At 54.3% G+C, this 72,089-nt stretch overlaps 1 protein-coding gene across 5 annotated transcripts; it reads left to right on the top strand.

Moving 5' to 3' along the window:
• Window positions 1–27,236: 27,236 nt before the first annotated feature.
• FNDC4 (fibronectin type III domain containing 4) lies at window positions 27,237–65,124 on the top strand. Of its 5 annotated transcripts, none has more exons than XM_072144060.1 (7): window positions 27,237–27,348; window positions 37,627–37,943; window positions 50,479–50,594; window positions 55,142–55,346; window positions 55,426–55,515; window positions 55,598–55,728; window positions 62,651–65,124. In XM_072144060.1, exons 2-7 carry the CDS (start codon window positions 37,802–37,804, stop codon window positions 62,684–62,686), a joined length of 720 nt encoding a protein of 239 aa, XP_072000161.1. In that variant the 5' UTR covers window positions 27,237–27,348; window positions 37,627–37,801; the 3' UTR covers window positions 62,687–65,124. The 5 variants fall into 5 exon arrangements, with proteins under 5 accessions (XP_072000161.1, XP_072000163.1, XP_072000165.1 ...); XM_072144062.1 differs by having other exon boundaries at window positions 27,248–27,378; XM_072144064.1 differs by lacking the exon at window positions 27,237–27,348 and adding an exon at window positions 35,008–35,045.
• Window positions 65,125–72,089: the final 6,965 nt, after the last annotated feature.

The following is a 72,089-nucleotide window of genomic DNA, read 5'->3' as shown; positions in this document are numbered from 1 at the left end:
ACATTACAATACAACAAATACCGGGCTCGCAGGCCCATAAGACAACATTGAAGACACATCGTATAACTTCTTATGTCTTAAAGCAAGATGTTACGCATTCCTAAGTTTATCGAAATGTTGCTTGCAGCCAATATTTAACAAAGCTTAAATGAAAAGATCGCCTCCTCTTTCATACTGACCAATACCCCATCTCCCTAAGGACCCTCTCAGCTGTTCCAGTAGATATCGCCGTGTTAAAGTGATGGGACAATAAATGTATTCCCTTTCAGCAGCAGTATGAACCCTCTCCACTTCTTAAACAGCTTAGCTCACATTTCGTTTTTTAATTTTCGCCGTTTGTCCGAATCCATCGGGTTGTCTGCCGGCCACGCCCCCCGTTTTCTGTCACATGCAAGCCGGCGTCGATGCGCCACAATCTGATCGCATGCGCCAAAAACCTGGGGCAATTCGGCACAAAACAAAAATATGCGGGAAAACCCGACGGAATCGCGGTCCGTGGACCCTTAGTGAATGTGCCCCTATATGTTTTATTCATTCAATCATATTTCCGGGGGCATCTGCCGTAACAAAGACAAAAGACCCTTCCCCTCCGTTACCCGGTGTCACATGACTCTTTGTTGTTTTTATGACAATTTCCGCTCCTGGGGCTCAGTCTCTGCTTGTAGGGGACATTTTCTGTGCTACCATTTTGGTGACAGACACACATTTGCCAGTTGGTATTTTTTGAGTAGCTGGGACACAGCGCGGCATCTCCCATCCCCCGCACACTACATGCCATAATGAAGGCATCCGCCATGTCTTTCTGGGGATATATATATATACACTCAGCGGCCACTTTATTAGGTCCACCATGCTAGTAACGGGTTGGACCCCCTTTTGCCTTCAGAACTGCCTCAATTCTTCGCGACATAGATACAACAAGGTGCTGGAAGCTCCTCAGAGATTTTGCTCCATAGTAACATGATGGCATCACACAGTTGCCGTAGATTTGTCGGCTGCACATCCATGATGCGAATCTCCCGTTCCACCACATCCCAAAGATGCTCTATTGGATTGAGATCTGGTGACTGTGGAGCCATTTGTGTCCAGTGACCTCATTGTCATGTTCAAGAAAACAGTCTGAGATGATTCCAGCTTTATGACATGGTGCATTATCCTGCTGAAAGTAGCCATCAGATGTTACAGGGTACATTGTGCTCATAAAGGGATGGACATGGTCAGCAACAATACTCAGGTAGGCTGTGGCGTTGTACCAAGGGGCCCAAAGACACCATGACACCACCACCACCAGCCTGACCCGCTGATACAAGGCAGGATGGATCCATGACACCACCACCACCAGCCTGACCCGCTGATACAAGGCAGGATGGATCCATGACACCACCACCACCAGCCTGAGCCGCTGATACAAGGCAGGATGGATCCATGACACCACCACCACCAGCCTGACCCGCTGATACAAGGCAGGATGGATCCATGACACCACCACCACCAGCCTGAGCCGCTGATACAAGGCAGGAGGGATCCATGGCACCACCACCACCAGCCTGAGCCGCTGATACAAGGCAGGATGGATCCATGACACCACCACCACCAGCCTGAGCCGCTGATACAAGGCAGGATGGATCCATGACACCACCACCACCAGCCTGAGCCGCTGATACAAGGCAGGATGGATCCATGACACCAGCACCACCAGCCTGAGCCGCTGATACAAGGCAGGATGGATCCATGACACCACCACCACCAGCCTGACCCGCTGGCACAAGGCAGGATGGATCCATGGCACCACCACCAGCCTGAGCCGCTGATACAAGGCAGGATGGATTCATGACACCACCAGCACCAGCCTGAGCCGCTGATACAAGGCAGGATGGATCCATGACACCACCACCACCAGCCTGACCCGCTGATACAAGGCAGGATGGATCCATGACACCACCACCACCAGCCTGAGCCGCTGATACAAGGCAGGATGGATCCATGACACCACCACCACCAGCCTGAGCCGCTGATACAAGGCAGGATGGATCCATGACACCACCACCACCAGCCTGAGCCGCTGATACAAGGCAGGATGGATCCATGACACCACCAGCCTGACCCGCTGATACAAGGCAGGATGGATCCATGACACCACCACCACCAGCCTGAGCCGCTGATACAAGGCAGGATGGATCCATGACACCACCACCACCAGCCTGACCCGGTGATACAAGGCACGATGGATCCATGACACCACCACCACCAGCCTGAGCCGCTGATACAAGGCAGGATGGATCCATGACACCAGCACCACCAGCCTGAGCCGCTGATACAAGGCAGGATGGATCCATGACACCACCACCACCAGCCTGACCCGCTGATACAAGGCAGGATGGATCCATGACACCACCACCACCAGCCTGAGCCGCTGATACAAGGCAGGAGGGATCCATGGCACCACCACCACCAGCCTGAGCCGCTGATACAAGGCAGGATGGATCCATGACACCACCACCACCAGCCTGAGCCGCTGATACAAGGCAGGATGGATCCATGACACCACCACCACCAGCCTGAGCCGCTGATACAAGGCAGGATGGATCCATGACACCAGCACCACCAGCCTGAGCCGCTGATACAAGGCAGGATGGATCCATGACACCACCACCACCAGCCTGACCCGCTGGCACAAGGCAGGATGGATCCATGGCACCACCACCAGCCTGAGCCGCTGATACAAGGCAGGATGGATCCATGACACCACCACCATCAGCCTGAGCCGCTGATACAAGGCAGGATGGATCCATGACACCAGCACCACCAGCCTGACCCGCTGATACAAGGCAGGATGGATCCATGACACCACCACCACCAGCCTGAGCCGCTGATACAAGGCAGGATGGATCCATGACACCACCACCACCAGCCTGAGCCGCTGATACAAGGCAGGATGGATCCATGACACCAGCACCACCAGCCTGAGCCGCTGATACAAGGCAGGATGGATCCATGACACCACCACCACCAGCCTGAGCCGCTGATACAAGGCAGGATGGATCCATGACACCACCACCACCAGCCTGACCCACTGATACAAGGCAGGACGGATCCATGACACCACCACCACCAGCCTGAGCCGCTGATACAAGGCAGGATGGATCCATGACACCACCACCACCAGCCTGAGCCGCTGATACAAGGCAGGATGGATCCATGACATCACCACCACCAGCCTGAGCCGCTGATACAAGGCAGGATGGATCCATGACACCAGCACCACCAGCCTGAGCCGCTGATACAAGGCAGGATGGATCCATGACACCACCACCACCAGCCTGAGCCGCTGATACAAGGCAGGATGGATCCATGACACCACCACCACCAGCCTGACCCGCTGATACAAGGCAGGATGGATCCATGACACCACCACCACCAGCCTGAGCCGCTGATACAAGGCAGGATGGATCCATGACACCACCACCACCAGCCTGAGCCGCTGATACAAGGCAGGATGGATCCATGACACCACCACCACCAGCCTGAGCCGCTGATACAAGGCAGGATGGATCCATGACACCAGCACCACCAGCCTGAGCCGCTGATACAAGGCAGGGTGGATCCATGACACCAGCACCACCAGCCTGAGCCGCTGATACAAGGCAGGATGGATCCATGACACCACCACCACCAGCCTGAGCCGCTGATACAAGGCAGGATGGATCCATGACACCACCACCACCAGCCTGAGCCGCTGATACAAGGCAGGATGGATCCATGACACCAGCACCACCAGCCTGACCCGCTGATACAAGGCAAGATGGATCCATGACACCACCACCACCAGCCTAAGCCGCTGATACAAGGCAGAATGGATCCATGACACCAGCACCAGCCTGAGCCGCTGATACAAGGCAGGATGGATCCATGACACCACCACCACCAGCCTGACCCGCTGATACAAGGCAGGATGGATCCATGACACCAGCACCACCAGCCTGAGCCGCTGATACAAGGCAGGATGGATCCATGACACCACCACCACCAGCCTGAGCCGCTGATACAAGGCAGGATGGATCCATGACACCACCACCACCAGCCTGACCCGCTGATACAAGGCAAGATGGATCCATGACACCACCACCACCAGCCTAAGCCGCTGATACAAGGCAGAATGGATCCATGACACCAGCACCAGCCTGAGCCGCTGATACAAGGCAGGATGGATCCATGACACCACCACCACCAGCCTGACCCGCTGATACAAGGCAGGATGGATCCATGACACCAGCACCACCAGCCTGAGCCGCTGATACAAGGCAGGATGGATCCATGACACCACCACCACCAGCCTGAGCCGCTGATACAAGGCAGGATGGATCCATGACACCACCACCACCAGCCTGAGCCGCTGATACAAGGCAGGACGGATCCATGACACCACCACCAGCCTGAGCCGCTGATACAAGGCAGGATGGATCCATGACACCAGCACCACCAGCCTGAGCCGCTGATACAAGGCAGGATGGATCCATGACACCAGCACCACCAGCCTGACCCGCTGATACAAGGCAGGATGGATCCATGACACCAGCACCACCAGCCTGAGCCGCTGATACAAGGCAGGAGGGATCCATGACACCACCACCACCAGCCTGAGCCGCTGATACAAGGCAGGATGGATCCATGACACCACCACCACCAGCCTGAGCCGCTGATACAAGGCAGGATGGATCCATGACACCAGCACCAGCCTGAGCCACTGATACAAGGCAGGATGGATCCATGACACCACCACCACCAGCCTGAGCCGCTGATACAAGGCAGGATGGATCCATGACACCAGCACCACCAGCCTGAGCCGCTGATACAAGGCAGGATGGATCCATGACACCAGCACCACCAGCCTGAGCCGCTGTTACAAGGCAGGATGGATCCATGACACCAGCACCACCAGCCTGAGCCGCTGATACAAGGCAGGATGGATCCATGACACCACCACCACCAGCCTGACCCGCTGATACAAGGCAGGATGGATCCATGACACCACCACCACCAGCCTGAGCCGCTGATACAAGGCAGGATGGATCCATGACACCAGCACCACCAGCCTGAGCCGCTGATACAAGGCAGGATGGATCCATGACACCACCACCACCAGCCTGAGCCGCTGATACAAGGCAGGATGGATCCATGACACCACCAGCACCAGCCTGAGCCGCTGATACAAGGCAGGATGGATCCATGACACCACCAGCACCAGCCTGAGCCGCTGATACAAGGCAGGATGGATCCATGACCCCACCACCACCAGCCTGAGCCGCTGATACAAGGCAGGATGGATCCATGACACCAGCACCACCAGCCTGACCCGCTGATACAAGGCAGGATGGATCCATGACACCACCACCACCAGCCTGAGCCGCTGATAACAGGCAGGATGGATCCATGACACCACCACCACCAGCCTGAGCCGCTGATACAAGGCAGGATGGATTCATGACACCACCACCACCAGCCTGAGCCGCTGATAACAGGCAGGATGGATCCATGCTTTCATGTTGTTGATGCCAAATTCTGACCCTACCATCCGAATGTCGCAGCAGAAATCGAGACTCATCAGACCAGGCAACGTTTTTCCAATCTTCTACTGTCCAATTTCGATGAGCTTGTGCAAATTTGTAGCCTCAGTTTCCTGTTCTTAGCTGAAAGTAGTGGCACCCGGTGTGGTCTTCTGCTGCTGTAGCCCATCTGCCTCAGAGTTGGACGTACTGTGCGTCCAGAGATGCTCTTCTGCCTACCTTGGTTGTAACGGGTGGCGATTTGAGTCACTGTTGCCTTTCTATCAGCTCGAACCAGTCTGCCCATTCTCCTCTGGCATCAACAAGGCATTTCCGCCCACAGAACTGCCGCTCACTGGATGTTTTTTCTTTTTCGGACCATTCTCTGTAAACCCTAGAGATGGTTGTGCGTGAAAATCCCAGTAGATCAGCAGTTTCTGAAATACTCAGACCAGCCCTTCTGGCACCAACAACCATGCCACGTTCAGAGGCCACAAATCACCTTTCTTCCCCATACTGATGCTCGGGAGAACTGCAGGAGATTGTCTTGACCATGTCTACATGCCTAAATGCACTGCCGCCATGTGATTGGCTGATTAGAAATTAAGTGTTAACGAACAGTTGGACAGGTGTACCTAATAAAGTGGCCGGTGAGTGTATATATGTTCACCTTAGGGGTTATGCAGTCATATAGTCCTTACACTTAGCCAGACTTGTGCCAGTACAACAATCCCCCCACCCATCCCCAACAAAGACAAACATAGAAACAACATCCACCGCTCATCCCATCCTTTCCACCTCCGGCCCCGGGGGATCCAATATCCTGAGCCCGGTGACTGTGAATGTTCCTGGTTGGTGAAGAAGCAGTAATGGAGGTAAACCACTCCGGCGCGTGTAATAATGGACGTGTAGTCATGGCATCAACTCCAGGAACGCTAAGTATGGCGGCTGCACAGAGCTCCCGTCCCCCGCATGAAAGGAGGACATTACTCTCCAAGTAGCTCAGGGTCAGTCCCTTCTGGTCGCCGGATGCGGCCTTCATCGATGTCCAGCCAGTTCATGGCCTCCCTCGGCTGGTGGAAGAAGTGGGCCTCCCCCAGAGCTCCTACCCGTTACCTGGACGGATATAACACGGCGTATGGTACCTGTGCCGAGCGCAGCCGCCTCTTCACATTGGAGGAGAAGGGTCTCCGTGTCTGGGAAGTCCGGATAGAAAGATACCCTGTGGCCCTCGATTTTGATATCGGGTTTATTTCTCACGTGGCGGAGCATCAGGTGCCGATCCCTAAAGTGGAGCAGCTTTATCAGGTCTGGGGGCCGCTCCTGCTGGCAGAGGTCGGGTTGGAACCCTGTGGGCTCCTTCAATGGTGAACAAGGGCGTCAGCTGGTCTCACCCAAAGGTGGAGATTAACCCCACAGAAAACAACTGCGTCTCTCCCTTCCGCTTTCTCCGGAACGTCCACTAGACGGACGATATTTACCCTGAGCCTCAACCCTCTGGAAGTGATGGCGTAAGGAGCGCAGTGCTTGAAAGGAAAAAGTCGTGTTTGTGGATCTGGTGAGGAGACGCTCCTCGTTATTACTGTAATGAAACATCTAATTATCTGAAGTCAGGAGAAATTAGAACAAAAGCCCCTGTGACTCCGACTGAGATGGTCCCCTCCCCCCCCATCCCATCTAGAGGAGACTATCATTATACAATCAGCCCTCCTCCTCCATTACTCTGTGCTCCTCCTCCTCCTCCATTACTCTGTGCTCCTTCTTATAGACCGTCCTCTACTTTCTATATTACACTCTTGTTCTGACCTGTTCTCTGTCTTATACTGTACATGACTCTGTGTCTTCTATATTACGGTGTTCTTTCTCTCTGACCTGTCCTCCTCCTTCTACATTGCTCTGTCCTCCTCCTCCTTCTACATTGCTCTGTCCTCCTCCTTCTACTACATTACTCTGTCCTCCTCCTCCTTCTACATTACTCTGTCCTCCTCCTTCTACATTACTCTGTCCTCCTCCTCCTTCTACATTGCTCTGTCCTCCTCCTCCTTCTACATTGCTCTGTCCTCCTCCTCCTTCTACATTACTCTGTCCTCCTCCTTCTACATTGCTCTGTCCTCCTCCTCCTTCTACATTGCTCTGTCCTCCTCCTCCTTCTACATTGCTCTGTCCTCCTCCTTCTACTACATTACTCTGTCCTCCTCCTCCTTCTACATTGCTCTGTCCTCCTCCTCCTTCTACATTGCTCTGTCCTCCTCCTCCTTCTACCCCACAGTCTTATTCACAAAGTTTCATCCTCGTTTCCCTCAAGTTCTGTTTATGGATCTTCTTCACTTCTCCATTTGTAACCTGCGATATCAAAGTCCTCAGAGTGAAAGCGGAATCTGGTCCCTCATATCTGCCGTCTGGAAGTGTCCACATGACTGCGGGAGGCTGTTACTTTCTGTTCACATTCCCTATTATGTAGGTGATGACAAGGAAGGTCTCAGGAGAGATTTAATGTCTCTGCATGATGAGATCACACATTGGCAGGAGCTCGAGTAGCAGCGGCCGCGCCTGAGTCTCCAGGATCTATGGGCGCTCCTTCTCTCCATGGACACGTCTCATATGTATGTACGAGGTCCTAGCCAGGTGTGTCGGTCACTTACCTCCTGGGGTACAGGTATACGTCACCCTGGCCTGCAGAGCGTCTCCAGGATCTATGGGCGCTCCTTCTCTCCATGGACACGTCTCATATGTATGTACGAGGTCCTAGCCAGGTGTGTCGGTCACTTACCTCCTGGGGTACAGGTATACATCACCATGGCCTGCAGAGCGTCTCCAGGATCTATGGGCGCTCCTTCTCTCCATGGACACGTCTCATATGTATGTACGAGGTCCTAGCCAGGTGTGTCGGTCACTTACCTCCTGGGGTACAGGTATACGTCACCCTGGCCTGCAGAGCGTCTCCAGGATCTATGGGCGCTCCTTCTCTCCATGGACACGTCTCATATGTATGTACGAGGTCCTAGCCAGGTGTGTCGGTCACTTACCTCCTGGGGTACAGGTATACATCACCATGGCCTGCAGAGCGTCTCCAGGATCTATGGGCGCTCCTTCTCTCCATGGACACGTCTCATATGTATGTACGAGGTCCTAGCCAGGTGTGTCGGTCACTTACCTCCTGGGGTACAGGTATACATCACCATGGCCTGCAGAGCGTCTCCAGGATCTATGGGCGCTCCTTCTCTCCATGGACACGTCTCATATGTATGTACGAGGCCCTAGCCAGGTGTGTCGGTCACTTACCTCCTGGGGTACAGGTATACGTCACCTTGGCCTGCAGAGCGTCTCCAGGATCTATGGGCGCTCCTTCTCTCCATGGACACGTCTCATATGTATGTACGAGGTCCTAGCCAGGTGTGTCGGTCACTTACCTCCTGGGGTACATGTATACGTCACCCTGGCCTGCAGAGCATCTCCAGGATCTATGGGCGCTCCTTCTCTCCATGGACACGTCTCATATGTATGTACGAGGTCCTAGCCAGGTGTGTCGGTCACTTACCTCCTGGGGTACAGGTATACGTCACCCTGGCCTGCAGAGCGTCTCCAGGATCTATGGGCGCTCCTTCTCTCCATGGACACGTCTCATATGTATGTACGAGGTCCTAGCCAGGTGTGTCGGTCACTTACCTCCTGGGGTACAGGTATACGTCACCTTGGCCTGCAGAGCGTCTCCAGGATCTATGGGTGCTCCTTCTCTCCATGGACACGTCTCATATGTATGTACGAGGTCCTAGCCAGGTGTGTCGGTCACTTACCTCCTGGGGTACAGGTATACGTCACCTCGGCCTGCAGAGCGTCTCCAGAATCTATGGGCGCTCCTTCTCTCCATGGACACGTCTCATATGTATGTACGAGGCCCTAGCCAGGTGTGTCGGTCACTTACCTCCTGGGGTACAGGTATACGTCACCCTGGCCTGCAGAGCGTCTCCAGGATCTATGGGCGCTCCTTCTCTCCATGGACACGTCTCATATGTATGTACGAGGTCCTAGCCAGGTGTGTCGGTCACTTACCTCCTGGTGTACAGGTATACGTCACCCTGGCCTGCAGAGCGTCTCCAGGATCTATGGGTGCTCCTTCTCTCCATGGGCACGTCTCATATGTATGTACGAGGTCCTAGCCAGGTGTGTCGGTCACTTACCTCCTGGGGTACAGGTATACGTCACCTTGGCCTGCAGAGCGTCTCCAGGATCTATGGGCGCTCCTTCTCTCCATGGACACGTCTCATATGTATGTACGAGGTCCTAGCCAGGTGTGTTGGTCACTTACCTCCTGGGGTACAGGTATATGTCACGCTGGCCTGCAGAGCGTCTCCAGGATCTATGGGTGCTCCTTCTCTCCATGGACACGTCTCATATGTATGTACGAGGTCCTAGCCAGGTGTGTCGGTCACTTACCTCCTGGGGTACAGGTATACGTCACCCTGGCCTGCAGAGCATCTCCAGGATCTATGGGCGCTCCTCTCCATGGACACGTCTCATATGTATGTACGAGGTCCTAGCCAGGTGTGTCGGTCACTTACCTCCTGGGGTACAGGTCTACGTCACCCTGGCCTGCAGAGCGTCTCCAGGATCTATGGGCGCTCCTTCTCTCCATGGACACGTCTCATATGTATGTACGAGGTCCTAGCCAGGTGTGTCGGTCACTTACCTCCTGGGGTACAGGTATACGTCACCCTGGCCTGCAGAGCGTCTCCAGGATCTATGGGCGCTCCTTCTCTTCATGGACACGTCTCATATGTATGTACGAGGTCCTAGCCAGGTGTGTCGGTCACTTACCTCCTGGGGTACAGGTATACGTCACGCTGGCCTGCAGAGCGTCTCCAGGATCTATGGGTGCTCCTTCTCTCCATGGACACGTCTCATATGTATGTACGAGGTCCTAGCCAGGTGTGTCGGTCACTTACCTCCTGGTGTACAGGTATACGTCACCCTGGCCTGCAGAGCGTCTCCAGGATCTATGGGCGCTCCTTCTCTCCATGGACACGTCTCATATGTATGTACGAGGTCCTAGCCAGGTGTGTCGGTCACTTACCTCCTGGGGTACAGGTATACGTCACCCTGGCCTGCAGAGCGTCTCCAGGATCTATGGGCGCTCCTTCTCTCCATGGACACGTCTCATATGTATGTACGAGGTCCTAGCAAGGTGTGTCGGTCACTTACCTCCTGGGGTACAGGTATACGTCACCGTGGCCTGCAGAGCGTCTCCAGGATCTATGGGCGCTCCTTCTCTCCATGGACACGTCTCATATGTATGTACGAGGTCCTAGCCAGGTGTGTCGGTCACTTACCTCCTGGGGTACAGGTATACGTCACCCTGGCCTGCAGAGCGTCTCCAGGATCTATGGGCGCTCCTTCTCTCCATGGACACGTCTCATATGTATGTACGAGGTCCTAGCCAGGTGTGTCGGTCACTTACCTCCTGGGGTACAGGTATACGTCACCCTGGCCTGCAGAGCGTCTCCAGGATCTATGGGCGCTCCTTCTCTCCATGGACACGTCTCATATGTATGTACGAGGTCCTAGCCAGGTGTGTCGGTCACTTACCTCCTGGGGTACAGGTATACGTCACCCTGGCCTGCAGAGCATCTCCAGGATCTATGGGTGCTCCTTCTCTCCATGGACACGTCTCATATGTATGTACGAGGCCCTAGCCAGGTGTGTCGGTCACTTACCTCCTGGGGTACAGGTATACGTCACTGTGGCCTGCAGAGCGTCTCCAGGTTCTATGGGTGCTCCTTCTCTCCATGGACACGTCTCATATGTATGTACGAGGCCCTAGCCAGGTGTGTCGGTCACTTACCTCCTGGGGTACAGGTATACGTCACCTTGCCCTGCAGAGCGTCTCCAGGATCTATGGGCGCTCCTTCTCTCCATGGACACGTCTCATATGTATGTACGAGGTCCTAGCCAGGTGTGTCGGTCACTTACCTCCTGGGGTACAGGTATACGTCACCCTGGCCTGCAGAGCATCTCCAGGATCTATGGGTGCCCCTTCTCTCCATGGACACGTCTCATATGTATGTACGAGGTCCTAGCCAGGTGTGTCGGTCACTTACCTCCTGGGGTACAGGTATACGTCACCCTGGCCTGCAGAGCGTCTCCAGGATCTATGGGCGCTCCTTCTCTCCATGGACACGTCTCATATGTATGTACGAGGTCCTAGCCAGGTGTGTCGGTCACTTACCTCCTGGGGTACAGGTATACGTCACCCTGCCCTGCAGAGCATCTCCAGGATCTATGGGTGCTCCTTCTCTCCATGGACACGTCTCATATGTATGTACGAGGCCCTAGCCAGGTGTGTCGGTCACTTACCTCCTGGGGTACAGGTATACGTCACTGTGGCCTGCAGAGCGTCTCCAGGATCTATGGGTGCTCCTTCTCTCCATGGACACGTCTCATATGTATGTACGAGGCCCTAGCCAGGTGTGTCGGTCACTTACCTCCTGGGGTACAGGTATACGTCACCCTGGCCTGCAGAGCGTCTCCAGGATCTATGGGCGCTCCTTCTCTCCATGGACACGTCTCATATGTATGTACGAGGTCCTAGCCAGGTGTGTCGGTCACTTACCTCCTGGGGTACAGGTATACGTCACCCTGGCCTGCAGAGCGTCTCCAGGATCTATGGGCGCTCCTTCTCTCCATGGACACGTCTCATATGTATGTACGAGGTCCTAGCCAGGTGTGTCGGTCACTTACCTCCTGGGGTACAGGTATACATCACCCTGGCCTGCAGAGCATCTCCAGGATCTATGGGCGCTCCTTCTCTCCATGGACACGTCTCATATGTATGTAAGAGGCCCTAGCCAGGTGTGTCGGTCACTTACCTCCTGGTGTACAGGTATACGTCACCCTGGCCTGCAGAGCGTCTCCAGGATCTATGGGCGCTCCTTCTCTCCATGGACACGTCTCATATGTATGTACGAGGTCCTAGCCAGGTGTGTCGGTCACTTACCTCCTGGGGTACAGGTATACGTCACCCTGGCCTGCAGAGCGTCTCCAGGATCTATGGGCGCTCCTTCTCTCCATGGACATGTCTCATATGTATGTACGAGTTCCTAGCCAGGTGTGTCGGTCACTTACCTCCTGGGGTACAGGTATACGTCACCCTGGCCTGCAGAGCGTCTCCAGGATCTATGGGTGCTCCTTCTCTCCATGGACCCGTCTCAAATGTATGTACGAGGTCCTAGCCAGGTGTGTCGGTCACTTACCTCCTGGGGTACAGGTATACGTCACCCTGGCCTGCAGAGCGTCTCCAGGATCTATGGGTGCTCCTTCTCTCCATGGACCCGTCTCATATGTATGTACGAGGTCCTAGCCAGTTGTGTCGGTCACTTACCTCCTGGGGTACAGGTATACGTCACCCTGGCCTGCAGAGCATCTCCAGGATCTATGGGTGCTCCTTCTCTCCATGGACACGTCTCATATGTATGTACGAGGTCCTAGCCAGGTGTGTCGGTCACTTACCTCCTGGGGTACAGGTATACGTCACCCTGGCCTGCAGAGCGTCTCCAGGATCTATGGGCGCTCCTTCTCTCCATGGACACGTCTCATATGTATGTACGAGGTCCTAGCCAGGTGTGTCGGTCACTTACCTCCTGGGGTACAGGTATACATCACCCTGGCCTGCAGAGCGTCTCCAGGATCTATGGGCGCTCCTTCTCTCCATGGACACGTCTCATATGTATGTAAGAGGCCCTAGCCAGGTGTGTCGGTCACTTACCTCCTGGTGTACAGGTATACGTCACCCTGGCCTGCAGAGCGTCTCCAGGATCTATGGGCGCTCCTTCTCTCCATGGACACGTCTCATATGTATGTACGAGGTCCTAGCCAGGTGTGTCGGTCACTTACCTCCTGGGGTACAGGTATACGTCACCCTGGCCTGCAGAGCGTCTCCAGGATCTATGGGCGCTCCTTCTCTCCATGGACATGTCTCATATGTATGTACGAGGTCCTAGCCAGGTGTGTCGGTCACTTACCTCCTGGGGTACAGGTATACGTCACCCTGGCCTGCAGAGCGTCTCCAGGATCTATGGGTGCTCCTTCTCTCCATGGACCCGTCTCAAATGTATGTACGAGGTCCTAGCCAGGTGTGTCGGTCACTTACCTCCTGGGGTACAGGTATACGTCACCCTGGCCTGCAGAGCGTCTCCAGGATCTATGGGTGCTCCTTCTCTCCATGGACCCGTCTCATATGTATGTACGAGGTCCTAGCCAGTTGTGTCGGTCACTTACCTCCTGGGGTACAGGTATACGTCACCCTGGCCTGCAGAGCATCTCCAGGATCTATGGGTGCTCCTTCTCTCCATGGACACGTCTCATATGTATGTACGAGGTCCTAGCCAGGTGTGTCGGTCACTTACCTCCTGGGGTACAGGTATACGTCACCCTGGCCTGCAGAGCGTCTCCAGGATCTATGGGCGCTCCTTCTCTCCATGGACACGTCTCATATGTATGTACGAGGTCCTAGCCAGGTGTGTCGGTCACTTACCTCCTGGGGTACAGGTATACGTCACCCTGGCCTGCAGAGCGTCTCCAGGATCTGGGGTACAGGTATACGTCACTTTGGCCTGCAGAGCGTCTCCAGGATCTATGGGCGCTCCTTCTCTCCATGGACATGTCTCATATGTATGTACGAGGTCCTAGCCAGGTGTGTCGGTCACTTACCTCCTGGGGTACAGGTATACGTCACCCTGGCCTGCAGAGCGTCTCCAGGATCTATGGGTGCTCCTTCTCTCCATGGACCCGTCTCATATGTATGTACGAGGTCCTAGCCAGTTGTGTCGGTCACTTACCTCCTGGGGTACAGGTATACGTCACCCTGGCCTGCAGAGCATCTCCAGGATCTATGGGTGCTCCTTCTCTCCATGGACACGTCTCATATGTATGTACGAGGTCCTAGCCATCTGTGTCGGTCACTTGCCTCCTGGGGTACAGGTATACGTCACCCTGGCCTGCAGAGCGTCTCCAGGATCTATGGGCGCTCCTTCTCTCCATGGACACGTCTCATATGTATGTACGAGGTCCTAGCCAGGTGTGTCGGTCACTTACCTCCTGGTGTACAGGTATACGTCACCCTGGCCTGCAGAGCGTCTCCAGGATCTATGGGCGCTCCTTCTCTCCATGGACACGTCTCATATGTATGTACGAGGTCCTAGCCAGGTGTGTCGGTCACTTACCTCCTGGGGTTCATGTATACGTCACCCTGGCCTGCAGAGCGTCTCCAGGATCTATGGGCGCTCCTTCTCTCCATGGACACGTCTCATATGTATGTACGAGGTCCTAGCCAGGTGTGTCGGTCACTTACCTCCTGGGGTACAGGTATACATCACCCTGGCCTGCAGAGCGTCTCCAGGATCTATGGGCGCTCCTTCTCTCCATGGACACGTCTCATATGTATGTACGAGGTCCTAGCCAGGTGTGTCGGTCACTTACCTCCTGGTGTACAGGTATACGTCACCCTGGCCTGCAGAGCGTCTCCAGGATCTATGGGCGCTCCTTCTCTCCATGGACACGTCTCATATGTATGTACGAGGTCCTAGCCAGGTGTGTCGGTCACTTACCTCCTGGGGTACAGGTATACGTCACCCTGGCCTGCAGAGCGTCTCCAGGATCTATGGGCGCTCCTTCTCTCCATGGACACGTCTCATATGTATGTACGAGGTCCTAGCCAGGTGTGTCGGTCACTTACCTCCTGGGGTACAGGTATACGTCACCCTGCCCTGCAGAGCATCTCCAGGATCTATGGGTGCTCCTTCTCTCCATGGACACGTCTCATATGTATGTACGAGGCCCTAGCCAGGTGTGTCGGTCACTTACCTCCTGGGGTACAGGTATACGTCACCTTGCCCTGCAGAGCGTCTCCAGGATCTATGGGCGCTCCTTCTCTCCATGGACACGTCTCATATGTATGTACGAGGTCCTAGCCAGGTGTGTCGGTCACTTACCTCCTGGGGTACAGGTATACGTCACCCTGGCCTGCAGAGCATCTCCAGGATCTATGGGCGCTCCTTCTCTCCATGGACACGTCTCATATGTATGTACGAGGTCCTAGCCAGGTGTGTCGGTCACTTACCTCCTGGGGTACAGGTATACGTCACCCTGGCCTGCAGAGCGTCTCCAGGATCTATGGGCGCTCCTTCTCTCCATGGACACGTCTCATATGTATGTACGAGGTCCTAGCCAGGTGTGTCGGTCACTTACCTCCTGGGGAACAGGTATACGTCACCCTGGCCTGCAGAGCGTCTCCAGGATCTATGGGTGCTCCTTCTCTCCATGGACACGTCTCATATGTATGTACGAGGTCCTAGCCAGGTGTGTCGGTCACTTACCTCCTGGGGTACAGGTATACGTCACCTTGGCCTGCAGAGCGTCTCCAGGATCTATGGGCGCTCCTTCTCTCCATGGACACGTCTCATATGTATGTACGAGGTCCTAGCCAGGTGTGTCGGTCACTTACCTCCTGGGGTACAGGTATACGTCACCCTGGCCTGCAGAGCGTCTCCAGGATCTATGGGCGCTCCTTCTCTCCATGGACACGTCTCATATGTATGTACGAGGTCCTAGCCAGGTGTGTCGGTCACTTACCTCCTGGGGTACAGGTATACGTCACCCTGGCCTGCAGAGCGTCTCCAGGATCTATGGGCGCTCCTTCTCTCCATGGACACGTCTCATATGTATGTACGAGGTCCTAGCCAGGTGTGTCGGTCACTTACCTCCTGGGGTACAGGTATACGTCACCCTGGCCTGCAGAGCGTCTCCAGGATCTATGGGTGCTCCTTCTCTCCATGGACACGTCTCATATGTATGTACGAGGTCCTAACCAGGTGTGTCGGTCACTTACCTCCTGGGGTACAGGTATACGTCACCTTGCCCTGCAGAGCGTCTCCAGGATCTATGGGCGCTCCTTCTCTCCATGGACACGTCTCATATGTATGTACGAGGTCCTAGCCAGGTGTGTCGGTCACTTACCTCCTGGGGTACAGGTATACGTCACCCTGGCCTGCAGAGCGTCTCCAGGATCTATGGGCGCTCCTTCTCTCCATGGACACGTCTCATATGTGTGTACGAGGCCCTAGCCAGGTGTGTCGGTCACTTACCTCCTGGGGTACAGGTATACGTCACCCTGGCCTGCAGAGCGTCTCCAGGATCTATGGGTGCTCCTTCTCTCCATGGACACGTCTCATATGTATGTACGAGGTCCTAGCCAGTTGTGTCGCTCACTTACCTCCTGGGGTACATGTATACGTCACCCTGGCCTGCAGAGCGTCTCCAGGATCTATGGGCGCTCCTTCTCTCCATGGACACGTCTCATATGTATGTACAAGGTCCTAGCCAGGTGTGTCGGTTACTTACCTCCTGGGGTACAGGTATACGTCACCCTGGCCTGCAGAGCGTCTCCAGGATCTATGGGTGCTCCTTCTCTCCATGGACACATCTCATATGTATGTACGAGGTCCTAGCCAGTTGTGTCGGTCACTTACCTCCTGGGGTACAGGTATATGTCACCCTGGCCTGCAGAGCGTCTCCAGGATCTATGGGTGCTCCTTCTCTCCATGGACACATCTCATATGTATGTACGAGGTCCTAGCCAGGTGTGTCGGTCACTTACCTCCTGGGGTACATCTATACATCACCCTGGCCTGCAGAGATACCAATAGTTGGGTTTGTTCCAGATCCACCAATCAATAAACTGAACACGGGACTTGAACCTCCACCACATTTAGCAGTGAATTTGTATCGAGCCTCGGACCTTGCCCTCCACAGATGTTTCCAAGAATGATGGAGGGCCTCAAAGCTAGAAGAAGCCTGACCCAGAGATTCTCCACTACACCAGCCCCCTGGGGCGATGGAGGTAAATAGTGAGGACCCCATCCACCCTGGTGACGGTTCAGGTGGCGAGGGCAAGGTGTCCGCACTCGTTATTTCTTACCGAGCAGGAATGTGATCCTGACAAGGTGGTGGGTGGTGGCGGCAGGGTTCATCTATATACGTGAGTGTCCTCTCGTGTCCTCATGTAGGAATAGTTCTCTCCCACCAGGCGGGGCATCCAGGTATCACTGTCACAGGTGAATACATACAACGTTTCCTATCCACCAGAATTCATATCTGACCTTTCCATTAGACCGCATGGCTCATAACACAGGCCTGAAGGACATTCTGGAAATCTAGAGAAACCTGGAGACCCCATGACCAGAGGCCTTCATGGAGATCCATGGATCACCACAGCTGAAGCCAATGACAATCCTGAGGGACGTGTGAAGGGGATCTCACGTGGCATGAGAGGACAACACCAGAAATTCTCTGTCCAATCTGCCCTGTATCTTCTTTGTTCCGAATATCTCTGCCCTGTATCTGCAAGGTCCTGCCAGCGGGGTCTGAGCTTTCGGTGCAGGAACAGTTGAATTCCCTTATTACCTGGGTGGCTGGCTTTAGTGCGGCCTAGCACTTTACATGCCACGGTACCTTGGTCCAGGTGGCACAAGCCTCTTTTACACTGGGCAGGTCCAGCGAGGGGTTGTAAGAAGAGAGGGAGGCTGCAATAAGATAGAAGGTTCGCCCTGGGGCACTCCCGGTGTATGTCTGATGTAGGGATCCCCAGGTAGATAGTACAGGGGAGGCCCTTGATGTAAGCAGCAGCCAGAGATCACACGTGGAGCCAAGATGTAGAGCATCAAACTTACAGGCTATGGTAGTGGCCCAAGGTAGCTGGATGGGTCACACCCTGATCAGAGAATACTGATAACGTTACTAATAGCTAACGCTGCACATGCTGATGCTCCCACACTAGTATCAGTCAGTGAAACAGACATTAGTGACATCTAATACCTCACAGGATATGATCTGCTCCATCAGGAAGAGAACTTCATTATGATTTCTCCTGTCCATGACTTATCACTGCTGAATTTGCTACCAGATGTTACAGCTCCATGCAGCATCTCCACACTGCGCCAAAAAAATACCAAAGTCACTTACAGCACACTAATAGAACACAAACTGTATGCGTTCCATGATGCGTTTCTTAGAATGCTTTTCAAAAAATAATAGAAACACATCATGTGAACGCAGCCCCCACAGTGTATATACAGCCCCCAAGTCTATTTAGATGTAGGCCAGCCCCCATAGTGTATATACAGCCCCCAAGTCTATTTAGATTTAGCCCCACCCCCACAGTGTATATACAGCCCCCAAGTCTATTTAGATGTAGCCCCACCCCCACAGTGTATATACAGCCCCCTAGTCTATTTATATGTAGCCCCACCCCCACAGAGTATATATAGCCCCCCCAAGCCTATTAATATGCAGCCCTGACAGTTTATATGCAGCCAAATCAGAGGTTTAACTAATATACCCCAGCCCCCCAAAAATTCTACACAATCCCCTATGAACGAGCGCCAATTAATAAAATAATTGTCAGGTTCGCTAGGGAGAATGCTGGGACTTCTGGTTCTTCTGGTGGTACCAGCAGCTTTCTCCGACCCCCGGCATGTATCCGCACAAACTCCACCTCTCGTCCCGGGCAGCGGCTGCTAAGATCTTGCGCTGTCTAGGAGTTGTGTTCAGAACTGCTGAGACTTGTGGTACCTCTGCATGGTGCCTGCTATTGTGCTTGGTTATTCTGCACCATGAGGGGTTAATTCTCAGAAGTTGTCCAGCTCCTATCTGGTTCTGGAGGTGGGGTTCTGGCTGCATAAATTGCAGCCTCACTAGTCACCTGTGCCGGTGTGTGAGCTCCCTCCATCGCTCGCTCTCAGCATTAGGTGTGACTTGCTCTGTATCTGTATCTGTATTGTTGTGACCTCGGCTCGTTTTTGACATTGACTCTTTGCCTACTGATTTTGCTATTGACGTTCCCTCTCGTTGTGAATCCGGCTAGTTTACCAATCTTTTGTGTTTTATGTTTGTCAGTCTGTTTGTGTTTCCCTTCCCGCACTTATCCAGTGTATTCTGAGTCTTCAAGTAGTCGCCCCACGGTTTAGCGTGGGGGGGCTATAGGAAGGGACAGAGGTTGGGGCGAGCTCAGGGCACACTATCCCCTGTCTTCTGTGTTACCCAACCCTAACAGAAACACTGGCCTCATAGGTCTGCATCCTGTATCCGACCTGCTACATTCTCTCCTCCCATGGAGCCTTTGTCAGCTGTGGTCGCTCAGGTCCATGTTCAGGGTCTGTCTGCCCGTCTTCAAATGCAGGTTTCGGGGCAGACAACACCGCAGGCCCCACCACCACCTGCACCAGAACCTAAGCTTCCTCTCCCTGATTTGTTTTTTGGTGACCGTAAGAAATTTTTTTCATTTAGGGAGGGCTGTAAACTTTATTTTTCTTTACGTCCTCGTTCATCGGGCACAGAGACACAAAGGGTGGGCGTGGTCATTTCGCTTTTGCGCGGTGATCCGCAAAATTGGGCCTTTTCTCTCCCACCTGACTCTCCATCCCGCTCTTCTATTGACGCTTTGTTTTCTGCTTTAGGCCAGATTTATGACGAACCTGACCGCCGAGCACTTGCAGTTTCCCACCTTTCCCATCTCTGTGTCAGGGGAAACTGACGGCGGAAGATTATTGTGCCCAATTCAGACAGTATGTGACTGACTCGCAATGGAACGACTGCGCCCTAAAAGACCAATTTATGTCCGGACTGTCAGACCGAGTACAGGACTTAGTCTTCGCTTATGCCGAGCCTCAGACATTAGATGATGCTATGACTCTGGTCATCCGAGTTGATCGTCGCCTAAGATCCAGGCGATCACCTCGGGTGTCCTCTGACTGTCAGCCAGTGGCCAGTCTGTCTCCAGGCGATCACCTCGGGTGTCCTCTGACTGTCAGCCAGTGGCCAGTCTGTCTCCAGACGATCACCTCGGGTGTCCTCTGACTGTCAGCCAGTGGCCAGTCTGTCTCCAGGCGATCACCTCGGGTGTCCTCTGACTGTCAGCCAGCGGCCAGTCTGTCTCCAGGCAATCACCTCGGGTGTCCTCTGACTGTCAGCCAGTGGCCAGTCTGTCTCCAGGCGATCACCTCGGGTGTCCTCTGACTGTCAGCCAGTGGCCAGTCTGTCTCCAGGCGATCACCTCGGGTGTCCTCTGACTGTCAGCCAGCGGCCGGTCTGTCTCCAGGCAATCACCTCGGGTGTCCTCTGACTGTCAGCCAGTGGCCAGTCTGTCTCCAGGCGATCACCTCGGGTGTCCTCTGACTGTCAGCCAGCGGCCGGTCTGTCTCCAGGCGATCACCTCGGGTGTCCTCTGACTGTCAGCCAGCGGCCGGTCTGTCTCCAGGCGATCACCTCGGGTGTCCTCTGACTGTCAGCCAGCGGCCGGTCTGTCTCCAGGCGATCACCTCGGGTGTCCTCCGACTGTCAGCCAGTGGCCGGTCTGTCTCCAGGCGATCACCTCGGGTGTCCTCTGACTGTGAGCCAGCGGCCAGTCTGTCTCCAGGCGATCACCTCGGGTGTCCCCTGACTGTCAGCCAGCGGCCGGTCTGTCTCCAGGCGATCACCTCGGGTGTCCTCTGACTGTGAGCCAGCGGCCAGTCTGTCTCCAGGCGATCACCTCGGGTGTCCCCTGACTGTCAGCCAGCGGCCGGTCTGTCTCCAGGCGATCACCTCGGGTGTCCTCTGACTGTCAGCCAGCGGCCGGTCTGTCTCCAGGCGATCACCTCAGGTGTCCTCTGACTGTCAGCCAGCGGCCGGTCTGTCTCCAGGCGATCACCTCGGGTGTCCTCTGACTGTCAGCCAGCGGCCGGTCTGTCTCCAGGTGATCACCTCGGGTGTCCTCTGACTGTCAGCCAGCGGCCGGTCTGTCTCCAGGCGATCACCTCGGGTGTCCTCTGACTGTCAGCCAGCGGCCGGTCTGTCTCCAGGCGATCACCTCGGGTGTCCTCTGACTGTCAGCCAGCGGCCAGTCTGTCTCCAGGCGATCACCTCGGGTGTCCCCTGACTGTCAGCCAGCGGCCAGTCTGTCTCCAGGCGATCACCTCGGGTGTCCTCTGACTGTCAGCCAGCGGCCAGTCTGTCTCCAGGTAATCCAGAATGGGAATCCATGGAGCTGGATAGCATCTCTCCTGCACAGTGGAAGCAACATCGACTGAGACGTCATTTTTGTTTCTGCTGTGGAAGTCCTGATCATCAGATCCACACCTGTTCCAAGAGGCAGCAGCAGGAAAACTTCCGCTCCTAAGCAGTAATCGAGGGGACTGCCAGGAGCTCAGGTTCTCCCAATTGTGTCTAGAATGTATTTACCTTGTACGGTTAAGTTTCAGTCTGTTTCCTGCACTGGTCGCGCCTTCTTGGATTCAGGTGCTGCGTCTAATTTAATTGATTATAATTTTGTCTCTCAGTTTTCTGTGTCATTGATTCCATTGTCCACTCCTATCCAGATGTCGGGTGCGGATTTGACCCCTCTACAGGCGGCTGATTACATTCTGAACCCCGCAGATAAAGCTTATGGTAGGAGCTATGCATGAAGAATGGTTCTTTCCTAGTTATGGAAAACTTGTCTGAAAATGTCATTCTTGGTCTACCCTGGCTCCGGATCCATAATCCGATAATTAATTGGGAAACTCTGGAGCTGGTTCATTGGGGTCCTCACTGTAAGGATCACCTGAGCAGAGTTTCATTATGTACAGTGGTGGCGGAAGATCAGAGTCTTCCAGGTTTTCTCTCTGATTACTCAGATGTCCCAAGTCCTTCCTCCTCACAGGGAGTTTGATTGTTCCTGATTCTTCCTGATGCTAGATTACCTAAGGGTCGCATATATAACCTGTCAGTACCAGAACGGGAGGCACTGAGGAGTTATATTGATGAGAGTTTGGCAATCGGACATATCCGTCCCTCTGAGTCGCCCACTGGGGCCGGGATCGGATGGTGGATTACGGCCGTGCATTGATTATCGAGAATTAAATAAGATAACGGTAAATAACTCAGGTCCTCTCCCCTTGATCCCGGATCTCTTAAATCAGGTTTCTGGGGCCCAAGTTTTCTCTAAATTAGATCTCAGAGGGGCTTATAACCTGATTCGGATCCGGGAAGGGGATGAGTGGAAGAGCGCAGTTAATACACCTTTGGGACACTTTGAATACCTGGTTCTGCCCTTTGGTTTGAGTAATGCCCCAGCGGTGTTCCAAGGGTTTATGAACTCCCTCTTCCATGATTACATCGGTGTGTTTATGGTGGTGTATCTGGACGATATCTTGATTTTCTCTCCTGATATGGTTTCTCACCAGCAACATCTCCGCCAAGTACTTACCAGGTTACACAAAAACCACCTCTTCGCTAAGCTGGAGAAGTGTGCGTCCAGAAAGTTTCCTTCTTCGGTTATGTTGTGACTCCCTCTGATGTACAGATGGATCCGAGTGAGGTTCAGGCGCTCACGGACTGGGTTCGGCCTACCAATCTTAAGGCCTTACAACGTTTTTTAGGTTTCACTAACTAAACGCTTGCTCTGCGTTTAAAACTCTAAAAGCGGCATTCTCGTCAGCCCCAGTTTTGGTTCAACCTGACCTCTCTCTACCGTTTGTTGTGGAGGTAGATGCCTCCGAGGTTGGAGTAGGTGGGGGGGGGGGGGGTTAGCATGTGGGGGCAATAGGAAGGGACAGAGGTTGGGGCAAGCTCAGGGCACACTATCCCCTGTCTTCTGTGTTACCCAACCCTAACAATAATATACTGAGCCTCGCTGCTGCCATGCTGCTGCCATCTCCTCTGTGCAGGGACGTGGGCGACATGTGATGATGTCATCACCTGCCGCCAGGCCCCTCCGCAGTGTACAGAGTGACAGATGGGTCTTGTCCGCATATCAATGACATCTGTGTCGTGGACACACATGGACGTCACAGCGTCAGGTCTGCACTTGAGTTGGACAATTCGGATGCCGCTCCCCTCGGGGCGCAGTCATCTGCCGCCTCAGTCCACCTCATGGCAGATACGGCCCTGATTGGTTAATATGTAAACCCTCCCATCCCTGGTAGATTCAGCTCTGTTACTAGTTATAGACAGTAGGTGGCGCACAGAGGTGATCAGGCTCCATGGACGTCTAGCAACGCGAGCACAAGATTTCATAATGACTGCATTGCCAGGGCCATTACAGGATAGTCCCTGCCTTGTCTTCTCTGCACAGCATAGTCTCTGCCCTGTCTGTCTTCTCTGCACAGCATAGTCTCTGCCTTGTCTTCTCTGCACAGCATAGTCTCTGCCCTGTCTGTCTTCTCTGCACAGCATAGTCTCTGCCCTGTCTGTCTTCTCTGCATAGCATAGTCTCTGCCCTGTCTGTCTTCTCTGCACAGCATAGTCTCTGCCCTGTCTGTCTTCTCTGCACAGCATAGTCTCTGCCCTGTCTGTCTTCTCTGCACAGCATAGTCTCTGCCCTGTCTGTCTTCTCTGCACAGCATAGTCTCTGCCCTGTCTGTCTTCTCTGCACAGCATAGTCTCTGTCCTGTCTGTCTTCTCTGCACAGCATAGTCTCTGCCCTGTCTGTCTTCTCTGCACAGCATAGTCTCTGCCCTGTCTGTCTTCTCTGCACAGCATAGTCTCTGCCCTGTCTGTCTTCTCTGCACAGCATAGTCTCTGCCCTGTCTGTCTTCTCTGCACAGCATAGTCTCTGCCCTGTCTGTCTTCTCTGCACAGCATAGTCTCTGCCCTGTCTGTCTTCTCTGCACAGCATAGTCTCTGCCCTGTCTGTCTTCTCTGCACAGCATAGTCTCTGCCCTGTCTGTCTTCTCTGCACAGCATAGTCTCTGCCCTGTCTGTCTTCTCTGCACAGCATAGTCTCTGTCCTGTCTGTCTTCTCTGCACAGCATAGTCTCTGCCCTGTCTGTCTTCTCTGCACAGCATAGTCTCTGCCCTGTCTGTCTTCTCTGCACAGCATAGTCTCTGCCCTGTCTGTCTTCTCTGCACAGCATAGTCTCTGCCCTGTCTGTCTTCTCTGCACAGCATAGTCTCTGCCCTGTCTGTCTTCTCTGCACAGCATAGTCTCTGTCCCGTGACTGATCACACATAGGACGTGGTGTAGAGTGTCAGCTCTGGGGGTCAGTGTGGGGGGGGTACAGCTCTGTCCTGTGACTGGTCACACATAGGACGTGGTGTAGAGTGTCAGCTCTGGGGGTCAGTGGGGGGGGGGGGTACAGCTCTGTCCTGTGACTGGTCACACATAGGACGTGGTGTAGAGTGTCAGCTCTGGGGGTCAGTGTGGGGGGGGGGGGGTACAGCTCTGTCCTGTGACTGGTCACACATAGGACGTGGTGTAGAGTGTCAGCTCTGGGGGTTAGTGTGGGGGGTACAGCTCTGTCCTGTGACTGATCACACATAGGACGTGGTGTAGAGTGTCAGCTCTGGGGGTCAGTGTGGGGGGGGGGGTACAGCTCTGTCCTGTGACTGGTCATACATAGGACGTGGTGTAGAGTGTCAGCTCTGGGGGTCAGTGTGGGGGGGGGGGTACAGCACTGTCCTGTGACTGGTCACACATAGGATGTGGTGTAGAGTGTCAGCTCTGAGGGTCAGTGTGGGGGGTACAGCTCTGTCCTGTGACTGATCACACATAGGACGTGGTGTAGAGTGGCAGCTCTGGGGGTCAGTGTGGGGGGGTACAGCTCTGTCCTGTGACTGGTCACACATAGGATGTGGTGTAGAGTGTCAGCTCTGGGGGTCAGTGTGGGGGGGTACAGCTCTGTCCTGTGACTGGTCACACATAGGATGTGGTGTAGAGTGTCAGCTCTGGGGGTCAGTGTGGGGGGTACAGCTCTGTCCTGTGACTGGTCACACATAGGACGTGGTGTAGAGTGTCAGCTCTGGGGGTCAGTGTGTGGGGGGGGTACAGCTCTGTCCTGTGACTGATCACGCATAGGACGCGGTGTAGAGTGTCAGCTCTGGGGGTCAGTGTGGGGGGGGGGGGTACAGCTCTGTCCTGTGACTGGTCACACATAGGACGTGGTGTAGAGTGTCAGCTCTGGGGGTTAGTGTGGGGGGTACAGCTCTGTCCTGTGACTGGTCACACATAGGACGCGGTGTAGAGTGTCAGCTCTGGGGGTCAGTGTGGGGGGGTACAGCTCTGTCCTGTGACTGATCACACATAGGACGTGGTGTAGAGTGTCAGCTCTGGGGGTCAGTGTGGGGGGGGGGGTACAGCTCTGTCCTGTGACTGATCACACATAGGACGTGGTGTAGAGTGTCAGCTCTGGGGGTCAGTGTGGGGGGTACAGCTCTGTCCTGTGACTGGTCACACATAGGACGCGGTGTAGAGTGTCAGCTCTGGGGGTCAGTGTGGGGGGGTACAGCTCTGTCCTGTGACTGATCACACATAGGACGTGGTGTAGAGTGTCAGCTCTGGGGGTCAGTGTGGGGGGTACAGCTCTGTCCTGTGACTGGTCACACATAGGACGCGGTGTAGAGTGTCAGCTCTGGGGGTCAGTGGGGGGGGGGTACAGCACTGTCCTGTGACTGGTCACGCATAGGACGCGGTGTAGAGTGTCAGCTCTGGGGGTCAGTGTGGGGGGTACAGCTCTGTCCTGTGACTGATCACACATAGGACGTGGTGTAGAGTGTCAGCTCTGGGGGTCAGTGTGGGGGGTACAGCTCTGTCCTGTGACTGGTCACACATAGGACGCGGTGTAGAGTGTCAGCTCTGGGGGTCAGTGTGGGGGGGGGGGTACAGCTCTGTCCTGTGACTGATCACGCATAGGACGCGGTGTAGAGTGTCAGCTCTGGGGGTCAGTGGGGGGGGGGGTACAGCTCTGTCCTGTGACTGGTCACAAATAGGACGCGGTGTAGAGTGTCAGCTCTGGGGTTCAGTGTGGGGGGTACAGCTCTGTCCTGCTACTGGTCACACATAGGACGCGGTGTAGAGTGTCAGCTCTGGGGGTCAGTGTGGGGGGGGTACAGCTCTGTCCTGTGACTGATCACACATAGGACGTGGTGTAGAGTGTCAGCTCTGGGGGTCAGTGTGGGGGGGGGGGTACAGCTCTGTCCTGTGATTGATCACACATAGGACGTGGTGTAGAGTGTCAGCTCTTGGGGTCAGTGTGTGGGGGGGGGTACAGCTCTGTCCTGTGACTGGTCACACATAGGACGTGGTGTAGAGTGTCAGCTCTGGGGGTCAGTGTGGGGGGTACAGCTCTGTCCTGTGACTGATCACGCATAGGACGCGGTGTAGAGTGTCAGCTCTGGGGGTCAGTGTGGGGGGGGGTACAGCTCTGTCCTGTGACTGGTCACACATAGGAAGCGGTGTAGAGTGTCAGCTCTGGGGGTCAGTGTGGGGGATACAGCTCTGTCCTGCTACTGGTCACACATAGGACACGGTGTAGAGTGTCAGCTCTGGGGGTCAGTGTGGGGGGGTACAGCTCTGTCCTGTGACTGGTCACACATAGGACGCGGTGTAGAGTGTCAGCTCTGGGGGTCAGTGTGGGGGGTACAGCTCTGTTCTGTGACTGGTCACACATAGGACGTGGTGTAGAGTGTCAGCTCTGGGGGTCAGTGAGGGGGGTACAGCTCTGTCCTGCTACTGGTCACACATAGGACGCGGTGTAGAGTGTCAGCTCTGGGGGTCAGTGGGTGACTCCATCATGTGTGGTAGAACGATACTCCCCTATGATTAGCAGTGGTACATCCAGCTCCATGTGATAAGGAGAGGGAAGGCAGGAAAAGGGTTAATCTTAGCCCCTCCCCCGCAAGCTGTGATGTCACTGCATCACTGCATCTGGTCCAGGAGGAGGAGGAGGAGGAGGCTGCAGCATCCAGGCCTGAGCCTCATGTGCAGCATCCGAGAGAGAGGAGACCCCACTCACATCCCCAGGTGAGGAGGAGACCCCACTCACATCACCAGGTGAGGAGGAGACCCCACTCACATCCCCAGGTGAGGAGGAGACCCCCCCACACACATCACCAGGTGAGGAGGAGACCCCACACTCACATCCCCAGGTGAGGAGGAGACCCCACACTCACATCACCAGGTGAGGAGGAGACCCCACACTCACATCCCCAGGTGAGGAGGAGACCCCACTCACATCACCAGGTGAGGAGGAGACCCCACTCACATCACCAGGTGAGGAGGAGACCCCCCCACTCACATCCCCAGGTGAGGAGGAGACCCCACACTCACATCACCAGGTGAGGAGGAGACCCCACTCACATCACCAGGTGAGGAGGAGACCCCACTCACATCACCAGGTGAGGAGGAGACCCCCCCACACACATCACCAGGTGAGGAGGAGACCCCCCCACACACATCACCAGGTGAGGAGGAGACCCCCCACTCACATCACCAGGTGAGGAGGAGACCCCCCACTCATATCACCAGGTGAGGAGGAGACCCCCCACTCACATCACCAGGTGAGGAGGAGACCCCACTCACATCCCCAGGTGAGGAGGAGACCCCACACTCACATCACCAGGTGAGGAGGAGACCCCCCACTCACATCACCAGGTGAGGAGGAGACCCCACACACATCACCAGGTGAGGAGGAGACCCCACTCACATCCCCAGGTGAGGAGGAGACCCCACACTCACATCCCCAGGTGAGGAGGAGACCCCACACTCACATCACCAGGTGAGGAGGAGACCCCCCACTCACATCCCCAGGTGAGGAGGAGACCCCACTCACATCACCAGGTGAGGAGGAGACCCCACTCACATCCCCAGGTGAGGAGGAGACCCCACTCACATCACCAGGTGAGGAGGAGACCCCCCCACACACATCACCAGGTGAGGAGGAGACCCCCCCACACACATCACCAGGTGAGGAGGAGACCCCCCACTCACATCACCAGGTGAGGAGGAGACCCCCCACTCATATCACCAGGTGAGGAGGAGACCCCCCACTCACATCACCAGGTGAGGAGGAGACCCCACTCACATCCCCAGGTGAGGAGGAGACCCCACACTCACATCACCAGGTGAGGAGGAGACCCCCCACTCACATCACCAGGTGAGGAGGAGACCCCACACACATCACCAGGTGAGGAGGAGACCCCACTCACATCCCCAGGTGAGGAGGAGACCCCACACTCACATCCCCAGGTGAGGAGGAGACCCCACACTCACATCACCAGGTGAGGAGGAGACCCCCCACTCACATCACCAGGTGAGGAGGAGACCCCACTCACATCCCCAGGTGAGGAGGAGACCCCACTCACATCACCAGGTGAGGAGGAGACCCCACTCACATCACCAGGTGAGGAGGAGACCCCACACACATCACCAGGTGAGGAGGAGAGCCCCCACTCACATCACCAGGTGAGGAGGAGACCCCACTCACATCACCAGGTGAGGAGGAGACCCCCCACACATCCCCAGGTGAGGAGGAGACCCCACTCACATCCCCAGGTGAGGAGGAGACCCCACACTCACATCACCAGGTGAGGAGGAGACCCCACACTCACATCACCAGGTGAGGAGGAGACCCCACTCACATCACCAGGTGAGGAGGAGACCCCACTCACATCACCAGGTGAGGAGGAGACCCCACTCACATCACCAGGTGAGGAGGAGACCCCACACTCACATCACCAGGTGAGAAGGAGACCCCACTCACATCACCAGGTGAGGAGGAGACCCCACACACATCACCAGGTGAGGAGGAGACCCCACACTCACATCAACAGGTGAGGAGGAGACCCCACTCACATCACCAGGTGAGGAGGAGACCCCACTCACATCACCAGGTGAGGAGGAGACCCCACTCACATCACCAGGTGAGGAGGAGACCCCACACTCACATCACCAGGTGAGGAGGAGACCCCACACTCACATCACCAGGTGAGGAGGAGACCCCACTCACATCACCAGGTGAGGAGGAGACCCCACTCACATCACCAGGTGAGGAGGAGACCCCCCCACACACATCACCAGGTGAGGAGGAGACCCCCCCACACACATCACCAGGTGAGGAGGAGACCCCCCACTCACATCACCAGGTGAGGAGGAGACCCCCCACTCACATCACCAGGTGAGGAGGAGACCCCCCACTCACATCACCAGGTGAGGAGGAGACCCCACTCACATCCCCAGGTGAGGAGGAGACCCCACACTCACATCACCAGGTGAGGAGGAGACCCCCCACTCACATCACCAGGTGAGGAGGAGACCCCACACACATCACCAGGTGAGGAGGAGACCCCACTCACATCCCCAGGTGAGGAGGAGACCCCACACTCACATCCCCAGGTGAGGAGGAGACCCCACACTCACATCACCAGGTGAGGAGGAGACCCCACTCACATCACCAGGTGAGGAGGAGACCCCACTCACATCCCCAGGTGAGGAGGAGACCCCACTCACATCACCAGGTGAGGAGGAGACCCCACTCACATCACCAGGTGAGGAGGAGACCCCACACTCACATCCCCAGGTGAGGAGGAGACCCCACTCACATCACCAGGTGAGGAGGAGACCCCACACTCACATCCCCAGGTGAGGAGGAGACCCCACACTCACATCCCCAGGTGAGGAGGAGACCCCACACACATCACCCGGTGAGGAGGAGACCCCACTCACATCCCCAGGTGAGGAGGAGACCCCACACACATCACCAGGTGAGGAGGAGACCCCACTCACATCACCAGGTGAGGAGGAGACCCCACACTCACATCACCAGGTGAGGAGGAGACCCCACACTCACATCACCAGGTGAGGAGGAGACCCCACACACATCACCAGGTGAGGAGGAGAGCCCCCACTCACATCACCAGGTGAGGAGGAGCCCCCACTCACATCACCAGGTGAGGAGGAGACCCCCCACACATCCCCAGGTGAGGAGGAGACCCCCCACACATCCCCAGGTGAGGAGGAGACCCCACTCACATCCCCAGGTGAGGAGGAGACCCCAAACTCACATCACCAGGTGAGGAGGAGACCCCACACTCACATCACCAGGTGAGGAGGAGACCCCACTCACATCACCAGGTGAGGAGGAGACCCCACACACATCACCAGGTGAGGAGGAGAGCCCCCACTCACATCACCAGGTGAGGAGGAGACCCCACTCACATCACCAGGTGAGGAGGAGACCCCCCACACATCCCCAGGTGAGGAGGAGACCCCACTCACATCCCCAGGTGAGGAGGAGACCCCACTCACATCCCCAGGTGAGGAGGAGACCCCACACTCACATCACCAGGTGAGGAGGAGACCCCACACTCACATCACCAGGTGAGGAGGAGACCCCACTCACATCACCAGGTGAGGAGGAGACCCCACTCACATCACCAGGTGAGGAGGAGACCCCACTCACATCACCAGGTGAGGAGGAGACCCCACACTCACATCACCAGGTGAGAAGGAGACCCCACTCACATCACCAGGTGAGGAGGAGACCCCACACACATCACCAGGTGAGGAGGAGACCCCACACTCACATCAACAGGTGAGGAGGAGACCCCACTCACATCACCAGGTGAGGAGGAGACCCCACTCACATCACCAGGTGAGGAGGAGACCCCACTCACATCACCAGGTGAGGAGGAGACCCCACACTCACATCACCAGGTGAGGAGGAGACCCCACACTCACATCACCAGGTGAGGAGGAGACCCCACTCACATCACCAGGTGAGGAGGAGACCCCACTCACATCACCAGGTGAGGAGGAGACCCCACTCACATCACCAGGTGAGGAGGAGACCCCACACTCACATCACCAGGTGAGGAGGAGACCCCACTCACATCACCAGGTGAGGAGGAGACCCCACTCACATCCCCAGGTGAGGAGGAGACCCCCCACACACATCGACAGGTGAGGAGGAGACCCCACTCACATCACCAGGTGAGGAGGAGACCCCCCACACACATCGACAGGTGAGGAGGAGACCCCACTCACATCACCAGGTGAGGAGGAGACCCCCCACACACATCGACAGGTGAGGAGGAGACCCCACTCACATCACCAGGTGAGGAGGAGACCCCCCACACACATCACCAGGTGAGGAGGAGACCCCACTCACATCACCAGGTGAGGAGGAGACCACACTCACATCCCCAGGTGAGGAGGAGACCCCACTCACATCACCAGGTGAGGAGGAGACCCCACTCACATCACCAGGTGAGGAGGAGACCCCACTCACATCCCCAGGTGAGGAGGAGACCCCACTCACATCCCCAGGTGAGGAGGAGACCCCCCCACTCACATCACCAGGTGAGGAGGAGACCCCACTCACATCACCAGGTGAGGAGGAGACCCCACACACATCACCAGGTGAGGAGGAGACCCCACTCACATCACCAGGTGAGGAGGAGACCCCCCACACATCCCCAGGTGAGGAGGAGACCCCCCACTCACATCACCAGGTGAGGAGGAGACCCCACTCACATCAGCAGGTGAGGAGGAGACCCCCCACACACATCACCAGGTGAGGAGGAGACCCCCCACTCACATCACCAGGTGAGGAGGAGACCCCACTCACATCCCCAGGTGAGGAGGAGACCCCACTCACATCCCCAGGTGAGGAGGAGACCCCACTCACATCCCCAGGTGAGGAGGAGAGCCCCCCCTCTCACATCACCTGGTGAGGAGGAGACCCCCCACTCACATCACCAGGTGAGGAGGAGACCCCCCACTCACATCACCAGGTGAGGAGGAGACCCCACTCACATCACCAGGTGAGGAGGAGACCCCACTCACATCCCCAGGTGAGGAGGAGACCCCACTCACATCCCCAGGTGAGGAGGAGACCCCACTCACATCACCAGGTGAGGAGGAGACCCCACTCACATCACCAGGTGAGGAGGAGACCCCACACTCACATCCCCAGGTGAGGAGGAGACCCCACTCACATCACCAGGTGAGGAGGAGACCCCACACTCACATCCCCAGGTGAGGAGGAGACCCCACACTCACATCCCCAGGTGAGGAGGAGACCCCACACACATCACCCGGTGAGGAGGAGACCCCACTCACATCCCCAGGTGAGGAGGAGACCCCACACACATCACCAGGTGAGGAGGAGACCCCACTCACATCACCAGGTGAGGAGGAGACCCCACACTCACATCACCAGGTGAGGAGGAGACCCCACACTCACATCACCAGGTGAGGAGGAGACCCCACACTCACATCACCAGGTGAGGAGGAGAGCCCCCACTCACATCACCAGGTGAGGAGGAGCCCCCACTCACATCACCAGGTGAGGAGGAGACCCCCCACACATCCCCAGGTGAGGAGGAGACCCCACTCACATCCCCAGGTGAGGAGGAGACCCCACTCACATCCCCAGGTGAGGAGGAGACCCCAAACTCACATCACCAGGTGAGGAGGAGACCCCACACTCACATCACCAGGTGAGGAGGAGACCCCACTCACATCACCAGGTGAGGAGGAGACCCCACACACATCACCAGGTGAGGAGGAGAGCCCCCACTCACATCACCAGGTGAGGAGGAGACCCCACTCACATCACCAGGTGAGGAGGAGACCCCCCACACATCCCCAGGTGAGGAGGAGACCCCACTCACATCCCCAGGTGAGGAGGAGACCCCAAACTCACATCACCAGGTGAGGAGGAGACCCCACACTCACATCACCAGGTGAGGAGGAGACCCCACTCACATCACCAGGTGAGGAGGAGACCCCACACACATCACCAGGTGAGGAGGAGACCCCACTCACATCACCAGGTGAGGAGGAGACCCCACACTCACATCACCAGGTGAGAAGGAGACCCCACTCACATCACCAGGTGAGGAGGAGACCCCACACACATTACCAGGTGAGGAGGAGACCCCACACTCACATCAACAGGTGAGGAGGAGACCCCACTCACATCACCAGGTGAGGAGGAGACCCCACTCACATCACCAGGTGAGGAGGAGACCCCACTCACATCACCAGGTGAGGAGGAGACCCCACACTCACATCACCAGGTGAGGAGGAGACCCCACACTCACATCACCAGGTGAGGAGGAGACCCCACTCACATCACCAGGTGAGGAGGAGACCCCACTCACATCACCAGGTGAGGAGGAGACCCCACTCACATCACCAGGTGAGGAGGAGACCCCACACTCACATCACCAGGTGAGGAGGAGACCCCACTCACATCACCAGGTGAGGAGGAGACCCCACTCACATCCCCAGGTGAGGAGGAGACCCCACTCACATCACCAGGTGAGGAGGAGACCCCCCACACACATCGACAGGTGAGGAGGAGACCCCACTCACATCACCAGGTGAGGAGGAGACCCCCCACACACATCACCAGGTGAGGAGGAGACCCCACTCACATCACCAGGTGAGGAGGAGACCACACTCACATCCCCAGGTGAGGAGGAGACCCCACTCACATCACCAGGTGAGGAGGAGACCCCACTCACATCCCCAGGTGAGGAGGAGACCCCACTTACATCCCCAGGTGAGGAGGAGACCCCACTCACATCCCCAGGTGAGGAGGAGACCCCCCCACTCACATCACCAGGTGAGGAGGAGACCCCACTCACATCACCAGGTGAGGAGGAGACCCCACACACATCACCAGGTGAGGAGGAGACCCCACTCACATCACCAGGTGAGGAGGAGACCCCCCACACATCCCCAGGTGAGGAGGAGACCCCCCACTCACATCACCAGGTGAGGAGGAGACCCCACTCACATCAGCAGGTGAGGAGGAGACCCCCCACACACATCACCAGGTGAGGAGGAGACCCCCCACTCACATCACCAGGTGAGGAGGAGACCCCACTCACATCCCCAGGTGAGGAGGAGACCCCACTCACATCCCCAGGTGAGGAGGAGACTCCACTCACATCCCCAGGTGAGGAGGAGAGCCCCCCCTCTCACATCACCTGGTGAGGAGGAGACCCCCCACTCACATCACCAGGTGAGGAGGAGACCCCCCACTCACATCACCAGGTGAGGAGGAGACCCCTCTCACATCACCAGGTGAGGAGGAGACCCCACTCACATCCCCAGGTGAGGAGGAGACCCCACTCACATCCCCAGGTGAGGAGGAGACCCCACTCACATCCCCAGGTGAGGAGGAGACCCCCCACTCACATCCCCAGGTGAGGAGGAGACCCCACTCACATCCCCAGGTGAGGAGGAGACCCCCCACACACATCACCAGGTGAGGAGGAGACCCCACACTCACATCCCCAGGTGAGGAGGAGACCCCCCACACATCCCCAGGTGAGGAGGAGACCCCACACTCACATCACCAGGTGAGGAGGAGACCCCCCACACACATCACCAGGTGAGGAGGAGACCCCCCCACACACACATCACCCGGTGAGGAGGAGACCCCACACACACATCACCCGGTGAGGAGGAGACCCCACACACATCACCAGGTGAGGAGGAGACCCCACTCACATCACCAGGTGAGGAGGAGACCCCACACTCACATCACCAGGTGAGGAGGAGACCCCCCACACACATCACCAGGTGAGGAGGAGACCCCACTCACATCACCAGGTGAGGAGGAGACCCCCCACACACATCACCAGGTGAGGAGGAGACCCCACTCACATCCCCAGGTGAGGAGGAGACCCCACTCACATCACCAGGTGAGGAGGAGACCCTCCACACATCCCCAGGTGAGGAGGAGACCCCCCACACATCCCCAGGTGAGGAGGAGACCCCCCACACATCCCCAGGTGAGGAGGAGACCCCACACACATCACCAGGTGAGGAGGAGACCCCACACTCACATCACCAGGTGAGGAGGAGACCCCCCACACATCACCAGGTGAGGAGGAGACCCCACTCACATCCCCAGGTGAGGAGGAGACCCCACACACATCACCAGGTGAGGAGGAGACCCCACACTCACATCACCAGGTGAGGAGGAGACCCCCCACACATCCCCAGGTGAGGAGGAGACCCCACACTCACATCACCAGGTGAGGAGGAGACCCCACTCACATCACCAGGTGAGGAGGAGACCCCACTCACATCACCAGGTGAGGAGGAGACCCCACTCACATCACCAGGTGAGGAGGAGACCCCACACTCACATCACCAGGTGAGGAGGAGACCCCACACTCACATCACCAGGTGAGGAGGAGACCCCACACTCACATCACCAGGTGAGGAGGAGACCCCCCACACACATCACCAGGTGAGGAGGAGACCCCCCACACATCACCAGGTGAGGAGGAGACCCCACACACATCCCCAGGTGAGGAGGAGACCCCCCCACACACATCCCCAGGTGAGGAGGAGACCCCACACTCACATCACCAGGTGAGGAGGAGACCCCCCCCACACACATCCCCAGGTGAGGAGGAGACCCCACACTCACATCACGAGGTGAGGAGGAGACCCCCCACACTCACATCACCAGGTGAGGAGGAGACCCCACACACACATCACCAGGTGAGGAGGAGACCCCACACTCACATCACCAGGTGAGGAGGAGACCCCACACACACATCACCAGGTGAGGAGGAGACCCCACACACACATCACCAGGTGAGGAGGAGACCCCACTCACATCCCCAGGTGAGGAGGAGACCCCACACTCACATCACCAGGTGAGGAGGAGACCCCCCACACACACATCCCCAGGTGAGGAGGAGACCCCACACTCACATCACCAGGTGAGGAGGAGACCCCCCACACTCACATCACCAGGTGAGGAGGAGACCCCACACACACATCACCAGGTGAGGAGGAGACCCCACACTCACATCACCAGGTGAGGAGGAGACCCCACACACACATCACCAGGTGAGGAGGAGACCCCACACACACATCACCAGGTGAGGAGGAGACCCCACACACACATCACCAGGTGAGGAGGAGACCCCACTCACATCACCCGGTGAGGAGGAGACCCCACACTCACATCACCAGGTGAGGAGGAGACCCCCCCACACATCACCAGGTGAGGAGGAGACCCCCCACTCACATCCCCAGGTGAGGAGGAGACCCCACACTCACATCACCAGGTGAGGAGGAGACCCCACTCACATCACCAGGTGAGGAGGAGACCCCCCACTCACATCACCAGGTGAGGAGGAGACCCCCCACTCACATCACCAGGTGAGGAGGAGACCCCTAGTAATCAATCACAGCTCAGAGCTCATATTAATGACTTGTGGCAAAATAGAAACTGAGCTGTGATTGGTTGCTGACTACCCCAAGAGCTGCAGACAATGGTTCCTGTATACGGATGGCAATAGGTGGATTTAGGAAAGTGCGGCGTGAAAACTTTGATTTAAAACCGAGTCTATGACGTTTCCTGGGTCACAGAGAGCGGCTGTGCAAAGTGTGGTGATTGTAATAGCGACGGTGCAGATTCCTTTAGCAGACATACATGCATACATACACGCATACATACATGCACATACACATACATACATATATATACATACACATACATAGATGCACACACATACATACATGTACACACATACATATATAAATACATACATGTACACACATACATATATACATACATACATGTACACACATACATACATACATACATATATACATACATACATGTACACACATACATACATACATATATACATACATACATGTACACACATACATACATATATACATACATGTACACACATACATACATATATACATACATACATGTACACACATACATACATATATACATACATACATACATGTACACACATACATGCATGTACACACATATACACACACAACATACATACATACATACATACATGCACACATATAGATGCACATACACATACATATATACACGCACATTTTTTTTGTTTTAAATGCGGCAGTTTTTACGAATCCGTCGGGTTTTTGTTCAGCCACGCCCCCCAATTTCCGTCGCGTGCATGCCTGCACAATCCGATCGCATGCACCAAAATCCCCGGGCAATTCAGGGGAAATCGGCGCAAATCGGGCCCTTAGTAAATGACCCCCGTAGATGCACACACATATACATACAAACACACACACATACAATCAGACAATACACACACACAATATACACACACATCCATACACTGAGCTGTACACATTAGATATAGGCTGAGCTGTATATTATGATTTCTGGCGGGTGACATAATAATCTATAAATGTGTGGTAGAGCAGACCTTGGCACATTGTATTTGTCAGTGATTGTACATTGTCTCCTCTTCGCAGGTGAGCTGCGTACTCATGAACCATCTGCTGTGTAGAGTTGGGGCTGTAGGAGCCTGAGCTCCTATGTTCCAGGCCTCGCCTCGCTGTGGATGGAGTCCTGCACAGGCTTTCTTCCTTCCTCCTACTATAGGATGTAGATGTTACGGGGAACAGCTTGTCCTGACATAAAGTTCCAATGACTTGTGTCCCATTCCTGAGACGGAGATCCCAAGGCTTTGTGTGGGGCCACAACCTACCCGAAATGGCCCATATCCCCATGTACCTGAGCCCGGCTGTGCTTGTCCTGTTCAGCTGTGACCTATGTTTGGTGAAAGCCAGTAAGTATCTCCACGCGAAGGAGCTCTGTGCTGCTTCTATACCTTTAAGAGATTTCATGTGTGTCCAGACTATGGAGCCGTGTGTGGTGTCTATACACTGAGGAGCCGTGTGTGGTGTCTATACACTGAGGAGCCGCGTGTGGTGTCTATACACTGAGGAGCCGTGTGTGGTGTCTATACACTGAGGAGCCGTGTGTGGTGTCTATACACTGAGGAGCCGTGTGTGGTGTCTATACACTGAGGAGCCGTGTGTGGTGTCTATACACTGAGGAGCCGTGTGTGGTGTCTATACACTGAGGAGCCGTGTGTGGTGTCTATACACTGAGGAGCCGTGTGTGGTGTCTATACACTGAGAAGCTGTGTGTGCTGTCTATACACTGAGGAGCCGTGTGTGGTGTCTATACACTGAGGAGCCGTGTGTGGTGTCTATACACTGAGGAGCCGTGTGTGGTGTCTATACACTGAGGAGCCGTGTGTGGTGTCTATACACTGAGGAGCCGTGTGTGGTGTCTATACACTGAGGAGCCGTGTGTGGTGTCTATACACTGAGGAGCCGTGTGTGGTGTCTATACACTGAGGAGCCGTGTGTGGTGTCTATACACTGAGGAGCTGTGTGTGGTGTCTATACACTGAGGAGCCGTGTGTGGTGTCTATACACTGAGGAGCCGCGTGTGGTGTCTATACACTGAGGAGCCGTGTGTGGTGTCTATACACTGAGGAGCCGTGTGTGGTGTCTATACACTGAGGAGCCGTGTGTGGTGTCTATACACTGAGGAGCCGTGTGTGGTGTCTATACACTGAGGAGCCGTGTGTGTGGTGTCTATACACTGAGGAGCCGTGTGTGGTGTGTATACACTGAGGAGCTGTGTGGTGTCTATACACTGAGGAGCTGTGTGTGGTGCCTATACACTGAGGAGCCGTGTGTGGTGTCTATACACTGAGGAGCCGTGTGTGGTGTCTATACACTGAGGAGCCGTGTGTGGTGTCTATACACTGAGGAGCCGTGTGTGGTGTCTATACACTGAGGAGCCGTGTGTGGTGTCTATACACTGAGGAGCCGTGTGTGGTGTCTATACACTGAGGAGCCGTGTGTGGTGTCTATACACTGAGGAGCCGTGTGTGGTGTCTATACACTGAGGAGCCGTGTGTGGTGTCTATACACTGAGGAGCCGTGTGTGGTGTGTATACACTGAGGAGCCGTGTGTGGTGTCTATACACTGAGGAGCCGTGTGTGGTGTCTATACACTGAGGAGCCGTGTGTGGTGTCTGTACACTGAGGAGCCGTGTGTGGTGTCTATACACTGAGGAGCCGTGTGTGGTGTCTATACACTGAGGAGCCGTGTGTGGTGTCTATACACTGAGGAGCCGTGTGTGTGGTGTCTATACACTGAGGAGCCGTGTGTGTGGTGTCTATACACTGAGAAGCCGTGTGTGGTGTCTATACACTGAGGAGCCGTGTGTGGTGTCTATACACTGAGGAGCCGTGTGTGGTGTCTATACACTGAGGAGCCGTGTGTGGTGTCTATACACTGAGGAGCTGTGTGTGGTGTCTATACACTGAGGAGCCGTGTGTGGTGTCTATACACTGAGGAGCCGTGTGTGGTGTCTATACACTGAGGAGCCGTGTGTGGTGTCTATACACTGAGGAGCCGTGTGTGGTGTCTATACACTGAGGAGCCGTGTGTGGTGTCTATACACTGAGGAGCCGTGTGTGGTGTCTATACACTGAGGAGCCGTGTGTGGTGTCTATACCCTGAGGAGCCGTGTGTGGTGTCTATACACTGAGGAGCCGTGTGTGGTGTCTATACACTGAGGAGCAGTGTGTGGTGTCTATACACTGAGGAGCCGTGTGTGGTGTCTATACACTGTGGAGCCGTGTGTGGTGTGTATACACTGAGGAGCCGTGTGTGGTGTCTATACACTGAGGAGCCGTGTGTGGTGTCTATACACTGAGGAGCCGTGTGTGGTGTCTATACACTGAGGAGCCGTGTGGTGTCTATACACTGTGGAGCCGTGTGTGGTGTCTATACACTGAGGAGCCGTGTGTGGTGTCTATACACTGAGGAGCCGTGTGTGGTGTCTATACACTGAGGAGCCGTGTGTGGTGTCTATACACTGAGGAGCCGTGTGTGGTGTCTATACACTGAGGAGCCGCGTGTGGTGTCTATACACTGAGGAGCCGTGTGTGGTGTCTATACACTGAGGAGCCGTGTGTGGTGTCTATACACTGAGGAGCCGTGTGTGGTGTCTATACACTGAGGAGCCGTGTGTGGTGTCTATACACTGAGGAGCCGTGTGTGGTGTCTATACACTGAGGAGCCGTGTGTGGTGTCTATACACTGAGGAGCCGTGTGTGGTGTCTATACACTGAGGAGCCGTGTGTGGTGTCTATACACTGAGGAGCCGTGTGTGGTGTCTATACACTGAGGAGCCGTGTGTGGTGTCTATACACTGAGGAGCCGTGTGTGGTGTCTATACACTGAGGAGCCGTGTGTGGTGTCTATACACTGAGGAGCTGTGTGTGGTGTCTATACACTGAGGAGCCGTGTGTGGTGTCTATACACTGAGGAGCCGTGTGTGGTGTCTATACACTGAGGAGCCGTGTGTGGTGTCTATACACTGAGGAGCCGTGTGTGGTGTCTATACACTGAGGAGCCGTGTGTGGTGTCTATACACTGAGGAGCCGTGTGTGGTGTCTATACACTGAGGAGCCGTGTGTGGTGTCTATACACTGAGGAGCCGTGTGTGGTGTCTATACACTGAGGAGCCGTGTGTGGTGTCTATACACTGAGGAGCCGTGTGTGGTGTCTATACACTGAGGAGCCGTGTGTGGTGTCTATACACTGAGGAGCCGTGTGTGGTGTCTATACACTGAGGAGCCGTGTGTGGTGTCTATACACTGTGGAGCCGTGTGTGGCGTCTATACACTGAGGAGCCGTGTGTGGCGTCTATACACTGAGGAGCCGTGTGTGGCGTCTATACACTGAGGAGCCGTGTGTGGTGTCTATACACTGTGGAGCCGTGTGTGGTGTCTATACACTGAGGAGCCGTGTGTGGTGTGTATACACTGAGGAGCCGTGTGTGGTGTCTATACACTGAGGAGCCGTGTGTGGTGTCTATACACTGAGGAGCCGTGTGTGGTGTCTGTACACTGAGGAGCCGTGTGTGGTGTCTATACACTGAGGAGCCGTGTGTGCTGTCTATACACTGAGGAGCCGTGTGTGGTGTCTATACACTGAGGAGCTGTGTGTGGTGTGTATACACTGAGGAGCTGTGTGGTGTCTATACACTGAGGAGCCGTGTGTGGTGCCTATACACTGAGGAGCCGTGTGTGGTGCCTATACACTGAGGAGCCGCGTGTGGTGTCTATACACTGAGGAGCCGTGTGTGGTGTCTATACACTGAGGAGCCGTGTGTGGTGTCTATACACTGAGGAGCCGTGTGTGCTGTCTATACACTGAGGAGCCGTGTGTGGTGTCTATACACTGAGGAGCCGTGTGTGGTGTCTATACACTGAGGAGCCGTGTGTGGTGTCTATACACTGAGGAGCCGTGTGTGGTGCCTATACACTGAGGAGCCGTGTGTGGTGTCTATACACTGAGGAGCTGTGTGTGGTGTCTATACACTGAGGAGCCGTGTGTGGTGTCTATACACTGAGGAGCCGTGTGTGGTGTCTATACACTGAGGAGCCGCGTGTGGTGTCTATACACTGAGGAGCCGTGTGTGGTGTCTATACACTGAGGAGCCGTGTGTGGTGTCTATACACTGAGGAGCTGTGTGTGGTGTCTATACACTGAGGAGCCGTGTGTGGTGTCTATACACTGAGGAGCCGCGTGTGGTGTCTATACACTGAGGAGCCGTGTGTGGTGTCTATACACTGAGGAGCCGTGTGTGGTGTCTATACACTGAGGAGCCGTGTGTGTGGTGTCTATACACTGAGGAGCCGTGTGTGGTGTCTATACACTGAGGAGCCGTGTGTGTGGTGTCTGTACACTGAGGAGCCGTGTGTGGTGTCTATACACTGAGGAGCCGTGTGTGGTGCCTATACACTGAGGAGCCGTGTGTGGTGTCTGTACACTGAGGAGCCGTGTGTGGTGTCTATACACTGAGGAGCCGTGTGTGGTGTCTATACACTGAGGAGCCGTGTGTGGTGTCTATACACTGAGGAGCCGTGTGTGGTGTCTATACACTGAGGAGCCGTGTGTGGTGTCTATACACTGAGGAGCCGTGTGTGGTGTCTATACACTGAGGAGCCGTGTGTGGTGTCTATACACTGAGGAGCCGTGTGTGGTGTCTATACACTGAGGAGCCGTGTGTGGTGTCTGTACACTGAGGAGCCGTGTGTGGTGTCTGTACACTGTGGAGCCGTGTGTGGTGTCTATACACTGAGGAGCCGTGTGTGGTGTCTATAGACTGAGGAGCCGTGTGTGGTGTCTATACACTGAGGAGCCGTGTGTGGTGTCTATACACTGAGGAGCCGTGTGTGGTGTCTATACACTGAGGAGCCGTGTGTGGTGTCTATACACTGAGGAGCCGTGTGTGGTGTCTATACACTGAGGAGCCGTGTGTGGTGTCTATACACTGAGGAGCCGTGTGTGGTGTCTATACACTGAGGAGCCGTGTGTGGTGTCTATACACTGAGGAGCCGTGTGTGGTGTCTATACACTGAGGAGCCGTGTGTGGTGTCTATACACTGAGGAGCCGTGTGTGGTGTCTATACACTGAGGAGCCGTGTGTGGTGTCTATACACTGAGGAGCCGTGTGTGGTGTCTATACACTGAGGAGCCGTGTGTGGTGTCTATACACTGAGGAGCCGTGTGTGGTGTCTATACACTGAGGAGCCGTGTGTGGTGTCTATACACTGAGGAGCCGTGTGTGGTGTCTATACACTGAGGAGCCGTGTGTGGTGTCTATACACTGAGGAGCCGTGTGTGGTGTCTATACACTGAGGAGCCGTGTGTGGTGTCTATACACTGAGGAGCCGCGTGTGGTGTCTATACACTGAGGAGCCGCGTGTGGTGTCTATACACTGAGGAGCCGCGTGTGGTGTCTATACACTGAGGAGCCGTGTGTGGTGTCTATACACTGAGGAGCCGTGTGTGGTGTCTATACACTGAGGAGCCGTGTGTGGTGTCTATACACTGAGGAGCCGTGTGTGGTGTGTATACACTGAGGAGCTGTGTGTGGTGTCTGTACACTGAGGAGCCGTGTGTGGTGTCTATACACTGAGGAGCCGTGTGTGGTGTCTATACACTGAGGAGCCGTGTGTGGTGTCTATACACTGCGGAGCCGTGTGTGGTGTTTATACACTGAGGAGCCGTGTGTGGTGTCTATACACTGAGGAGCCGTGTGTGGTGTCTATACACTGTGGAGCCGTGTGTGGTGTCTATACACTGAGGAGCCGTGTGTGGTGTCTATACACTGAGGAGCCGTGTGTGGTGTCTATACACTGAGGAGCCGTGTGTGGTGTCTGTACACTGAGGAGCCGTGTGTGGTGTCTGTACACTGAGGAGCCGTGTGTGGTGTCTATACACTGTGGAGCCGTGTGTGGTGTCTATACACTGAGGAGCCGTGTGTGGTGTCTATACACTGAGGAGCCGTGTGTGGTGTCTGTACACTGAGGAGCCGTGTGTGGTGTCTGTACACTGAGGAGCCGTGTGTGGTGTCTATACACTGTGGAGCCGTGTGTGGTGTCTGTACACTGAGGAGACGTGTGTGGTGTCTATACACTGAGGAGCTGTGTGTGGTGTCTATACACTGAGGAGATGTGTGTGGTGTCTATACACTGAGGAGCCGTGTGTGGTGTCTATACACTGAGGAGCCGTGTGTGGTGTCTATACACTGAGGAGCCGTGTGTGGTGTCTATACACTGAGGAGCCGTGTGTGGTGTCTATACACTGAGGAGCCGTGTGTGGTGTCTATACACTGAGGAGCCGTGTGTGGTGTCTATACACTGAGGAGCCGTGTGTGGTGTCTATACACTGAGGAGCCGTGTGTGGTGTCTATACACTGAGGAGCCGCGTGTGGTGTCTATACACTGAGGAGCCGCGTGTGGTGTCTATACACTGAGGAGCCGTGTGTGGTGTCTATACACTGAGGAGCTGTGTGTGGTGTCTATACACACTGAGGAGCCGTGTGTGTGGTGTCTATACACTGAGGAGCCGTGTGTGGTGTCTATACACTGAGGAGCCGTGTGGTGTCTATACACTGAGGAGCCGCGTGTGGTGTCTATACACTGAGGAGCCGTGTGTGGTGTCTATACACTGAGGAGCCGTGTGTGGTGTCTATACACTGAGGAGCCGTGTGTGGTGTCTATACACTGAGGAGCCGTGTGTGGTGTCTATACACTGAGGAGCCGTGTGTGGTGTCTATACACTGAGGAGCCGTGTGTGGTGTCTATACACTGAGGAGCCGTGTGTGGTGTCTATACACTGAGGAGCCGTGTGGTGTCTATACACTGAGGAGCCGTGTGTGGTGTCTGTACACTGAGGAGCCGTGTGGTGTCTATACACTGAGGAGCCGTGTGGTGTCTATACACTGAGGAGCCGCGTGTGGTGTCTATACACTGAGGAGCCGTGTGTGGTGTCTATACACTGAGGAGCCGTGTGTGGTGTCTATACACTGAGGAGCCGTGTGTGGTGTCTATACACTGAGGAGCCGTGTGTGGTGTCTATACACTGAGGAGCCGTGTGGTGTCTATACACTGAGGAGCCGTGTGGTGTCTATACACTGAGGAGCCGCGTGTGGTGTCTATACACTGAGGAGCCGTGTGTGGTGTCTATACACTGAGGAGCCGTGTGTGGTGTCTATACACTGAGGAGCCGTGTGTGGTGTCTATACACTGAGGAGCCGTGTGTGGTGTCTATACACTGAGGAGCCGTGTGTGGTGTCTATACACTGAGGAGCCGTGTGTGGTGTCTATACACTGAGGAGCCGTGTGTGGTGTCTATACACTGAGGAGCCATGTGTGGTGTCTATACACTGAGGAGCCGTGTGTGGTGTCTATACACTGAGGAGCCGTGTGTGGTGTCTATACACTGAGGAGCCGTGTGTGGTGTCTATACACTGAGGAGCCGTGTGTGGTGTCTATACACTGAGGAGCCGTGTGTGGTGTCTATACACTGAGGAGCCGTGTGTGTGGTGTCTATACACTGAGGAGCCGTGTGTGGTGTCTATACACTGAGGAGCCGTGTGTGGTGTCTATACACTGAGGAGCCGTGTGTGGTGTCTATACACTGAGGAGCCGTGTGTGGTGTCTATACACTGAGGAGCCGTGTGTGGTGTCTATACACTGAGGAGCCGTGTGTGGTGTCTATACACTGAGGAGCCGTGTGTGGTGTCTATACACTGAGGAGCCGTGTGTGGTGTCTATACACTGTGGAGCCGTGTGTGGTGTCTATACACTGAGGAGCCGTGTGTGGTGTCTATACACTGAGGAGCTGTGTGTGGTGTCTATACACTGAGGAGCCGTGTGTGGTGTCTATACACTGTGGAGCCGTGTGTGGTGTGTATACACTGAGGAGCCGTGTGTGGTGTCTATACACTGAGGAGCCGTGTGTGGTGTCTATACACTGTGGAGCCGTGTGTGGTGTGTATACACTGAGGAGCCGTGTGTGCTGTCTATACACTGAGGAGCCGTGTGTGGTGTCTATACACTGAGGAGCCGTGTGTGGTGTCTATACACTGAGGAGCCGTGTGTGGTGTCTATACACTGAGGAGCCGTGTGTGGTGTCTATACACTGAGGAGCCGTGTGTGGTGTCTATACACTGAGGAGCCGTGTGTGGTGTCTATACACTGAGGAGCCGTGTGTGGTGTCTATACACTGAGGAGCCGTGTGTGGTGTCTATACACTGAGGAGCCGTGTGTGGTGTCTATACACTGAGGAGCCGTGTGTGGTGTCTATACACTGAGGAGCCGTGTGTGGTGTCTATACACTGAGGAGCCGTGTGTGCTGTCTATACACTGAGGAGCCGTGTGTGGTGTCTATACACTGAGGAGCCGTGTGTGGTGTCTATACACTGAGGAGCCGTGTGTGGTGTCTATACACTGAGGAGCCGTGTGTGGTGTCTATACACTGAGGAGCCGTGTGGTGTCTATACACTGTGGAGCCGTGTGTGGTGTCTATACACTGAGGAGCCGTGTGTGGTGTCTATACACTGAGGAGCCGTGTGTGGTGTCTATACACTGAGGAGCCGTGTGTGGTGTCTATACACTGTGGAGCCGTGTGTGGTGTCTATACACTGAGGAGCCGTGTGTGGTGTCTATACACTGAGGAGCCGTGTGTGGTGTCTATACACTGTGGAGCCGTGTGTGGCGTCTATACACTGAGGAGCCGTGTGTGGTGTCTATACACTGAGGAGCCGTGTGTGGTGTCTATACACTGAGGAGCCGTGTGTGGTGTCTATACACTGAGGAGCCGTGTGTGGTGTCTATACACTGAGGAGCTGTGTGTGGTGTCTATACACTGAGGAGCCGTGTGTGGTGTCTATACACTGAGGAGCCGTGTGTGGTGTCTATACACTGAGGAGCCGTGTGTGGTGTCTATACACTGAGGAGCCGTGTGTGGTGTCTATACACTGAGGAGCCGTGTGTGGTGTCTATACACTGTGGAGCTGTGTGTGGTGTCCGGATTACTGGAGTGGTCATGGAGAGTGATCCTCAGGAGTAGATTCACCAGCCTGGTAGTAGGGGCAGGCTGGGAGGTAGCTGTGTCTAATGCTGGAAGCTGCAGCTTTGTCCCGGGTGTTCTGTGTCTGTGCTAGTGGTGCACTGACACTCTGAGGCCTAGGAGTCCTGTAGCAAGAGCATGTGCTCAAAGATCTTTCTGGAACTCAAGAGCCCTTGCCCCTTCCTATCCAGGGTTTTGTTACTCCCTGATCAGGTGGTGCTCACTCTCCAATCACACTCCAGCTTACAGATTGGAACATCATTGGATAACAAGCATTACATAGTTTTAACCCTTGTCTGTCCGTAATTGCCTTTAGAGAACTGTATTACCCTAAATTGAGTTGATCAGACTTCTCTAGAGGGATACTACAGATAGAGGGCCTTATTCGCAAGCACTCCCTTGTACACGTTGGCAGGGGTGTTGCACATGTCTGTACGCTGAGGAGCTGTGTGAGGAGGAGAATGAAGGTGTAATTGACTGGTGGATAGTGACTGGGAAAATTCCCTACTTTCATATCCAGAATGTGGAGCTGACAGGACCAGAGCTCAGATGCAGTAACTCTGTGAAACACGTGGGTCCCTGTCACAGCCCAAGGGTACATTCACACGGCTGTCTGGGGGGTGTATATGCAGCCACAATGGCGGCCTAGTGGGGATGTGTTGCTACACATGTGGCTCTGTTCTGTGCCGTACACAGGGCATGCTGTGCGGGCCATGCGGCATTGTTCTCTATGGAGAGGGGAGGGGTCAGCTGGGCGGGCGTACGGCTGTGAGAGGGGAGGGGTTGGCCGGGTAGTGGTCATACGGCTGTGAGAGGGGAGGGGTCAGCAGGGTGGGCATACGGCTGTGAGAGGGGAGGGGTCAGCAGGGTGGGCATACGGCTGTGAGAGGGGAGGGGTCAGCAGGGTGGGCATACGGCTATGAGAGGGGAGGGGTCAGCTGGGTCGACGGCATATGACTGTGAGAGGGGAGAGGTCAGCCAGGCGGGCATACGGCTGTGAGAGGGGAGGGGTCAGCTAGGCATATGGCGGTGAAAGTGGAGGAGTCACCAGTGCGGGCATATGGCTGTGAGAGGGGAGGGGTCAGCGGGGCGGGCATACGGCTGTGAGAGGGGAGGGGTTGGCCGGGTAGTGAGCATACGGCTGTGAGAGGGGAGGGGTCAGCAGGGTGGGCATACGGCTATGAGAGGGGAGGGGTCAGCTGGGTCGACGGCATATGACTGTGAGAGGGGAGAGGTCAGCCAGGCGGGCATACGTCTGTGAGAGGGGAGGGGTCAGCCAGGCGGGCATACGTCTGTGAGAGGGGAGGGGTCAGCCAGGCGGGCATACAGCTGTGAGAGGGGAGGGGTCAGCTAGGCATATGGCGTTGAAAGTGGAGGAGTCACCAGGGCGGGCATATGGCTGTGAGAGGGGAGGGGTCAGCTGGGCGGGCCTACGGCTGTGTGACTGTACCCTAACATGGCTGCCACAGGAAGTAACAGGGAACAGGGCTCCAAAGACACACCCACTTTGTAGAAACTTTATCAACACAGTTATTTGTCTCCTTTATTGGTGGCTAACCGTGTGAAATGATGTGAGACTTTGTATCTGCCCGTCCCATTTGAGCCAAACCACTAGACTCCAGTGAGACACCGTCCGGCTTTTTCCTGCCGCTCCTGGGTCCTGATCATCCCTGGCAACGCGAAGCAATCGGCTTTATCACTGACTTGTCTGTGAGCTGTGATACTATCTGAGCCCAGTGTGTTCCCCTGGCCGCTCTGCCACCTACCTTTCCAAGCTGTTCACTGCTTGTTGTGAAATTGGACTTTTCCCCATCCGCAGTCTAGTGGGCAGGTAGATTGGGTAAACCAGATGCTGAGAACCTACTTGGGGCTTGTTGTATCTGCTTGTCAGAAAAAGCTGGTGCATCTGGATTCCGGGAGGACAAACAAGAATGGAGCCCGGAACCCCCCAAACGGTCACCTGCGTGCCAACTGGGTCCTCCCTAACCAGTGCCCTAGATTTTCCTCCAGTAATCATTCAAGTAAATCCAGTGGCTCTTCTGTGTTCTTCATTGTCCATGGCTTGTATTCTTCTCCCATCATCTGTCATCTCCGAGGTACCAGGAGCACAAGGACTTCCTCCATATTTGTCAGGACAGTAAATCTGCCATAGTAGTGGCTACCAACCATATGAAGAGTTCTGCTGAAATTGCAGATGTAGACCCCTCCACAGTTCTCCCCAGGTGAGGTGGCTTTAGAGAGGAACATCGTTGTAGGTATTCCTCCTCCGTGAATATTCTAGCAGGTAGAAGGTAAATTATTTTATCTGGTGGACTGGAAAGGTTTTGGCCTTAGGAGTCTGCAGACAATATCCATGCTCCTTTCCTGCCCCAGAAGTTTCTCCTTGGCTTGAGCTCACAGAAGAGGGGGTAGTAAGTAGTTGGGGTTCCAATGGGCTCTGTATCTGTTTGGTCCTGGTTCCTATGTTACCACAATCCTGATCTGTTATCCTCCATGTTTGAGCCCAGCTTGTCCTGCCTCGGCTCCCTGCCTGTTACCAGATGCTGGTAGGATGCCGCCTGTCCTCACTATGGACTGTTCCTGAGTATTCAGTAGACGTCTCTGTCACTGGGCCAGCTGCTATGGGCTTGCTGTGTCTCCACATCGCAATGCAGATCCCTGTATAGGGGGGGAAAGCCGGAGAGGACAATTCCCTTAGTGTGTGGTCCAAAGCCAAACCAGTCCACAACCCGCTGGTCATTACACCAGATCTAGTCCTTCACGTTCTCCACCCTGAGGATCACTCTTCTAACCCCCAATTGACTTCTTGAATGTCAGACCATTAACTTCATCATATTTTCCTTTGTACTGAGCTGTATGAGGCTCGTTATCTTTGGGTATTTAACCCATTACTTTATGTTACAATTGAGAAAGCTTATATGGAGTTCACTAGGGGTTTAGCAGGGGCTACATCCAGGCCTATGCTCAGTATACAAGCAGTTATGTTGGTTGGGCCCATGGTTGATGCCGTCAACAAGATGCAAGCTCTGGTGCAAATACTGGACTGGAGTGTATGTGCACGGCTTCAGGAATAGAGGCCTCATTAGAGAATTGCCTGACTGTGAGAAAGCTTCTCCATTAGTGAGAGTTGTAGTCTTTATGTGTAAGACCCCAGTCCTCTGAAATGAGGTCCAGAGATTGGGCACAGTCATTTCTCCTTTGGGTGGAGATCCTCGTGTTATCGTCAGTCTTCAGTAGGTTTATTTTTCTCGGCATTGGGGATATGGTATGAGGAACCTGACGTGGTGCATTCGCTAATGTCTGTAAGCCGAGGCAAGTGTCCAGCAGAGGATTGTTGTGTTACATGAGGCCACTGCATGGGCGGCCACGCTTCATCCTGTCTGTATGTGTGGCTGTTTCTACATGTGTGTCCTACATGTGCTTGTCTCTATGTGTCCGGCTGTTTTCCTTGTCTGGTCCCGTCTGTCACTCTGAAATTTCCATTCATAAAAGAGCCAGTCTCAGTATTTGAGGCCGTCTCGGTATTTGAGGCCGTCTCGGTACTTGAGGCAGTCTCGGTATTTGAGGCGGTCTCGGTATTTGAGGCGGTCTCGGTATTTGAGGCGGTCTCGGTATTTGAGGCCGTCTCGGTACTTGAGGCAGTCTCGGTATTTGAGGCGGTCTCGGTATTTGAGGCCGTCTCGGTATTTGAGGCCGCCTCGGTATTTGAGGCGGTCTCGGTATTTGAGGCGGTCTCGGTATTTGAGGCGGTCTCGGTATTTGAGGCAGTCTCGGTATTTGAGGCAGTCTCGGTACTTGAGGCAGTCTCGGTATTTGAGGCAGTCTCGGTATTTGTCCGGTGCTATCTGTCTGTGTTTCTGTTGCAGATCGCCCTCCTTCCCCAGTCAATGTGACAGTCACACAGCTGAAGGCCAACTCTGCCACTGTCTCATGGGACGTTCCTGAGGGAGACATCATCATTGGATATGCAATCTCTCAGCAGGTAAGATGTCACAGACTGGGGATCACAGCTGCAGAACATCATCAGACCGTCCTGCCTGGAGCAGCCGACTGAGATAAAGCAGAGGCAGTGCATAAGATACAGAAGACAAAATATCCCCCTACACCCGGCTTCTAGATATCATCAATGACTCTCACCACACCTGGCTCCTACACATCATCAGTGACTCTCACCACACCTGGCTCCTACACATCATCAATGACTCTCACCACACCTGGCTCCTACACATCATCAGTGACTCCAGCCACACCTGGCTCCTACACATCATCAATGACTCTCACCACACCTAGTTCCTACACATCATCAATGACTCCAGCCACACCTGGCTCCTACACATCATCAATGACTCTCACCACACCTGGCTCCTACACATCATCAATGACACTTACCACACCTGGCTCCTACACATCATCAATGACTCTCACCACACCTGGCTCCTACACATCATCAATGACTCTCACCACACCTGGCTCCTACACATCATCAATGACACTTACCACACCTGGCTCCTACACATCATCAATGACTCTCACCACACCTGGCTCCTACACATCATCAATGACTCTCACCACACCTGGCTCCTACACATCATCAACGACTCTCACCACACCTGGCTCCTACACATCATCAGTGACTCTCACCACACCTGGCTCCTACACATCATCAGTGACTCCAGCCACACCTGGCTCCTACACATCATCAATGACACTCACCACACCTGGCTCCTACACATCATCAATGACTCTCACCACACCTGGCTCCTACACATCATCAATGACTCTCACCACACCTGGCTCCTACACATCATCAATGACTCTCACCACACCCGGCTCCTACACATCATCAATGACTCTCACCACACCTGGCTCCTACACATCATCAATGACTCTCACCACACCTGGCTACTACACATCATCAATGACTCTCACCACACCTGGCTCCTACACATCATCAATGACTCTCACCACACCTGGCTCCTACACATCATCAATGACTCTCACCACACCTGGCTCCTACACATCATCAATGACTCTCACCACACCTAGCTCCTACACATCATCAATGACTCTCACCACACCTGGCTCCTACACATCATCAGTGACTCTCACCACACCTGGCTCCTACACATCATCAATGACTCTCACCACACCTGGCTCCTACACATCATCAGTGACTCTCAACACACCTGGCTCCTACACATCATCAATGAGTCTCACCACACCTGGCTCCTACACATCATCAATGAGTCTCACCACACCTGGCTCCTACACATCATCAGTGACTCTCACCACACCCGGCTCCTACACATCATCAATGACTCCCACCACACCTGGCTCCTACACATCATCAATGACTCTCACCACACCTGGCTCCTACACATCATCAATGACTCCCACCACACCTGGCTCCTACACATCATCAATGACTCTCACCACACCTGGCTCCTACACATCATCAGTGACTCTCACCACACCTGGCTCCTACACATCATCAATGACTCTCACCACACCCGGCTCCTACACATCATCAGTGACTCTCACCACACCTAGCTCCTACACATCATCAATGACTCCCACCACACCTGGCTCCTACACATCATCAATGACTCTCACCACACCCGGCTCCTACACATCATCAGTGACTCTCACCACACCTGGCTCCTACACATCATCAATGACTCTCACCACACCTGGCTCCTACACATCATCAATGACTCTCACCACCCCTGGCTCCTACACATCATCAATGACTCTCACCACACCTGGCTCCTACACATCATCAATGACTCTCACCACACCTGGCTCCTACACATCATCGACTCTCACCACACCTGGCTCCTATACATCATCAATGACTCTCACCAAAACTAGCTCCTACACATCATCAGTGACTCTCACCACACCTGGCTCCTACACATCATCAGTGACTCTCACCAAAACTAGCTCCTACACATCATCAGTGACTCTCACCACACCTGGCTCCTACACATCATCAGTGACTCTCACCACACCCGGCTCCTACACATCATCAATGACTCTCACCACACCTGGCTCCTACACATCATCAATGACTCTCACCACACCTGGCTCCTACACATCATCAATGACTCTCACCACACCTGGCTCCTACACATCATCAATGACTCTCACCACACCTGGCTCCTACACATCATCGACTCTCACCACACCTAGCTCCTACACATCATCAGTGACTCTCACCACACCTGGCTCCTACACATCATCGACTCTCACCACACCTTGCTCCTACACATCATCAGTGACTCTCACCACACCTGGCTCCTACACATCATCAGTGACTCTCACCACACCTGGCTCCTACACATCATCAGTGATTCCAGCCACACCTGGCTCCTACACATCATCAGTGACTCCAGCCACACCTGGCTCCTACACATCATCAATGACTCCAGCCACACCTGGCTCCTACACATCATCAATGAGTCTCACCACACCTTGCTCCTACACATCATCAGTGACTCTCACCACACCTGGCTCCTACACATCATCAGTGACTCCAGCCACACCTGGCTCCTACACATCATCAATGACTCTCACCACACCTGGCTCCTACACATCATCAATGACTCTCACCACACCTGGCTCCTACACATCATCAATGACTCCAGCCACACCTGGCTCCTACACATCATCAATGACTCCAGCCACACCTGGCTCCTACACATCATCAATGACTCCAGCCACACCTGGCTCCTACACATCATCAATGACTCTCACCACACCTGGCTCCTACACATCATCAATGACTCTCACCACACCTGGCTCCTACACATCATCAATGACTCTCACCACACCTGGCTCCTACACATCATCAGTGACTCCAGCCACACCTGGCTCCTACACATCATCGACTCTCACCACACCTGGCTCCTACACATCATCAATGACTCTCACCACACCTAGCTCCTACACATCATCAATGACTCTCACCAAACCTAGCTCCTACACATCATCAGTGACTCTCACCACACCTGGCTCCTACACATCATCAGTGACTCTCACCACACCTGGCTCCTACACATCATCAGTGACTCCAGCCACACCTGGCTCCTACACATCATCAGTGACTCCAGCCACACCTGGCTCCTACACATCATCATGACTCTCACCACACCTGGCTCCTACACATCATCAATGACTCTCACCACACCTTGCTCCTACACATCATCAAAGACTCTCACCACACCCGGCTCCTACACATCATCAATGACTCTCACCACACCTGGCTCCTACACATCATCAATGACTCTCACCACACCCGGCTCCTACACATCATCAATGACTCTCACCACACCCGGCTCCAACACATCATCAATGACTCTCACCACACCCGGCTCCAACACATCATCAATGACTCTCACCACACCTGGCTCCTACACATCATCAATGACTCTCACCACACCTGGCTCCTACACATCATCAGTGACTCTCACCACACCTGGCTCCTACACATCATCAGTGACTCCAGCCACACCTGGCTCCTACACATCATTAGTGACTCCAGCCACACCTGGCTCCTACACATCATCAATGACTCCAGCCACACCTGGCTCCTACACATCATCAGTGACTCTCACCACACCTGGCTCCTACACATCATCAATGACTCTCACCACACCTGGCTCCTACACATCATTAATGACTCTCACCACACCTGGCTCCTACACATCATCAATGAGTCTCACCACACCTGGCTCCTACACATCATCAGTGACTCTCACCACACCTGGCTCCTACACATCATTAATGACTCTCACCACCCCTGGCTCCTACACATCATCAATGACTCTCACCACACCTGGCTCCTACACATCATCAATGACTCTCACCACACCTGGCTCCTACACATCATCAATGACTCTCACCACACCTGGCTCCGACACATCATCAATGACTCTCACCACACCTGGCTCCGACACATCATCAATGACTCTCACCACACCTGGCTCCTACACATCATCAATGACTCTCACCACACCTTGCTCCTACACATCATCAGTGACTCTCACCACACCTGGCTCCTACACATCATCAATGACTCTCACCACACCTGGCTCCTACACATCATCAATGACTCACACCACACCTGGCTCCTACACATCATCAATGACTCTCACCACACCTGGCTCCTACACATCATCAGTGACTCTCACCACACCTGGCTCCTACACATCATCAGTGACTCTCACCACACCTGGCTCCTACACATCATCAATGACTCTCACCACACCTGGCTCCTACACATCATCAATGACTCTCACCACACCTTGCTCCTACACATCATCAATGACTCTCACCACACCTGGCTCCTACACATCATCAATGACTCTCACCACACCTGGCTCCTACACATCATCAATGACTCTCACCACACCTGGCTCCTACACATCATCAGTGACCAACAACCATTGTTGATGGTTGTTGATGGACACACTTGGCTCCTCTGGTTCTTCCTGGATGGGCTCTGTAATGTCTCCTCATTCTTCTCAGAGGCAGGATGGGCAGATCCACAGATTTATACGAGAAGTGAACACCACCAATCGTGCCTGTGTGCTGTGGGACCTAGAGGAGGACACTGACTACATCATCCAGGTCCAGTCCATCGGCCTCTATAGCGAGAGCCAGGCCAGTAAGAGGATCCACTTTCGTACCTTGAAGGAGACCGATCGCCTTCCATCCAATAGCTCCAACCAAGGTGAGCACCCCCTCTCCTGCTCCCACATGCATCCCCTGCCCGCTGCTCTGCACCTGTCTGACTTCTCTGTGCCGGGCAGGAGACATCACTGTGCAAGGTGTGGACAAGGAGCGGCAGCTGGAGACCGGGGAGATCATCATCATTGTGGCGGTGCTGCTGATGTGGGCAGGTAAGTGCTCGCTGTGGATGATATATGGGGGGGGGGGGAGCGGAACAATGTGGATTACATTTTGGTGTCTTTGTGTCTCCAGCGGTGATCGCCCTCTTCTGCCGCCAGTATGACATCATCAAGGACAACGACTCCAACAACAATAAAGAAAAGGCCAAACCATCATCAGAACAAAGCACTCCAGAGCGGCAGACCGGGGGGCTCCTGCGGAAGGTAAGTACCCTGAGCAGTGGTGTAGCTAGAGTCCCCCACCATAGACTCGCAGACATGGGGAGTTACCTCTCATCATAATACAAGAAACACTGCAGTCTGTGGTTTTACATTATAATTGTGAAAGGAGGACAAAGAGAATCTTCAAAGTATAAACATTGTACACGATGGCTGATCGAAGGGAGAGGTGTGCAGTGTGTACTATGTGCAGGGTCCTGTGTACTATGTGCAGGGTCCTGTGTACTATGTGCAGGGTCCTGTGTACTATGTGCAGGGGTTGTACTATGTGCAGTGTGTACTATGTGCAGGGGTGCTGTGTACTATGTGCAGTGTGTATTATGTGCAGGGGTGTGTACTATGTGCAGGGTCCTGTGTACTATGTGCAGGGTCCTGTGTACTATGTGCAGGGTCCTGTGTACTATGTGCAGGGTGTGTACTATGTGCAGGATGTGTACTATGTGCAGGGTCCTGTGTACTATGTGCAGGGTTCTGTGTGCAGGGTGTGCTATTTGCAGTATGTATTATGTGCAGTGTCCTGTGTACCATGTGCAGGGTGTACTGTGTGCGGCGTATACTTTGTACAGTGTGCCGCTCCCCTCTGTTCTACACAACAGTGGCGTTCCCCTCTGCCTCCCCACAACAGTGCCGCTCCCCTCTGCCTCCCCACAACAGTGCCTGTCCCTTCTGCCTCCCCACAACAGTGCCATAACCTCTGCCTCCCTACAACAATGCCGTTCCTCTCTGCCTCCCCACACTACTGCCGTTCCTCTCTGCTTTACACAACACTTTTGCTGCCCTCTGGCTCCACACAATATTGCTCCCCTCTACCTCTCCACAATAGTGCCCTCCCCTTTGCCTCCCCACAACAGTGCTCCTCCCCTCTGCCTCCCCACAACAGTGCCCTCCCTTCTGCCTCCCCACAACAGTGCCCTCCCCTCTGCTTCCCTACAACAGTCCTCCTCTCCTCTGCCTACATACAAGAGTGCCCTCCCCTCTGCCTCCCCATAACAGTCCCCTCCCCTCTGCCTCCCTACAACAGTGCCGTCCCCTCTGCCTCCCTACAACAGTGCCCTCCCCTCTGCCTCCCTACAACTGTACCCTCCCCTCTGCCTACCTACAAGAGTGCCCTCCCCTCTGCCTCCCTTCAACAGTGCCCTCCCCTCTGCCTACCTACAAGAGTGCCCTCCCCTCTGCCTCCCTTCAACAGTGATCCACCCCTCTGCCTCCCCACAACAGTGCCTTCCCCTCTGCCTCCCTACAAGAGTGCCCTCCCCCTGCCTCCCCACAACAGTCCCTCCCTTCTGCCTCCCTACAACAGTGCCCTCCCCTCTGCCTCCCTACAACAGTGCCCCCCCTCTGCTTCCCTACAACAGTCCTCCTCTCCTCTGCCTACCTACAAGAGTGCCCTCCCCTCTGCCTCCCTACAAGAGTGCCCTCCCCTCTGCCTCCCTACAAGAGTGCCCTCCCCTCTGCCTCCCTACAAGAGTGCCCTCCCCTCTGCCTCCCTACAAGAGTGCCCTCCCCTCTGCCTCCCTACAAGAGTGCCCTCCCCTCTGCCTCCCTACAAGAGTGCCCTCCCCTCTGCCTCCCTACAAGAGTGCCCTCCCCTCTGCCTCCCTACAAGAGTGCCCTCCCCTCTGCCTCCCTACAAGAGTGCCCTCCCCTCTGCCTCCCTACAAGAGTGCCCTCCCCTCTGCCTCCCTACAAGAGTGCCCTCCCCTCTGCCTCCCTACAAGAGTGCCCTCCCCTCTGCCTCCCTACAAGAGTGCCCTCTCCTCTGCCTCCCTACAAGAGTGCCCTCCCTCTCTGCCTCCCCTTAACAGTGATCCTCCCTCTCTGCCTCCCCTTAACAGTGATCCTCCCTCTCTGCCTCCCCACAACAGTGCCTTCCCCTCTGCCTCCCTACAAGAGTGCCCTCCCCTCTGCCTCCCTACAAGAGTGCCCTCTCCTCTGCCTCCCTACAAGAGTGCCCTCCCTCTCTGCCTCCCCTTAACAGTGATCCTCCCTCTCTGCCTCCCCTTAACAGTGATCCTCCCTCTCTGCCTCCCCTTAACAGTGATCCTCCCTCTCTGCCTCCCCTTAACAGTGATCCTCCCTCTCTGCCTCCCCACAACAGTGCCTTCCCTTCTGCCTCCCTACAACAGTGCCTTCCCCTCTGCCTCCCTACAACAGTGCCTTCCCCTCTGCCTCCCTACAAGAGTGCCCTCCCCTCTGCCTCCCTACAAGAGTGCCCTCCCCTCTGCCTCCCTACAAGAGTGCCCTCCCCTCTGCCTCCCTACAAGAGTGCCCTCCCCTCTGCCTCCCTACAAGAGTGCCCTCCCCTCTGCCTCCCTACAAGAGTGCCCTCCCCTCTGCCTCCCTACAAGAGTGCCCTCCCCTCTGCCTCCCTACAAGAGTGCCCTCCCCTCTGCCTCCCTACAAGAGTGCCCTCCCCTCTGCCTCCCTACAAGAGTGCCCTCCCCTCTGCCTCCCTACAAGAGTGCCCTCCCCTCTGCCTCCCTACAAGAGTGCCCTCCCCTCTGCCTCCCCACAACAGTGCCGCTAAACCAAGATCAGGTAACGGGGTATAATTAAAGGAAACCTGTCACCAGAAACCCTTTTGCCCTCTGCCCCCCCCCCCCCATACCCACACAGATAATTAATAGCACATGCCCAAACAATTTTTATCACAAATTATGTCATTTGTGGATCAAATGAACCTTTACCTGGTTCTCTGCCAGCTGTTTCCTCCTCTTCCTGTGTAAAATACTTGTCTTCCTGCACTTTAAATTAAAACCCTCTTTCCAGTCATTGCAGATTGCCAGAAGAGGAAGCGTGACAAGCAGTGCCTGGGAGGAGGGGAAAGCAGTGCCTGGGAGGAGGGGCAAGCAGTGCCTGATAGGCGTGACAAGCAGTGCCTGGGAGGAGGGGCAAGCAGTGCCTGGGAGGCGTGACAAGCAGTTCTAGGAGGTGGGGCAATCAGTGCCTAGAAGGGTGGGGATGCAGTGCCTGGGAGGAGGGGCAGGCAGTGCCTGGGAGGAGGGGCAAGCAGTGCCTGAGAGGCGTGACAAGCAGTGCCTAGGAGGCGGGGCAAGCAGTGCCTGAGAGGAGGGGCAGGCAGTGCCTGAGAGGAGGGGCAAACAGTGCCTGAGAGGAGGGGCAGGCAGTGCCTGGGAGGCGTGACAAGCAGTTCTAGGAGGTGGGGCAATCAGTGCCTAGAAGGGTGGGGAAGCAGTGCCTGAGAGGAGGGGCAGGCAGTGCGTTTAAGGGCGGGGAAAGCAATGCCTGGGAGGCGTGAAAAGCAGTGCCTGGGAGGAGGGGCAAGCAGTGCCTGGGAGGCGTGACAAGCAGTGCCTGGGAGGCGTGACAAGCAGTGCTTGGGAGGCGGGGCAAGCGGTGCCTGGGAGGCGGGGCAAGCGGTGCCTGGGAGGCGGGGCAAGCAGTTCCTGGGAGGCGGGGCAAGCAGTGCCTGGGAGGCGGGGCAAGCAGTGCCTGGGAGCTGTGGCAAGCAGTGCCTGGTAGGCGGGAAAGAAATGTGAAGGCAGGAAGAGGAACATTTTACACGGTAGGAGGAGGGGCTCTGTGATGAACACACCCAGGTGACACAGCTGGCAGGGAGCCAGGTAAAGTTTAATATAATGATATTAACATAATGGGGGTCATTTACTAAGGGCCCAATTCACGTTTTTGCGACGTATAACCCGAATATTTCCGCTTTGCTCCGGGATTTCAGCGCACACGATCGGATTGTGGCGCATCGGCACCGGCATGCACGTGACGGAAATCGGGGGCGTGGCCGTGAAAAGACCTGACGGATTCGGAAAAACTGCCGCATTTAAAAAAAAAAAAGTGTTGCTCGACACGCGCTTATCTTCATCCAGGATGACTCGGTGAACTCCAGTGCGTTCCGATGCTCTTCAGCGCAGCAGCGACACCTGGTGGACGTCGGAGGAACTGCCTTAGTGAATCCCTGGAAGACCCGAATCCACCGCAGAGAACGCGCCGCTGGATCGCGAATGGACCGGGTAAGTAAATCTGCCCCAATGTGCTTTTAATTGTCTGGGGGGACATGGGGGAGGCTAAAGGGTCGGCTGACCGGTTCCCTTTAAGGGAATAAATCTCCATCTGATCTGCCGGGATTGAAGGTCTCATTACTTTGTAGCTTTGGGTCTTCTCCGATGGCGACTTCCCGGTGTTTCTTTACAATGTCATAGAGGGGGTTGGGGGAAGACCGGCCTGGAACCCCTCGAATGTCATGTGTGCCGAGGCTTCACCCAGGCGATGGAAGAAGCAGGGAAACCATCAGGACCCCGGGATTATCTCATTGGTGTCAATAAGAGGAGCTTTTTTCGGTGTCGCACCGAAGGCCGGTAGAGGAGGAGGTGACGGGGAAGCGATGGAGCCTCCAAGTGACAAACTGACGCCATATGTTGTACAGGCCGCGGTATTGGAGAAAAATAATCCTAGACATCTGACGGTTTAAACACATTTACCATTGAATGAGGACGACTACATTTATTGGGGTAACATTTGTGGTGAACATGGGCTCTTCTGCTCCACTCACCAGCGTGACTGCCTCGTAACAATGTGCATCACCACCGGACACCGCCTAGGGAATGGTTCCAGTCGGCATTCACCGTGACATAACCCGGACTTTCCCCCTTTCCCCATTTTACCCCAATGGCCGCCTTGTGCTGCGAGGGGCTAAGGGCAACACTTTGGAGAGACTGTAGGCTGGTGGTGACACTAGGGGCGACGTGTTGGATTTGTTTCTCCCTGAGGCTTTCCCCGGTGATGCAGGGTGTGAGAAGGTACCAGGGGCCATTATTGATGGCAGATATGTGTCACCGAGGTGCCTGGCCTCAGTGCAGTGAGCCGGTTAATGTTTGGTCAGGAGCTTTAGGCCGGCGCCACACGTAGCGCTTTGTCTGCGCTTGCAAGCGCAAACGCAGACAAAGTCGCGCCCACCGGGGCGGGCCTCAGCCCGATCGCATCGGCGTTTCTATGGAAATTAAATTAACGCAAAACACCTGCGGCTCGTTCCCGATCGCAGGCGTTTCCATAGAAACACCGATGCGATCGGACCGAGGCCCGCCCCGGTGGGCGCGACTTTGTTTGCGTTTGCAAGCGCAGACAAAGCGCCACGTGTGGCGCCAGCCTCAGGTTTCTGACATCTGTTAGTGTAGCAAAGCTGCTTAATGCAGTTGATCCGGGCGGCTTTCATTGGAGTAGTCAGGAGCAGGTGGGGGACTACTCCCACGTATCCAGGCCAGGTTTTGGCTGACAGATAAAGCCAGGAAGCTCAGGTGAGCTGGGGATGTGTGTTTGCAGTCTGGAAGTCTCTGCTATACTGCATGCAGAGCTGGAGGTGTTACACAGCCAAGGATCAGCAATAGTGACATTGTTTGGTTATGCTGCTGGATGGAGACACAACCTACAAAGGACTGTGAGTCCGGCCCGTGTATAAGGACTGCGAGTCCGGCGCGTGTAGAAGGACTGCGAGTCCGGCCCGTGTATAAGGACTGCGAGTCCGGCCCGTGTAGAAGGACTGCGAGTCCGGCCCGTGTAGAAGGACTGCGAGTCCGGCCCGTGTATAAGGACTGCGAGTCCGGCCCGTGTAGAAGGACTGCGAGTCCGGCCCGTGTAGAAGGACTGCGAGTCCGGCCTGTGTAGAAGGACTGCGAGTCCGGCCCGTGTAGAAGGACTGCGAGTCCGGCCCGTGTATAAGGACTGCGAGTCCGGCCCGTGTAGAAGGACTGCGAGTCCGGCCCGTGTAGAAGGACTGCGAGTCCGGCCCGTGTAGAAGGACTGCGAGTCCGGCCCGTGTATAAGGACTGCGAGTCCGGCGCGTGTAGAAGGACTGCGAGTCCGGCCCGTGTAGAAGGACTGCGAGTCCGGCCCGTGTAGAAGGACTGCGAGTCCGGCCCGTGTAGAAGGACTGCGAGTCCGGCCCGTGTAGAAGGACTGCGAGTCCGGCCCGTGTATAAGGACTGCGAGTCCGGCGCGTGTAGAAGGACTGCGAGTCCGGCCCGTGTATAAGGACTGCGAGTCCGGCCCGTGTATAAGGACTGCGAGTCCGGCCCGTGTAGAAGGACTGCGAGTCCGGCCCGTGTAGAAGGACTGCGAGTCCGGCCCGTGTAGAAGGACTGCGAGTCCGGCCCGTGTATAAGGACTGCGAGTCCGGCCCGTGTATAAGGACTGCGAGTCCGGCCCGTGTAGAAGGACTGCGAGTCCGGCCCGTGTAGAAGGACTGCGAGTCCGGCCCGTGTAGAAGGACTGCGAGTCCGGCCCGTGTAGAAGGACTGCGAGTCCGGCCCGTGTAGAAGGACTGCGAGTCCGGCCCGTGTAGAAGGACTGCGAGTCCGGCCTGTTTATATGGACTGCGAGTCCGGCCCGTGTAGAAGGACTGCGAGTCCGGCCCGTGTAGAAGGACTGCGAGTCCGGCCTGTTTATATGGACTGTATTTCCTGTTATATGCTGAAGCAAGCAATTCTGTTTCGTTAAACTGTTTTTGAAAGAAATAAAACCGCTACCTGGACTGTTACTGAAGTTGCCATTTGAGTTGATCCCCTACAAGGGGAATAGTCATGGCAGACAATTGCCATAATTGAGGGCGACAGCCTGGGGGTACATGGCAGGTCCAGTAATGCCCCTCAGTGCTGAGCACTGGCTCATCGGAGCTTCCGCTGATTGTCCATGGTGGCTCTCAGCTGATGGAGCAGGGTGGTGGCATCACTGCAGAGCGGGCCTCTAGTAACAAGCTGATCCAGTCGCCATCTTGTAGGTGCAGTGTGTCGGAGTGGGGTCACAGGGTGAGCAGGCGAGGGCGGCATACATAAGATCTGAACCCAAGGAGCGTAGAGAGGATATAACTGTGTGTGGTCAATATGGATGTGATGTATCTAAAGCTTTGGATGATATTTCTGTTGCATTTGTTCTCTTTCAGAAGAAGACCCCATCTGTCAATATCATTGAGGTATAGTGCTGCCCAGTCCTGGCCCCAGTTCTTCACACTGTGTCCTGGGCCGGCTGCTGATGAAGACTACTTATAGCAATACATATGGAACTCTGCCACCAGCGGAGCTTTCCCAAGGGCTCATCTCATCCCCCCTGCCACACGCAGGTGACATCTCAACAGCTGTGAGACCTAAAGACCTTGAGATGTCCACCTGGTGTAGAAGATAATCTGTGCAGACCTGTGTGTTGGTCATACGACATAGACACAATGTATGAAGAGCATGTAGAAGCTGCAGCATGGATGGACGTCGTAACAGACCACGAGACCTGCAGAGACATTGTAGACAAACCATAAGCAGATGAAATCCACCCTTGTGGGTCCAGTCACAATAATTGTTCTTAATCACAGTTCACGACCCTGGCACCAGGCGGCTCAGGCCTATCCGTGGCTCTCATCCTCTCTAGACTTGATGATGTCATTGTCCACGTGTGGCTTAGGGGAGGAATTATTAGGGTTGAGGTTAAGAACCGTTATCAATGCCTCCAGGTACCAGGGAGTATCCGTGTAATAATAATATATCAGAGTCTTGTCCTCCGGTCCGGTGGAGACCTTGTCATTGTTCTCAGTTCCTGTATAATCAGCGGGGAGTCGCATCTTCTCATCGGGACATTTCTCTCATTACTCTGGGTGGAGGACCTAATGTTACAGCCCAATGACGGTGGAGTTATGTGATGGAAGTTATTTCACTGTTCTAGGTGAGGGTGGAGTCATTACTGTAAAAATATCTTGTATCCTTTTGAGTTGGAGGATGGGAGTTGTGAAGGTCTTGGTGCGGAGGTTTAGAAGTTGTAGTAGTTGTGGCGCAGGTTCTGTGCGATCTGCCTGGATATCTCGCTGACACTTTCTGTATCATGTGACGCTCGCTCATTGTTGGGCCACGTGGTGGTGACTCCGGTGATCGATCTCAGTCGTTGTGTCCCCGGCCGCTTTACTGCTCAATCTTCTATCAGTGCCTTTTATTTTACGTTCTCTGACCAGTGGTTTGTCCTTCTCTTCACATCCGAGGAGCTGAATGTTTGTGATACCATTTCTCAGCACCTGGGCCATGTGAATCTAGAACGTTTCCCAGAATCTAGAATAATCCTGATACTTGGGCTGCATGAATTCTCAGTCAGTCAGAGTGGGAATCTAGAACATCTGCTGAATACCAGGATTATGGAACACAAGTCAATCTCGAAGACTTTCGGGTGCCAACCAGATCATTACCGAGGTATGTAGTACAATGTCAGATGATTGTGTCCAGGTTCTAGGTCATCCATAGATGATGCACATATAAGGGATGTAACCCTGCACGATGCTGCATGAGCTACTGCCATGTGAAGAACATGTGACATGAGTGATGGTTGTGTCCACGATCTCCAGCACAATAGTCACAATGGGGCAGATTTATCAAGCTAAGAGTAAGAATGGTCTTAGTTGCCCATGGCAACCAATTACAGCTCAGCTTTCATTTTACTAGTGCTCATGAATATTTTAAAGGGGAGCTGTGATTGGTTGCCATGGGCCTTACTCTTAGACAGCTTGATAAATCTGCCCCTATGTCTGAGAACTTGAGGCTCTCGAGACCTGAGAAGGGCATTAGTCTGGACAAGGGATGTTCATGCGGATTCTCATCTTCTGTGTTTTCATTTTCTATTTCCGGGACCAAAATCTATTTTTCTAATATTTTAGTTATTGCCTTAATGATAACCCAAGCAGGCAGTATGTGTGTGCCTTTGTGTCTGTCCTCCGACTACTGAAGTCACCACGCAGGTCCTGTACTGCAGACACTCGTGGACAATGTGGCCCCTTTATACCTCTGCATGTGACGGGAGACCCCAGCGTAGTGGGCCGGGATGACATCAGCTGATACAGAGGGTCAGTAGGTGACCAAAAACCGGCCTCCATATTCTAACCTGACCTTCACATTTACAGTCCAGGTGGACAGGTTTGTTGCGGACACTGGGGGACATTGCTGAAGGGGAATGGGACTATTGGGGACATGAAGGACCACACATAAGTTCTGTCATTGTTCTATTCACTTCCTCACGCCTAGGAGGACATCTGGTAGGGCTTCTTTTCCAGGTGCCATATTCTAATCTGAGACCATTCTGCAGGCCAGAGCTGTATAGTTGGTGTACATTGTGTAGTGGCGCCTCCTAGTCCTGGTGCTGTGCTCCCCCTGGGTCCAGTACTCCATGAATAAACAGTATGTTCTCCACCATGCAGGCGGCCTCTTCCTTCTACCTGTCGTGTTCTGTGTCTGTAGATATCCAGTCTGGGACGTGCATGTTTTGGCCTGTCTGAATGCCTCGTTCTGTCCTTGTACATATAAGTAGCATGTCTCTGCTGTGTCTTGTATATGATCTGTATAATACTGTATAGCTGTGCATTACTCTGTATATAAAGACCGTGGGTCTCAACGATTACTCCTGTATTCTTGCACCATAACAATCGCAAGTCTTCCAGTTACTTAACCAAGAGAACATTTGTACCGAGAGCCGTCCATGATTGACCCGTTCTTCAGGCATGATGATGCTATGTCTTCTGTCCGTGAGATTTGTACGTGTTCTGATGGATCCCCCATGTATGTCTCATGACTCCAGGTCATCCTCTCCTCACCTCTGTATTACGTCTTCTCACCATCCAGTTACTAATACTTCCATGTTCTCAACAACTCTGAATTACCGGTAAGTCATCGTCATCTCATTGTCCCATCACCAATAACTCCAACTCCTCCATATCATCTCATCACCCCAACGCCAATGACTAAATCCTCCTCCTCATCGTCCCATTGCCGGTGACTACACCTCCTCACCTCTGTATTACGTCTTCTCATCGTCCCATCACCAGTGACTACACCTCCCCACCTCTGTATTACGTCTTCTGATCGTCCCATCACCAGTGACTACACCTCCTCACCTCTGTATTACGTCTTCTCATCGTCCCATCACCAGTGACTACACCTCCTCACCTCTGTATTACGTCTTCTCATCGTCCCATCACCAGTGACTACACCTCCTCACCTCTGTATTGTGTCTTCTCATCGTCCCATCACCAGTGACTACACCTCCTCACCTCTGTATTACGTGTTCTCATCGTCCCATCACCAGTGACTACACCTCCTTACCTCTGTATTGTGTCTTCTCATCGTCCCATCGCCAGTGACTACACCTCCTCACCTCCGTATTGTGTCTTCTCATCGTCCCATCACCAGTGACTAAATCCTCCTCCTCATCGTCCCATCACCAGTGACTACACCTCCTCACCTCTGTATTGTGTCTTCTCATCGTCCCATCACCAGTGACTACACCTCCTCACCTCCGTATTGTGTCTTCTCATCGTCCCATCACCAGTGACTAAATCCTCCTCCTCATCGTCCCATCACCAGTGACTACACCTCCTCACCTCTGTATTGTGTCTTCTCATCGTCCCATCACCAGTGACTACACCTCCTCACCTCTGTATTACGTCTTCTCATCGTCCCATCACCAGTGACTAAATCCTCCTCCTCATCGTCCCATCACCAGTGACTACACCTCCTCACCTCTGTATTGTGTCTTCTCATCGTCCCATCACCAGTGACTACACCTCCTCACCTCTGTATTACGTCTTCTCATCGTCCCATCACCAGTGACTAAATCCTCCTCCTCATAGTCCCATCACCAGTGACTACACCTCCTCACCTCTGTATTACGTCTTCTCATCGTCCCATCACCAGTGACTACACCTCCTCACCTCTGTATTGTGTCTTCTCTTCTTATCGTCCCATCACCAGTGACTACACCTCCCCACCTCTGTATTGTGTCTTCTCATTGTCCCATCACCAGTGACTACACCTCCTCACCTCTGTATTGTGTCTTCTCATCGTCCCATCACCAGTGACTACACCTCCCCACCTCTGTATTACGTCTTCTCATTGTCCCATCACCAGTGACTACACCTCCTCACCTCTGTATTACGTCTTCTCATCGTCCCATCACCAGTGACTACACCTCCTCACCTCTGTATTGTGTCTTCTCTTCTTATCGTCCCATCACCAGTGACTACACCTCCCCACCTCTGTATTGTGTCTTCTCATTGTCCCATCACCAGTGACTACACCTCCTCACCTCTGTATTACGTCTTCTCATCGTCCCATCACCAGTGACTACACCTCCCCACCTCTGTATTGTGTCTTCTCATCGTCCCATCACCAGTGACTACACCTCCTCACCTCTGTATTGTGTCTTCTCATTGTCCCATCACCAGTGATTACACCTCCCCACCTCTGTATTACGTCTTCTCATCGTCCCATCACCAGTGACTACACCTCCCCACCTCTGTATTGTGTCTTCTCATTGTCCCATCACCGGTGGCTACACCTCCTCACCTCTGTATTACGTCTTCTGATCGTCCCATCACCGGTGACTACACCTCCTCACCTCTGTATTACGTCTTCTCATCGTCCCATCACCAGTGACTACACCTCCCCACCTCTGTATTGTGTCTTCTCATCGTCCCATCACCAGTGACTACACCTCCTCACCTCTGTATTGTGTCTTCTCATTGTCCCATCACCAGTGATTACACCTCCCCACCTCTGTATTACGTCTTCTCATCGTCCCATCACCAGTGACTACACCTCCTCACCTCTGTATTGTGTCTTCTCATCGTCCCATCACCAGTGACTACACCTCCTCACCTCTGTATTACGTCTTCTCATCGTCCCATCACCAGTGACTACACCTCCTCACCTCTGTATTGTGTCTTCTCATCGTCCCATCACCAGTGACTACACCTCCTCACCTCTGTATTGTGTCTTCTTATCGTCCCATCACCAGTGACTACACCTCCCCACCTCTGTATTGTGTCTTCTCATCGTCCCATCACCGGTGGCTACACCTCCTCACCTCTGTATTACGTCTTCTGATCGTCCCATCACCGGTGACTACACCTCCTCACCTCTGTATTACGTCTTCTCATCGTCCCATCACCAGTGACTACACCTCCTCACCTCTGTATTGTGTCTTCTCATCGTCCCATCACCGGTGACTACACCTCCTCACCTCCGTGTTGTGTCTTCTCATCGTCCCATCACCAGTGACTACACCTCCTCACCTCTGTATTGTGTCTTCTCATCGTCCCATCACCAGTGACTACACCTCCCCACCTCTGTATTACGTCTTCTCATCGTCCCATCACCAGTGACTACACCTCCTCACCTCTGTATTGTGTCTTCTCTTCTTATCGTCCCATCACCAGTGACTACACCTCCCCACCTCTGTATTGTGTCTTCTCATCGTCCCATCACCAGTGACTACACCTCCTTACCTCTGTATTGTGTCTTCTCATCGTCCCATCACCAGTGACTACACCTCCTCACCTCCGTATTGTGTCTTCTCATCGTCCCATCACCAGTGACTACACCTCCTCACCTCTGTATTGTGTCTTCTCATCGTCCCATCGCCAGTGACTACACCTCCTCACCTCTGTATTGTGTCTTCTCATCATCCCATCACCAGTGACTACACCTCCTCACCTCTGTATTGTGTCTTCTCATCGTCCCATCACCAGTGACTACACCTCCCCACCTCTGTATTACGTCTTCTCATCGTCCCATCACCAGTGACTACACCTCCTCACCTCTGTATTGTGTCTTCTCTTCTTATCGTCCCATCACCAGTGACTACACCTCCCCACCTCTGTATTGTGTCTTCTCATCGTCCCATCACCAGTGACTACACCTCCTTACCTCTGTATTGTGTCTTCTCATCGTCCCATCACCAGTGACTACACCTCCTCACCTCCGTATTGTGTCTTCTCATCGTCCCATCACCAGTGACTACACCTCCTCACCTCTGTATTACGTCTTCTCATCGTCCCATCACCAGTGACTACACCTCCTCACCTCCGTATTGTGTCTTCTCATCGTCCCATCACCAGTGGCTACACCTCCTCACCTCTGTATTGTGTCTTCTCATTGTCCCATCACCAGTGACTACACCTCCTCACCTCCGTATTGTGTCTTCTCATTGTCCCATCACCTGTGACTACACCTCCTTACCTCTGTATTGTGTCTTCTCATTGTCCCATCACCAGTGACTACACCTCCTTACCTCTGTATTGTGTCTTCTCATCGTCCCATCACCAGTGACTACACCTCCTTACCTCTGTATTGTGTCTTCTCATCGTCCCATCACCAGTGACTACACCTCCCCACCTCTGTATTGTGTCTTCTCATCGTCCCATCACCAGTGACTACACCTCCCCACCTCTGTATTGTGTCTTCTCATCGTCCCATCACCAGTGACTACACCTCCCCACCTCTGTATTGTGTCTTTCATACCCTCCCTCCTGTATTCCCACCTGCCTCCTCTCCTCCATGTCAGCGTCTTGGAGCGTCATTCCTCTCGTGTCCACCGTAGACACAAATGTCTGATATATTCTCACTTGTTTGTTCTTCTCCCTCTTTGTGATGCTATTATTCTGCTCTATTATTATATTGGACTGTTGTCTTATTAATCTAATAACATTTTACAGATGTTCTTTCTATACTTTGTTGTCTTGTCTTATTTCTCCATGTTGTATATTTGGTGTCACTGTCTCCCTATAGGGTTTGTGTCATTTCCTGGGAATCATTGCAGAATTGTTGGCCCTCCATAAAGTTACCATTCCGGACAGCATTAAAAATCTTATGGCAGTGGCTGTCAGTATGTTATTCTCAGCCCCCACTACTTTTCCGGGCAGCCCATCCCCACCCAGCACCAACCGGAAGCACGAGCAGGGATGTGGCATGTCTATTACTGCCCACTGGGTGAACGTAGTGTCATTTGGGAGCGTGGCCGGAATCGCTGTGGCGCATATACTCCTCCTCCTCATCCAGTCAGCCATGCCGGACGTGTGGAGACTCATCTGTCTGGGGAGAAGATCACACACCACCAAAAGCAGGAAAAAATTCCCTCTCAACACCAATATCAACTAAAACTTTATGAAAAACTCTGCACTTCATAAAAACTTTGGACCTTCCCAGCAGCTACACAATGGCCGCATGACCAGTAGCACTTCAAAACCAACGACTGGGGCTCAATGAAGGACAGATGTCCCAATATGCCACCAATCTACAGCAATAACACTGTCCGGAAGAGAAGAAACACTTCAGGCCAAGACACAGGAGGAAGCCGAGGAGCAAGAGGTGTCAGGTCAGTCCACACATGGCTCTTAGGGTTAGTTGCTGGACTAACAGTGGCTCGGTACTCAACTGCACAGCTCAAGGGCTTCACTGAATGGTGGGTGGGGGGATGCGGAGGAGAAGGCAATTCTCAGGACAGCATCTGGGAAGCCGGGCTCACACAAGCCACTACATGCTCCAACCCACGCAGAGTTCCTCAGATTGTCAACGGTGCCGATTAGTGGGTGTCCACTCTGATGGATCCGTGCTGCAAGGATAACAAGCCATCGTTGAATACAGCTCAACAGCATGGCCCATAGTACGAGGATTAGACTGCGAGTCCCCGCAATGGTAACTCACATGGAGGTTGAGTATCTGATGACACGTCTCCTGGTAATGGGTGACCATCTGTATACATGGTATAGAAAGCCGAACAAGGGAAGACCAAATAGCGCTCATAGAGTAGTAACCTGTGGTGATGGTTAGGAAAACTGGAGAGAGGCTCACCGGATTTGGTTCTGCTATTTTAGGCACAACTCTAATGTAGGTATAGAAGGTCGGGTGTTGGTGTCACCCAGTGCTGCCTGTGGACAAGGGTCGTCGAGACATGGTTGCCAAACCGGTCTGCAAGCGTAATCGGTAGAGCAGGGTTAGGCACACACAGATTAGTCACATACACAGGATTATCGATAAAAGGATACTTTTATTCAGTATCTTGGAACACAACGCTTTTCGGAGTCTAATATAACTCCGTTTTCAAGTGTATAGATACTGCAGTGCGGGTGAATGGCCGATTCCCCAGAGTCCACCTATACGCAACCAAGTGTCCTACTAGAACATGTGTCCAGCAGCGGCAGGGGATCCACCTATACGCAGAAAGATGTCCTAAAGGTTGTGCTATTTTACAACTCTAATGTAGGTATAGAAGGTCGGGTGTTGGTGTCTCCCGGTGCTGCCTGTGGACAAGGGTTGTCGAGACATGTCTGGAAGCGTAATCGGTAGAGCAGGGTTAGGCACACACGGATTAGTCACATACACAGGATGATCGACAAAAGGATACTTTTATTCAGTATAGTTTCATAGTTTATACGGTTGAAAAAAAGACAAATGTCCATCAAGTTCAACCAAAGAAGGGAAGGGATTGGATGAGGAAGGGATTCAGGGGAAACAATTCTATATAACAACCATCAATGTTATTTAGGTGTAAAAAGGCATCTAGACACTTCTTGAAGCTCTCTGCTGTCCCTGTTGTGACCAGCGCCTGAGCTCTCTGCTGTCCCTGCTGTGCTCTGCTCCTGAGCTCTCTGCTGTCCCTGCTGTGCTCTGCTCCTGAGCTCTCTGCTGTCCCTGCTGTGACCAGCGCCTGAGCTCTCTGCTGTCCCTGCTGTGACCAGCGCCTGATCTCTCTGCTGTCCCTGCTGTGACCAGCGCCTGAGCTCTCTGCTGTCCCTGCTGTGACCAGTGCCTGAGCTCTCTGCTGTCCCTGCTGTGACCAGCGCCTGAGCTCTCTGCTGTCCCTGCTGTGCTCTGCTCCTGAGCTCTCTGCTGTCCCTGCTGTGCTCTGCTCCTGAGCTCTCTGCTGTCTCTGCTGTGACCAGCGCCTGAGCTCTCTGCTGTCCCTGCTGTGACCAGCGCCTGATCTCTCTGCTGTCCCTGCTGTGACCAGCGCCTGAGGTCTCTGCTGTCCCTGCTGTGACCAACGCCTGAGTTCTCTGCTGTCCCTGCTGTGACCAGCGCCTGATCTCTCTGCTGTCCCTGCTGTGACCAGCGCCTGAGGTCTCTGCTGTCCCTGCTGTGACCAACGCCTGAGTTCTCTGCTGTCCCTGCTGTGACCAGCGCCTGAGCTCTCTACTGTCCCTGCTGTGCTCTGCTCCTGAGCTCTCTGCTGTCCCTGCTGTGACCAGTGCCTGAGCTCTCTGCTGTCCCTGCTGTGACCAGCTCCTGAGCTCTCTGCTGTCCCTGCTGTGACCAGCGCCTGAGCTCTCTGCTGCCCCTGCTGTGACCAGCGCCTGAGGCAGGCTATTCCACAGATTGACCGCTCTTATAGTAAAGAATCCCTGTCGCCTCCAGTGATTAAACGCCTCCTCGTCTTTTGATTTAATCTGAAACAACTTACCACCATATTTTTTGTATGGACCATTCAAATATTTGTATAAATTAATCATGTCCCCTTGTAGTCGTCTCTTTTCCAGACTAAATAAATCCAGTTGTTTTAATCTTTCCTCATAACTGAGACCC

Source organism: Engystomops pustulosus, chromosome 3 (assembly GCF_040894005.1).
Source record: "Engystomops pustulosus chromosome 3, aEngPut4.maternal, whole genome shotgun sequence".
NCBI lineage: Eukaryota > Metazoa > Chordata > Amphibia > Anura > Leptodactylidae > Engystomops > Engystomops pustulosus.
This window is presented reverse-complemented; position numbering and strand designations above follow the sequence as displayed.

Bases quoted from the DNA above. Each gene is read 5' to 3' on its own strand.
- FNDC4 (XM_072144060.1), top strand. From the start codon at position 37,802: ATGACTTGTGTCCCATTCCTGAGACGGAGATCCCAAGGCTTTGTGTGG. The intron at 55,347-55,425 runs GTGAGCACCCCC...TGTGCCGGGCAG, and splicing joins ATCCAATAGCTCCAACCAAG to GAGACATCACTGTGCAAGGT. The intron at 55,516-55,597 runs GTAAGTGCTCGC...TTGTGTCTCCAG, and splicing joins GGTGCTGCTGATGTGGGCAG to CGGTGATCGCCCTCTTCTGC.